This window comes from Phragmites australis, chromosome 5 (genome assembly GCF_958298935.1).
Source record: "Phragmites australis chromosome 5, lpPhrAust1.1, whole genome shotgun sequence".
Lineage (NCBI taxonomy): Eukaryota > Viridiplantae > Streptophyta > Magnoliopsida > Poales > Poaceae > Phragmites > Phragmites australis.
This window is the reverse complement of record NC_084925.1, coordinates 5560888-5628086: the sequence shown is the minus strand read 5'-3', so window position 1 is coordinate 5628086 and position 67199 is coordinate 5560888. Positions and strand designations below refer to the sequence as shown.

General features: G+C 45.3%; 5 protein-coding genes and 1 pseudogene across 11 annotated transcripts in view; 5 read left to right on the top strand and 1 right to left on the bottom strand.

Annotated features, from left to right (window-relative positions):
• Positions 1-6737: 6737 nt before the first annotated feature.
• On the top strand, positions 6738-22805 carry LOC133917402 (protein MONOCULM 1-like). Its single transcript, XM_062361303.1, has 2 exons — positions 6738-8541; positions 22522-22805. The coding sequence occupies exon 1, from the start codon at positions 6890-6892 to the stop codon at positions 8081-8083; it is 1194 nt and encodes a 397-aa protein (XP_062217287.1). The 5' UTR covers positions 6738-6889; the 3' UTR covers positions 8084-8541; positions 22522-22805.
• On the top strand, positions 18765-24185 carry LOC133917472 (uncharacterized; annotated as a pseudogene).
• Positions 24186-31534: 7349 nt separating this feature from the next.
• LOC133918567 (3-oxoacyl-[acyl-carrier-protein] synthase, mitochondrial) lies at positions 31535-35887 on the top strand. 7 transcript variants are annotated; one of them, XR_009909792.1, is made up of 13 exons: positions 31535-32013; positions 32688-32795; positions 32876-32947; positions 33322-33408; positions 33508-33659; positions 34170-34250; positions 34355-34388; positions 34627-34693; positions 34772-34848; positions 34972-35032; positions 35188-35270; positions 35330-35424; positions 35507-35647. XR_009909792.1 is itself a non-coding variant. In XM_062362496.1 (13 exons), exons 1-13 carry the CDS (start codon positions 31549-31551, stop codon positions 35669-35671), a joined length of 1524 nt encoding a protein of 507 aa, XP_062218480.1. In that variant the 5' UTR covers positions 31535-31548; the 3' UTR covers positions 35672-35887. The 7 variants fall into 7 exon arrangements, 3 of the variants coding, with proteins under 3 accessions (XP_062218480.1, XP_062218481.1, XP_062218482.1); XM_062362496.1 differs by having other exon boundaries at positions 35353-35424; positions 35507-35887; XR_009909793.1 differs by lacking the exon at positions 35507-35647 and having other exon boundaries at positions 35117-35270; positions 35353-35423.
• A 2008-nt stretch (positions 35888-37895) lies between these two features.
• On the top strand, positions 37896-41939 carry LOC133918566 (fumarylacetoacetase-like). The gene is made up of 14 exons (XM_062362495.1): positions 37896-38185; positions 38387-38465; positions 38680-38738; positions 38832-38956; positions 39503-39577; positions 39943-40018; positions 40221-40320; positions 40402-40461; positions 40651-40721; positions 40809-40871; positions 40973-41037; positions 41219-41315; positions 41408-41533; positions 41668-41939. Exons 1-14 carry the CDS (start codon positions 37967-37969, stop codon positions 41728-41730), a joined length of 1278 nt encoding a protein of 425 aa, XP_062218479.1. The 5' UTR covers positions 37896-37966; the 3' UTR covers positions 41731-41939.
• A 3768-nt stretch (positions 41940-45707) lies between these two features.
• On the bottom strand, positions 45708-51326 carry LOC133918565 (copper-transporting ATPase HMA4). The gene is made up of 9 exons (XM_062362493.1): positions 50966-51326; positions 50008-50270; positions 48989-49734; positions 48422-48893; positions 48172-48339; positions 47481-47735; positions 47067-47189; positions 46479-46964; positions 45708-46407 (listed from the first exon to the last, which is right to left on the bottom strand). Exons 2-9 carry the CDS (start codon positions 50266-50268, stop codon positions 45979-45981), a joined length of 2940 nt encoding a protein of 979 aa, XP_062218477.1. The 5' UTR covers positions 50269-50270; positions 50966-51326; the 3' UTR covers positions 45708-45978.
• Positions 51327-56550: 5224 nt separating this feature from the next.
• LOC133918564 (outer envelope protein 80, chloroplastic-like) overlaps positions 56551-67199 on the top strand; it is a 13072-nt gene continuing 2423 nt past the window's right edge. The window contains exons 1-10 of the mRNA XM_062362492.1: positions 56551-57385; positions 57475-57568; positions 57826-57908; positions 58270-58367; positions 58493-58562; positions 59245-59338; positions 59434-59515; positions 59714-59749; positions 60885-61038; positions 61120-61263. Coding sequence (XP_062218476.1) covers positions 56768-57385; positions 57475-57568; positions 57826-57908; positions 58270-58367; positions 58493-58562; positions 59245-59338; positions 59434-59515; positions 59714-59749; positions 60885-61038; positions 61120-61263 — 1473 coding nt within the window. The 5' untranslated portion in view covers positions 56551-56767. The remainder of the gene's footprint in view (positions 57386-57474; positions 57569-57825; positions 57909-58269; positions 58368-58492; positions 58563-59244; positions 59339-59433; positions 59516-59713; positions 59750-60884; positions 61039-61119; positions 61264-67199) is intronic.

The following is a 67199-nucleotide window of genomic DNA, read 5'->3' as shown; positions in this document are numbered from 1 at the left end:
ACAATCAGCTTGATTTAGAGCATCTTGAGCGTGATCTTCCTTGCTTGGACACTGCCTTGGGCCACCAAATAATACCCATTAAAACTGATTAGCTTTTTCTGTAACTTATCCCTAAGGGGAGGCACGTCAGGATCAGGCATGAAAACTTAAAAGTACAAGAATGATTGATACACTTACGATGAGGACATTAAAGATTAACTAATTGAGAAAAGGTTGGGTGGATAAGGGAATCTATATAAGTTGTCAAAAGAGTAGTTACTTTATTTTTTACTATTACTAGTATATTTATTATTATTATTATTTTCTCATCATCTTTTTAGTTGGATCTTGTGAGTTTTATTTCTAGTCTACCACAACTTGCTTGAGACAAAGGCTTTGTTGTTGTAGTAGTACTAATGTAGGGGCAATAAATTGTGTGATTAGTGAATGGAAAAAGAACAGTTGAAGTGATAAAGCTTAGTGCTGATTCAGAAAGTTCAACGAATGTTCAACCATTTGCCTGTGGGGCTGGAGAGAAGGATAGATTCTTTACTCTTTAGTTTGAACATTTTCATTGTCACAGCCTCATAGGTCTCCTATTCTCCTTGGACCATTGTAAGCATTGTCTAGGAAGACTAGGATATATAATGTTTTCTATATTTATTTAGATAGATGAAACCTACAAGTAGGGTGATATTTTAGCAATCTACCATTTGGTTTCTTGCATAAATCGTAAGATATTGTGTCTTTAGTAGTGATGGGTGGCCAGGCCTTAACCCTGTAAAATATTCTGTTGATTTCTGTTAGTGACGAAGATTGTAATCCAATCTTTACACAGATGTATTGGTTTTTTGGTGGTCCACCTTAGCCTTGAGATGTGATATCTGCCAACTCTGCACAGCCGACTGTTGGTCCAAATCGTTATATTTTGTTGGATGCACATAATTGTTTCCTAGACGTTTTTCTCATTAAAACAGTGCATCATTGGCCTACTTCTATAAACAGAAATCCTTAACTCACGTTCAATGCTATTTTAACTATCTTTCCTTTTGAAAGTAATCTTTGATGTCTACTGTTGTTCTATGAACAATGTTCCTCTACATTCATTTTTCTCCTTTTTCTTTATTTTCTACCTAAAATGGTTTGTTCTGTCCTGGAAGACTTGTTGACCAATTTTTTTATGTTTGAAATAACCCAGTCTTGTGCTGATCAAAGCTATGTTATCCCACTGAGCTGGGGTCTATGTTGCCCACTTGCACTGTGGGGCATTTCTGTTGGAAAAGTATACTATGCATTCCTGCTTTATTTGGACAACAATTGAAAATGTATGAGCAGGCAGAAAATAGGCCAACTGTGGTTGCTGGCAGAAAATAGGCCGACAGGTTCAGGAGAAACTTATTCACTGGGTATTTGTTTAGAGAACAAGATCTTGGATTGCTTCTCCTTGATCTAAGTCGTCTTCAAATTGCAAAAGCTGGTTGACTCTGTCCTTAGAAAAGCAGTGGGTATCTTCTGTGCTGTTTATACTTACAACACGTTTGGGGTGAAAGTTATGGATATGTGTCATAGTTGGATTCGAAAATATAGTACTTGATAGTGAATATTTTCAATCTGGTATTTAGAAAGAGGCATATTTGCTGCAAGTTAATACCTAGGTAAAATCATAAAAACCAATTTCGTTTTGAGCTTCAATTCAATATGGAAAAAAATATATGAAAATACTGTGAGTATAGTTGTCAAACTTAAATTTCTTTGGATCTAGTGTTAATTTGGTGTCCAGATCAAAGTGGTTTACATGATTGCACTAGTTCCTGATTTGCCATAGACATGTTCCTTTTAACTAGTTAACTCTTCGATAAATCACTTGAGGAGAAGGCCATGGGCATAGATAGACATGGAAAAGAAGGCAACAATTGCAACAGAGAGACAAGAATCAATCGGTTGTCATCTCTGCCTGGCCACTTTGTACCAAAGTGCATGGGCTAGCTGTAATATAATTTTACAGGTTTGACATGACTTGGACTTTGGAGAATTTTAATCTGGCCCTATGGAATGGAGAGATGCAGACCTTTCGTTCTCCTGCAATTATGCAGCTTTTGGCCGAACGTTCTCACTGATTGGTCAGATCCATCATATTGTGGAATTGTAGCTTGTGTGCCTGTTGATTGTTCTCTGTCACTACTTGTTCTCTTGATGTGCCCCTGTGATACTATGACGATTTACTAAAACAGGGCTTCTTTAAACAAGCATGCTGTCATCATCTTCTATAATAGGGCCCTAAGCTAGATTCATATTATATATGTTCCATTGTATTAAAAGCAGTCACTTTACAGAGTAGCTTAGCATGGACTCTTCTTTGTACTGATCATAGCCCCCAAATGAACCATACAAGATTAGTTGATAAATTCTCACTGGACCTGCGGGGTGAAAATTTTCTCTCCCTTCTGTCAATTTGATTTCTCTGTCAGTGAGAATTTGCACCCTACTGCTAGCTAGCATTGCAAACCTGTTGCTTAGCTTCTCTAAAGTTGTACTAAACCTACCATAGCAATGACATGACTAACTTTATTAGAGGACTGAGGACCACAGGTTCACACCTTCAAGCGAACATGCGGCTAACAAGAGGCCCGGGATAATACTATATTGACACAAGGCAAAAGCACTCTTTTGGAGCACTTGAAGAGTTGGTCCTCCTTGCTCTGGAGGGGGACACAGAAGAAGATGGACATCCTAGCCTGTTGTAAGACTAAAGATTCAAATCCTGGTGAGCCACACAGCTTGGTAAACTTTATCACCAAAGCTTCTTCTTTCACCCTCAGTTTTGTTTTCGTGAGGCATACATTTCTTTAAATACTTCTTTTGATCGAAAATGTTTGACCATCAATCAATAAAGATTGATGACACAGGGTTGATGCAACTAGATTCATCATGAAATTATTTTCATAACACACAATACCTTTTTATTTGAAGTAACATATTTTTTATAGAAAATTGAATCATCTCGTTGATCCTAAACGGCTTACGTTCTGGGACTTTATTTTGGATCAGAGAACATCAGTTCCTTTTCTCATATGTGCCTCCACGACCTCGTTGGAGCGGACCCAAATCCTCTGCATTAAGTCAGGTTTAAGACAGAGAAATATTATTTGTACAGTGAAATGTGTCTTGTGCTACAAGACTAAACAATAATTAATCTTTTTATTGTAGCTACAGTAGAGCACCATAATGTGAAGGTACTTTTGTACTGTAGTATTTACTATAGCTGTCAATCCTGAATGGTTGAGATTTCTCATCACTGTCGATATCACTGTAGATCCTCTGTAGTGACTTTTTCACTATAGAGGATCCGGATCAAGTTGGAGCATCCTTGGATCTTTAACCTTGTTAGTGTCTTAGACCATCTTCAACCATATTCCTTATACCATCTTCAACCATATTCCTTGTTTCCTTCCCGATTCCTTTCTCCGTTCTTATTCTTTTTATTTTCTCTTATCTTTAACAGTTTATTTTCGAAGAGAATCGCGAAGAGATAGTATATAGAATCCCATTCTGAGAGGAATAACTTTAAAAATCTCCCGAAAGAAATGGTTGGCCGTGCTCTTAGAGAATATGAACTGAAAGATTCTTATTTTACTGTTGCATGATATGCCGTGTTGTTGACTTGGGCGAGAGCAGTTGGGAAGGCAATCTGATGGGACTGAACTGAAAAGAGCCTGGTAGCTAGGTTCTTGCTTCTGTCCCGTGGACATGAATGGGGACGATCAACCTGCTGGAAATTATTGGAAATGTTTGGTATGCAGCATATTTTTTTGCGTAGCTTAAGAACCACCTGTTTTTGCAAAGTTTATAAGCTGTTCTGTTCTTCTGATGCACTACATGAGATGTCTCAACTCTGAAAAAACAGCATGAGGCTGTTGCACCAATTTGCCAACAGGTGAGTTCTTCAATATTGGCCTCTAAAAACAGGGAGTTGCGGCAGAAATTAAATGAAACGAAACGAAACGAAGAAATGCCATGATAAAAAGATACCGAATAACAAACAATATGAGTATCAACAAGGTTGTCTTTTTAGATTGGATTTGTCTGCGTTAACTAACCCGTGCCTTCTCCTTCTTCTGTCTTATATGTGTTCATCTACTATGTACTATTATATATTGTAATAATAGTACTTCATCTAGTCATAAATACATATCGTTTTGAATAAGATATGATTTTTAATATATAACGTTTGATCATTATTTTTTACTAGAATATATTTATAAAATCTATTGACTTTGTGATATTACGAAGTATTTTTCAAGACAAATATACGTGTATAATTTTAAAGTTTCTAAAATATATTTTAAAAGCTATTGTTAGTTAAAGTTTTAAAAAGTTGACTAAATATTTTTGGGAATAACATGTATGTATGATAAAAGGATTAAAGGACCCATGAGTCATTGACTGTGTCAGTGTGCTCATTCGACTCCACTCAAGATCATCCAGGCAGGGCAGGACAACGTTACATCTTGGGCCTGTTTGGTAGGCTCCCCTGCAGTAGCTGCCTGGCCAGGCAGCAGCTTCACTGTACGGCTGGATGCGCTGCTTGGCGCCGGAGCTTACTGACGCCTGTGGCTGAATGCGCTGGCTGGCGCCGGAGCTGCCTGCCAAAACTCCAACCAAACACGTGTGCCTGCTGCTAGCAGCAGTATCCAGGAGATACATCACGAAGCCATGTCAATTTGAGTCTGGATAAACAGTACCTTAGCATTATTTACCTTCGCAAAATATTATAGCAGTTTTACCGTGTACTACTTTACTATATCGATAAAGGGTTAATATTACCGCTACTGTTTACTCGTGACATTTTTCTAATAATATCGGAGGATACGAGTCCCTTGCATGCACACACTGGGCTGGGCAGGGCAGTCTCTCTATCTTCTTTACGCTGTGCATGTCTTGTTCTCTCCTAGGCTCCTAGCCAGTAGGCATGTGTATATTTTGTTCAGGGCTGGAAGTAGACGCAATTGTTTTGGAACTAGACGCTAGGCTCCTAAGGAAAGCAGCTGTGCAATTATTTTGTGCAGGGCTGGAACTAGACGCAACGGATATGGCTCGATGCAGCCTGCAGGGCAGCTCTCTCATGAACATTCCACAGGGAAGCTTCCAATCGCTGAAGCTCCTGGATGGTGTAGGCATGAATGAGGTAGGGTGTGGCTGTCTCGTGAGTTATCAGTTAGGGTAGGGTGGAAGTCGGCCATGTCTGGTCTCCGTCGCCCAGAGCTTCTGCGTGTGCGTGTGCACAGCACACAGGGACGCCGAGAGATGGGTGACCTGCCTGCTAGTACGAGTATAGCTCAGCGGTAGAGTAGCATGTCAAATAAAACACTCCTCTAATTTTTTTCCTTTTTTGTTTTAGTATTTCCTCCGGGTCGTAAATACATGTCGACCAAACTTTTAAAACTTTAATTAATAATAGATTTTAAAATACTTAATTTAGAAATCTTAAAATCATATGTATTTATGATTGAAAAAAGTAAATCAAATTGTACCATGTATATATTCATAGACCATAGCTATGTACTTGTAGGCTAGTCTTGCCCAAGGTTTACAAATGTGTTAATCGTGGTTACCATGGTAACTATACAGTAATGTAGTAAAATTCGGTAGAAATAGATCGAATTTTATTAATTTTTTGATTTTTTTAATTTTAAATTTATATTTGTCAGTAATCACTCGATTTATAAAAACGATAAATACTGAATCATCCGGTAACTACGATAAACAAGCGGTTAGCGACGGTATTTACAACCTTTTCCTGCCTACCTACGTCTATCCAAGCCTACGTGACCTACATAATGAATCGAACTAGTACGGAGAACCCTATCTACCGTGCATGCGTGATGATATACGAACCTCATCATTCTATTCTAGGCCCACTCTTAACTCTTAACAGTACTTGTATTACTAGCACTGAGAGTTTAGATTCCCAACCAAGGGAAACACATCTTGACCATCCTCACAGGCTCACACACAGACCATTAGAGGTTAGAATCTAAAATTCGATAATATATGTGATTGTATTTGTTGAAATAGATAATATATCATTGTATTTATAATTTTAGTATCCGTATTTAACACCTTATTTATCAAAAATTGACTTCGGTACATCGTAAAAAAAATACGGACTCAGCCATATTCGGCACATGAGATGCCCAATATAGCACTGTAACTCATATTCGGTACATCATATACCGAAAATCAGATGTATTCAGCACAAAATGTGCTGAATATAGTAATGTAGCGTATATTCAGTATCTTATATGTCAAAAATCAAGTGTATTCGGTATATGAGATATCAAATATTTGGTATCTCGTGTGCCAAATATAGCCAGACGATACAGGTCATATTCGGCACACGAGATGCCGAATACAGCACTGTACCCTATATTCGACACCATGTGCCGAATATACCTGATTTTCAGCATAAGAGGTGCCGAATATGCTTTATTCGGCATCTCGTGTGCTAAATATGGTTTGGTCTGTATTTTTTGACGTACAGTGTACCGAAAGTCAATTTTTAATAAAAAGTTATCGAATACGAATACTAAAATTGTAAATATAATAATATATTATTTATTTTAATAAATATGATTATATATATTTATCTAATTTTGAATTTTAGACACCACTGAAAAAAAGACACCTTGCCACCTTTCCTCTCTACTGGAGAGAGAAAAGACACCTCGGGTAAGCCAAGTCCACAACGAAAGCTAATCTCTCTCTGTCTCATATTACTGGCAGGTGAACATGTCCTGTCACAGAAGCTGCTGCTGCTGCTGCCGCCGCCGCTGCCCGTGCACATGCCGCCTCGGCGCTATTAACCTGCCCGAACCATGCACCCCTATGGACCCTGCCTCCTGACGCCGCCATGCTCGGCGCACCCGGCGGCGACCGCGACGACGACGGCGGGGCGCAGGACGCGCGCGGCGGCCCGGCCGACGCGCCCTCCTCGCCGAGGGGGCTCGTGCTCGCATGCGCCGACCTCCTGCACCGCGGCGACGTCGACGGCGCCCGGCGCGTGGCCGACATGCTCCTCTCGGGCGCCGACCCACGCGGCGACGCGGCCGACCGCCTCGCACAGCACTTCGCCCGCGTGCTCGCTCGCCGCATCGACGACAAGGCCGGGGACGCGCCAACTGCCGGGGGCGCGGCTCCGGCCCCTGCGCCGTCGGCGTACCTGGCGTACAACAAGATCGCGCCGTTCTTGCGGTTCGCGCACCTGACGGCGAACCAGGCGATTCTGGATGCCGCCGCCATCGGCGGCGCGCGGCGCGTGCACATCGTGGACCTCGATGCCGCGTACGGCGTGCAGTGGCCGCCGCTCCTGCAGGCCATCGCCGACGGCGCGGACCCCGCTGTTGGCCCGCCCGAGGTCCGTATCACCGGCGCCGGTCCCGACCACGACGCGCTCCTCCGCACCGGCGACCGCCTCCGCGCCTTCTCCAGCTCCATCAACCTCCCCTTCCGCTTCCGCCCGCTCCTGCTCCCCTGCACCGCGCAGCTCGCCGCCGACCGCTCCATCGGCCTGGAGTTGCACCCGGACGAGACGCTGGCCGTCAACTGCGTGCTGTTCTTGCACAAGCTCGGCGGCGAGGGCGAGGTCGCCAAGTTCCTGAGATGGGTCAAATCCATGAATCCCACCGTGGTGACCATCGCCGAGAGGGAAGCGAGCATCGGTAGCGACTGCCCAGACGAGCTGCCGCGGCGGGTGGCCGCGGCAATGGACTACTACTCGGCAGTGTTCGACGCCCTTGAAGCGACGGTGCCGCCGGGCAGCGCGGACCGTCTCGCGGTGGAGAACGAGATCCTCGCCCAAGAGATCGAAACGGCAGTGGCGCCGGGGCGCACGGGCGGGCGGGCCCGGGTGTTCGAGGCGTGGGCCACCGTCGCGCGCGCCGCCGGGCTCTCGCCGCGGCCGCTCAGCACGTTCGCGGTGTCGCAGGCGCGGCTGCTGCTGCGGTTGCACTACCCGTCGGAGGGGTACGTCGTCGAGGAGGCGCGCGGCGCGTGCTTCCTCGGCTGGCAGACGCGGCCGCTCATGTCGGTCTCGTCGTGGCAGTAGACCATCAGGTTAGTGGTGTTCGACCTAGCTTGGCATGCGCGCCCTGCTCCATTGATGGCTTCTTTCTCCCTACCTAAGCTGGCCACCTGCACCACCAAATTGCCGCAAGCAATGGCACTCGGTGCAGCTGGATCGAGGCCAGCTGAGCTAGCTAGCTGATCTTGTACGTAGTTAAAGAGATCGTTTCGGTGAGGTTTTGGAGGGAAGAAGAAGACCTCGCATGCATGCATCCATGCAAGGATATAGGAGAACATGGTCCTTGCTAGCTGCTTGCCTTCCATTCCCATGCATGGGCAATGGCGGCTACTCGACCTTGGAAGGTTACTACTTCTGCTGTAGTGCAATGGACGAAGGAGGAAGAAAATGATGCGGTGGTGTGCGTGATGGACACGTTGCATGGGAACGCACCATTGGGAGATCGTGCAAGGATCTTCGGCATCATTCAAATGTTCAACTTGGTAAGTCTTCATTCGACCACTAGCTACTACCAATTATTTGGCTTTTAAATTCTTAATTATCTATTAGTATTACCGGAACATGATAATCCTACTAGGACATGAGGACGCGTGGTTTATTAAGATCGTTCATTTACTGCTTTCTTGCTAGGTCTCCCTCTCTTATTTTTGGTGGAGTTGTTATAGTATGATAATCATTTTTATATATATGGCTATCTAATGCACTCAATATTGTAATGGTACAGGGGTATGCTCCTGCATAAATTAGGTCAAGCCACATAAAAATCGATTTGTTCAATCCGAAATAATGAAGAGGATCTTGAAGTTCATATAACTCAGTGGATTGGATCCATTTTTAAAGTTTATCCTGAAATTTCACTTGCTCTTCTTGGTGTTTGATGCGGTTCTTTGTATTACAACTAATCATGCCTTGGTGACCACTAGACATAAACTAATGCCCATTTGGTTGGTCTTTTCTTTTACTCAAGGAGTCAAGGGTGATGATCACTCTTGTGTGCTGCGAAAGGCCAGTGTCCAATGCATACTAGCATAGATTATATGTATGTACTCCCTACTGTCATAAAAATATGATTTTTGGATAACATTCTGTTAAATTTTTACAACTTTAACAAACAATAGCTTTCAAAATATTTAGTCTGGTAACAAGAAAATCACATATATAGATTGTCTTAAAAAATGTTTTCATAATATCACAAAATTATAGATTTTATAAACATATTCTAATAGAAAATAATGGTGGAATACTCAAAGCTATGGGTTAGATCGGGTCGTGTCCAAAACAGTGACCAGCAGGTGTAGTAATCAATAATATATGTAGTAATCAATACATGCATGATGCTAGACTAGTATGTTGAGATGTATAACTATCAAGTGTGATGTGTTCTTGCACAAGGAGAAATAAAAAAAATTACTCATTTGTCTCCCCTCCTGCCTGAGGAGGAGGATGTGGTTTTTGTTTTCTGCCTCATGTCCCAGATATGCTGGCAAGCTGTCATGTCCTTGGGAGAGCGCAGAAATGGCGTGACCCATGCATAAGTGACCAGTGCTGCATGCCCTAATTCCTGCCCATGTACCATCAAACAAAATCATGGGAGTTCTCAAAACCAAGCACCCTTTTTTGGTGGCCAACCTGCGATCCTGAATCTCCTCTTGTTGAGTTGCCTCCTCGTCCTCTCTGAACAAAGATCATTTCCTTTTGGATGCATGGACCCGTGCATTATTCATCTAACTTTTTAATTTCTCTGTATCTTGACTTGCATTGGGATCTTTGCGTGCATGCCGTGTTCATTGGTTCCTCAAAGCGCGAGCCATGCCATGCATGCAGCAGCACTAGCTACGGAGTACTTGATATATACTAGCCTGACCATTAGGCTTTCATGCTTGGATAAAATATAGAAAATGATCTTGCTAACGGCTCCATCATTTTTCTTGCATCACGGCCACTTCATTTGGTTGCATGAAAAGGAAGATCGGAAAGGCAACAATCATACTGTCTCTCTTCTATTTTTTAATGTTCTTTAGTTTGAACTATATATGACAATTTCATCCTTTAATATCTTTTTCTTTCAAGGAAAATGTGACATTTGTTCTTTATTTAAGAGGTGACAAAACATATGTTAATTACAATATTGAACTTGTCCTTTATTCATGTTTGTGGGTAGTACGTATAGTATATATTTAATGATATTGTAGCAGTAGATTTTCAGATTTTTTCCTCACCCAAATTAGTCCGCGCCAACAGATTTTGAAGTTCTGGAATAAAAATCATTTTTTAGCAGAAAAAACTCAGATATTAACAAATTCCAAGGACCGGTTCACATTTTTTTCATGCTAAAATAGAAAATGGAGAAAGGGAATAAGATCAATTGATTGCTTTCTTTCGTCAGGATCACTTTAGTTGTTTTAAACACATTACCAGCTTATTTTAACCATAATTGATTACTACTAGATATCATATATAATATTAGAAAGATGGGAGATGATTATACCTAATTGCTATGAATATTTTTCTCATCTCACTTATTTGTTTCATGATTGTTTTTCAATTTTGTTGTAATGCTTACTGCTGGTAAGCAGCATCAATGTCAGTCCATTTTCTGTATTGCACATGCGTTAGCAAACATCACATTTTCGTTGCTCTTCTGTTTGTTCGGTTTTGCACAGATTTTCGCTTATGAGTCAACCGTATTCAGTTCTCAGGATGCATTTCAGCAATTCAGTTCTCAGGATGCATTTCAGCAATTCAGTTCCTCTGCCCTTTTTATATATTCAGTAGGATTTACTAGATCTTTCTGTATCTGGCTTTGACTTTCTCCAAACTAAATTAAGTCAACAATATCGTTTGGTTAATTACAGCCTATAGTACCCAACCATATGTTCGTATCAGGAGGTCATGAGGTAGATCTTCTTGGTTTGTATATATACTTGATTGTAATTTTTTTTACAAAAAAATATAGTACATGCACTACCGGATTTTGATACTTTGCCGTGTGCCCACGGCACACGGCAAAGCGCTAAAAACACTCGGTAAAGTGTTTGCCGAGTGTAACACTCGGCATAACACTGTCGGCATACACAGTGCCGGCAAACAGCTGTTTGCCGAGTGTTTTATGTCGAGCACTCGGCAAACATATTCGCCGAGAGCCAAATACGACACTCGGCCAAAAAACCGACCTAACGGCGTCAGGCCCGTAACGGCCGCCGCTTTGCCGAGTGTATAATGTATACACTCGGCAAACCTCGCGACGTTGCCGAGTACCCACCAATACACTCGGCAAAAGGAGTACAGAATAAAGCCGAGATAGCACTCTTTGCCGAGTGTATACACTCGGCAAACTGGCATCCAAAATGCCAGTTTAAACAGCCTTGTGACACGTGTCATGTTGGCCGAGTGTAACACTCGGCATATCCTTGGTTGCCGAGTGTAACACTCGGCAACCTATTCTATACCAGACGGCCAATTAATCCTACCAGATTCAAAACTGTCGCTGCAATTCAAAACAATTTATATATATCTCACATATTACCACATTCACATAAACATCACATAAACCGTCGCATAAACATCACATAAACCGTCGCATAACATCACATAAACTGTCGCATAAACATCACATAAACTGTCGCATAAACATCGCAAGTGACACAAACATCACAAATTGTTGAGACAAGATAGCAAAATATAGTCCAAACAAAAGGAAATGTTGCAGGCTGTAACAGACTCCACACTTGATTACCACCTTAACCTGCATCAATCAAGGAGCAAAAACACTAAGTAAGAAGTATGCATTTGAAAGTAAACAGAAATGCTAAGTATGGATATGGGGTTACAAAAGTAAGTTTTCAAAGTGAGGAGAACAAACCAAAGTGAGGTGGAGTACCAATGTGCGAACCTCCAGCTCCAGGCGTATTCGATCCCTCTGATGGATACTGCACAAAGGAGGATATAGTTAGCACAACACTCTATGGTTGTAGGAATGGCAATAATGGTGATTACAAGGTTATAAACTAACTCACAGGAGTGTGTGGAGCATGTGGAGCAAGTGGACGAGAAGGGGTTGGCATCGGTGGCGGAGTTTGGCCCATTGCAGCATAAAGGGGTGTCATCATCGCGTACCACTGGGATCGTTCTGCCGCCATCCTCTCCTCGAACGATCTCTCTAATTCGTGCCGGAGCCTCCTTTCTTCATCCAGCTGGGCCTACAGTATGTCATCGCAATCTCATCATCGTTCCAATGCAAAGCATGTACAGATCGTCGAGGATGAATGAAATAGAACTAACCTGGATTTCGTTCATCGCAATCCGTGTAGGCTCTGGGCGAGGACGTATACCCGGACCTGAGCTCGTGCTCTGAGCTCTAAGCTGAGAGAGAGAGGGAGTGGTGGCCGTATCGAGTGTGCCGTCGCCAATCCAGAACCGGCCATGTTTCTTGCCTCCTCCCGCCCTCATAACCACTTCCCCATCAAGATCATGCTCGCTCGGATCAAAGTCTGGGCCGTGGACCTCCTTTGCCATCGATGTGTATCCATCCAGGCGAGCCTTGACGTTCTCGTTGCTGTACGCTGAGGCCGGGTCATTCGGGTCATATGCAACCCCGTGCATCGCCTTTGACTTATGGGCCAAAGCATAAGCCTTGAACTGGGAGAGAGGCTGACCATCATTTTTTGCCGACTGCAACAGAAAAGCAATAACATTCATAAAGAGGACGCCTGCACAGAAATTAAGGAGAACTGAGCTTGGGAACAACAGATGCTATTGCATACCCATCTAGCCGCGAAACTAGTCAGGCTGAGGTTGCCTTGATGGTGTGGCGCGCCAGGCATCAACAATCGCCTTTCCCGGCAAGCATTGTGACTCTCCTCCCACTCGGGAGCGCACCACTTCTCCACGATCACCGTCCAGCACGGAAGGTCTCCTGCGCACCACCCCGGAGGCACCTAAATAATCAAGTACATAATATATAAGAAGAAGAAATTAAGTGTTAGTAATCTAAGGAATAATAAGCTTTAATGTACTTTACCTGCAGGTACTGCTCCCGGGTCAGAGATATGGTCCTAGCGTCTTTTTTTGTCACCTTCGCTCCAAGGTGTTCCGCGTGAAATTTGATCACGGCCTGGACGCGCGCCTCGTAGTGCATATCCTTAACAAGCTTCTTGGCAGCTTTGTCGACGACAACAGCTGCCCCAGCCTCTAAGCCCGGCTCGCATCTAAAAAAATCCTGCATATAGACGCGACAGATCCAGTCATTAGTTAAATAATTTTCATGCGATTAGTATTGACTAATGTAGTGCGAAAGAAACTTACCCATAGCTCGGCCTTCACCCGCTCGGCTCTATTGGGAAACACCCTTCCCTCCCGATCACGGGCGTCCGGCGCGGCTGCATAGTGGGCCCATGTGTATGCCGGCTCGGTTACTCCGCCCAGAGTAACCATGCCAGGGAACTTCTCCTTGATCAAAAGTCCAAGGATGCCGTTTACATGGCGTGAGTGGTCACCCTCTCCAACCCTCAGCCAGTTCCTGCACAAGTGTAAAGGCAATTTATTAGTATGTGTTGAAATATTGAAGATACAAAGGCAAAAAAAATAGTGAGAGTAGAGAGAGCCATTTACTTCTCCCCATCTGGTCGAATGAGCGGGCGTCTAGCCATTGGCACCGGTCGCCTCGGGAGGCTAGAAGGACCACGCAGCCACACACGAGAAGAAGTAGAGCTAGAGCTACCCCCCTGGTCAACCTGCTCCTCCTCTACCTGCTCCTCCTCATCCCCAGACTGAGTCGCAGCCGTAGGTATAGGCGAGTCAGACTCAGACTCAGCTGCACCTAGAGGCGACTCAGTCTCCTCCTCAACAGCAGGTATAGAAGGACCTCCTCCACCCCTGCCTCCGCCTCTCGGCCTTCCTGGAGGTCTTCCCCGGGGTCTCTTTCCGGACCCGTCACCTGCATCCGTGGCTTTCCCCGTCGCCTTTTTGTATAGCGACGTCAACTTCCTCATACCGCCCACCATGCTTCAATCACTTCCTATGAGAACGAGTAAACCAATTAGTACGGATGTTACAACTTGATGTAAATAAATGAAGCATACTAAAAAAAAACATGCTATGAGAAAGAATAAATCATACAGTTATTAGAAATAATCATCATCATCGGGAGCAGCTGGATCATAAGTCTCATCATCACTATCACGCGTGTTGAAATAATCATCCTGATGCTCGGGAGGAGGAATGCCGTCATCATTGTCATTGCCTAAATGTAACCGCTCAAGTAATTCCAAGTCCCTCGCATTCTCAACCTCGTCTTCTTCGTCCTCGTTAGCACCAGTTTCATTGTCTACTTCCATGACCTGAGCTTCCGTCAGGTCGATCTCAAAATTCCCTGCGAGGCCATCTTCTTGAAAGAATTCTCCATCATATGTGTTGGGGTCTATGTTGTAATCTTCATTGTTTGGGACTGGTAGTTTACCGTGTGGCGGTACCTTGTACACAACATCCCAACCCTTAAGACGCTGAACGGTTTTGCACGGGTACGAGAGATAATAAACTTGCGTGGCTTGTTGAGCCACAATATAGACATCGTCTCCTGGTAAGACGGTTGATTGTCGAATTTCGACTAGCCCAAGATTAGGGGTCCGTCTCACAACTTCTGGATCGAACCAATGGCATTTGAATATGACGGGATTCAGAGGTTTGCTCCCATCAAAATTCAGTTCGTATATTTCTTCAATTCTTCCGTAGTACTCAGCCCCATCTAAGCCTGGAGTAAAAACTCCGGTATTTGTTGTTCTACGATTGGGTCGACTCTGCTCGTGGTTTGCTGTGTGGAAGCGATATCCATTCACGTCGTAAGCCTTAAATGACCTGACCCTATAGGCACAACCATCAGCAACTTGTCTCAAGTCGGCACTCATAGACTCGTCGGTTGTTCCCTACAAGTTTAAGCGGGGTACCTTGGTGTATTAGTCGCATGTAAGAAATGAAATTAAGTTAGAAATGAAATCAAGTTGGTGTAATAGCCAAGTTAGAAAGTACTTTGTGTTTGAACCAAGAAATGAAATCAGGCATGTCATTTCCCACACCATCTCTAAGAAGGGCCGAAGCTTCCTCGAGGGTAGGTTCCCTTGATTCATGCCAGAATTGCTCATTGAATTCCCTATAGCAATGAGAAGAAGCGGAGTTGGAAACAAACTTGTGAGTAGTTGAGAAATAATGTATTGAGCACTTACTGCATGTACGGCTCCACTTCGGATAGGTTGGTCAAGACATACAACATAATAGTGCGCCACTCTTCATGTTGCAAGGTCTTGTTAGTCGCACCACTTGCACTGCCAAGTTGCCCTCTAAAGATGCTAAGCTTTGATTCATCTTCGGGGTTGCTAGCATTGTAACGAGGGGGTGGATTATGCACACTGGTAAGATTATTAGCATAGTATTTTGTTGTGTAGTTTGACACCTCCTCCAGGATGTATGATTCGGCTATGGATGCTTCAATTTTGCATTTATTTTTACATTTATTTCGAAGAATCTTTTGCAATCTCTCAATTGAGTAGCACCAACGGCCCTGCACGGGCCCCCCCATTCGTGCCTCATACGGGAGGTGCAAAATCATATGTTGCATCGGATTAAAGAAGCCGGGTGGAAAGATCTTCTCCAACTTGCAGAGCAACACAGGCGCCAGTCTTTCCATGTCTGCTACCACGGTATGAGATAACTCTTTAGCACAAAGCTGGCGGAAGAAATTGCTCAACTCCGCAAGCACTAGCCAAACATCCTCGGGGACATAGCCTCGAATCATCACCGGCAGTAGCCGCTCAAGCCATATGTGATAGTCATGACTCTTGAGCCCGTTGATTCGCAAGGTAGCTAAATTCACTCCCCTCTTCAAATTCGCTGCATACCCATCAGGGAACATCAAGGTTTGGAACCACTCAAGTACTTCCCTCCTTTGGGCCCTTGTAAGAACGAAATTGGCCTTTGGCTTCGTCCACGATTTACCGCCTCTGGGAGGGGCCATGTCTAGCTTTGGTCTATTGCATAATCTCGTTTGATCGACTCTAGCCTTAACGTTATCCTTCGTCTTCTCAGGAATGTCCATGATTGTTCCAAAAATGGCCTCAGCGACATTCTTTTCAGTGTGCATTACATCAATGTTATATGGAAGAAGGAGATCATCGAAGTAGGAGAGATTCCACAAGCATGGCTTGTGAGTCCAGGCGTGTTGCTCACCATATCCCAGAAATCCATCTCCTTGGGCATTGGCCTCGAGAGCGTCTAACTGAGCACGAACCGTGGCACCGGTCATCTTAGGTGGTGCCGAGCCTTTGACAACTACATCTTTCGTAAAGTTCTGCACGTCTTGTCTGAATGGATGGTCAAGAGGAAGGAATTGTCGATGCTTGTCGAAGGAAGAATATTTGCCACCCTTTGTCAACCAAATGAACTTCAGAGCCGCCCTGCATACTGGGCATGGGAACTTCCCATGCACACACCAGCCACAGAATATCCCATATGCCGGTAGGTCATGCAGGGAGTACTGGTACCAAACATGCATTTTGAAGTTTGTCTTTGTAGCTCGGTCGTATGTCCAGACCCCATCCTCCCAAGCACGGACCAAATCATCCATCAGCGGCTCCATGTACACACTCATATTCTTCCCCGGGTATTCAGGCCCCGGAATTATCAGCGACAGGAATATGTTCTGTCGTTGAAAGATGACGCCGGGAGGGAGATTGAGGGGAATAACAAACATGGGCCAACAGCTGTATGAGGCACAAGTCATACCATATGGATTGAACCCATCAGTTGCGAGCGCAATTCGTACATTACGAGCCTCTAGAGCTTTGTCACGATGAATCAGATCGAACCTCTTCCATGCTTCACCATCCGATGGATGTACCAGCTTGTCAGGATTGTATCGACGCCCATCTTTGTGCCATGTCATCTGTTTAGCAGATTCCACAGTCATATACAGACGTTGGATTCTCGGTACGAATGGAAGATACCGAAGGATCTTCACGGGGATTGCGAGCTGCCTCTTCTGACCATCACCAGAGTCTACCTCAAGATACCTAGAGGAATTGCACTTCACACAGTACTTTGCGTCCGCGTGTTCTTTCCTAAATAAGATGCATCCCTTTGGACAAGCATGTATCTGCTCATATGGCATCTTAAGTGCACGGAGGACTTTCTTCGACTCGTACATGCTCTTTGGCAGAATGTGACCTTCCGGGAGAAGGCTACCAACAACTGTCAGCATTGCGTCGAAGGTTTCTCGGCTGAAGCTAAACTGGGACTTGATAGCCATTAGGCGTCCGATGGCATCCAATTGAGAAACCTTGGAATGCCCGTGAAGGGGTTGCTGCGCTGTAGACAACATATCATAAAAGTCCTTTGCGGTTGACTCCGGCACTTCCTCCATACGTGCTTCATTAAAATGTGCGTCATGGAAGTCATCTAGCATGTCTCCGACCCCGACATCATAGTCGTTGGTGCGTTGACGCACCACCTCCTCTCTGGCACGTTCGGACTCACCATGGTAGGTCCACCGGGTATAGTGTGGCATAAACCCATTCTTACAAAGGTGTTGACCCATGACCTCCTTTGTTTGTTGACGCGCGTTTACACAAATACTGCAGGGGCACCAAGTTCCACGAGGTCCCTTTGGCCTAGCAAATGCTAATTCCAAGAATGCATCGGTCTTCTGGATCCATTCATCGGTCAAAAAACCCTGACTAGAGCGGCCAGTGTACATCCACTCACGATCATCCATCCTCTAACATATTGGGAAACATACACATACAATTAATTATTTCCATCAAATATTTGTGTTTTACCATAAGAGGGAATCGGCATGCATCAAACTATCTAATAGGTAAAGATAGGTCCTAATCCCACCCGATGATGTGTACATTGGGCCGTTTCCATGCTCTACTCCGATCCGAGACAGAATTTCGGCAGCACCTCCCCGCTGTTCTCCAAATACACGTCTCGGCAACAAGCCAAGACAATGTGTATCCGGAGAACAACGGGGAGACGCTGCCGAAACTCTGTCTCCGATCGGAGTAGAGCATTGAAACAAACCCAATCTACACATCCTCAGGCTGTCCAAAAAATGTGGACAATTCGAAACAGTTACGGTTATAGATATGCAAAGGCTTGCATATTTATAACCATAACTCTTTCAAACGGGAGACGCATAGGTTACGCGACATGCACATCCTAAACCCTAAATTAACAGCTTGTTCTAATTTAAGAAAATTTGCAAATATAGAGTAGTTGTACATGCAAACCAGATTTTAGTCTCAGGTTTAGAAATGACATAATATCTCAGTTTTTGGCATCCATATGTTAGACTAAACATTTGATTAAAATAAGGTAAAATGATAGTGGTTAAGACTAAACCACTCTAGAGTCTCATATTTCCATGGAAAACAGCACCTATATTTAGCATTGTAAGCATGAAAGATTAATGGAAGAAATATGCTAAATGAGATAGAATACAAATGCCATATATATTAGTCTCAAGTTTAGAATGCCGTAATGTTTCAGTTTTTGTCATCCATATATTAGGCTAAACATTTGAATAAAAGAAGGTAAAATGATGGTGATTAAGATTAAACCACTCTAGATGTGTTATGTGCATGGATTGTGTGGAAAGAATGGGCTCTGTGACTACTCTGGTGGTCTACGATGTAGGTGTCCTCCAGAATATGTGATGGTTGATCCAACAAATTGGAACAAAGGATGCAGACCAACGTTCTCAATTGACAAAAACCGAGCACACGAGGATTTTACATTTGTCAAGCAACCTCATGCTGACTATTATGGCTTTGATCTGTCCTCCAATCAATCCATCTCATTTGAAGCATGCTGGAACATTTGCTTGAACAGCAGCACCTGCTTATCTTTCACATACAAGGGTGGGGATGGTTGGTGTTACACTAAAGATTTACCCTACAATGGTCAGGTATACCCGTATTTCCCTGGAGATAACTATATGAAAGTACCAAAGAGTTCAAACAGTTCAGCATCCTTAATCTACAAAGAAGAAAGCCTCGCCTGCGGACCCCCAGGTTCTGAGGTCATGCTAGGATCAGCAAGCATGTATGGAACAAAAAAGGACAACATAAATTGGACATACTTCTACGTCTTTGCTGCAATATTGGGAGGTCTAGAGTTGCTTGTTATTGTGGCAGGCTGGGTACTTTTTCTTCAAGAAGCATAACATACCCAAATCAATGGAGGATGGATACAGGATTATCACAAACCAGTTCAGGCGGTTTACATATCGAGAATTGAGGGAAGCAACTGGAAAGTTCAAAGAAGAGCTTGGGAGAGGAGGCGCTGGAATTGTTTATAGAGGATTCCATCAACCAGAAGGTGATACAATGTCTGCTGCCATAAGAGAACTTACATTATTTGGGATATTGTCAGGATTAGCACCCAAACTAGCTAGCTTATGTGCTTCAAGAGGATAAAATCATCCAAAATGTGGGTATTCTAAGTCCTAATCCAAGATTGAAATGAACTGCTAGTTTCAATTAAATAGATCAGGAGACACTAATACACTGTAACCACCATGCCACAATGTCAATCGCAGGTCTTCGGGGACTTTGACATGGAGACAAAAAGAAATTACAGGATTGCTTCTGACAAAACCCCAAAGTTGACGTCGGAGCTAGCAAAGCGGCAAGCAACTTACCTTGCTGATTTGCAGGAGGTCGGAGGGGGGCGGCGCGGCCGGGGCGGCTCCAGGCGGCGTCGGGCGGCGGTGTCGGGCAGCGGCGTCGGGCGGGGCGGCGCGAGGCGGGCGTCGGGCGGCGTCGGGCGGGGCGGCGTCGGGCGGCGGCCTCGGGCGGCCGGCGCGGAGCGGCGTCGGAGGGGGCGGTGCGGGCAGGGCGGCGTCGGGCGGGGCGGTGCGAGGCGGGCGTCGGGCGGGGCGGCGTCGGGCGGCCGGCGCGGAGCGGCGTCGGAGGGGGGCGGTGCGGGCAGGGCGGCGTCGGGCGGCGGCGTCGGGCGGGGCGGCGCGAGGCGGGCGGCAGCAGCGGAGGGGGATGGAAAAATCGGAGTAGATCTGTCCCCGCGCGCGGCCGGGATGGAAAACCCTATATTCGTGAAATTGCCGAGTGTCTGGTTTTGCCGAGTGTCAAATATAGAACACTCGGCAAAGCGCTTGTTTGCCGAGTGTAAATGCAAGAACACTCGGCAAACACCTGAATTTGTTTTCCTGCTACAACTGCACTTAATGAATTAAAAATAGCAAACGGACCCCAAAAAATACCAGATTTTAACATCGAATATGCTATGCTGTATGTTGAGTGTAGAAAAAGTTTCAAGGTCAAACGACGATTGAACCATCACTTCGGCTTCAAACCTGATCTGTTCCCTCTCGAAACAACGATTCTTCCTCGGAGATGCTTCAGTTTCTAAGCGTAGTACGTGATAATTTTTGCGAAACCTTCTCAAATTTTTATCACAGCCTCTACGTATCATATTATGACACTATGGCAAGTCTCATGTTTTTCAGACTTCGTTTGTTTTTTTTAGAATTAGAAAACCAATAAGCTACATGTTGGTGGTTGAGTGTTGCCGCCCAGATGTTTCAAATTTCTTTTCATTTCTTAGGTAAGGCCTAAAAATAGACTCAACAACATGAATATGATTTTTCTACCCATTTTTGTTCATTATTTCATGTGCTTGCAGATCAAATTTGACTTATATCCATTAAAAGCCAGGAAATGCACTTAATGAATTAAAAATAGTAAACGGACCCAGAAAAATAACAAAGTTTAACATGAAATATTCTATGTTGTATGTTAAATGTAGAAAAAGTTTCAAGGTCAAATGATGATTCAACCGTCACTTTGGCTTCAAACCTGATCCGTTCCCTCTCGAAATCACGATTCTTTTTCGTAGATGATTCGGTTTCTAAGCATCGTACGTGACAGCTTTTGCTTCTTCCACTTGGCAAGCATTGAAAATTCCTTCTTTGTCTGGATGACAGCTGGAATGATAATATATAGCAGAGAAATTCCTTTTTTAAGGCAAGCAAGAAGAATTGTCATTCTCCTTTGTTTGTGAGCTCAACTCTTCACACGGTAGCATCTTTGACACATGTTTAGAGCACAACTGATTCCAAAGGCCGCTCTCAGGAGTCCACATCTGCTGCATCTCAATCTTGAAGCACGACTGAATTCTAACTCTAAGTTCATAACAATATCATCCTAAAACCATACTGCAGTAGTACCGGAATCGATGTGTGGCGGCCCTTGGTCGGTTGTTATTACGAGAAAGAAAAGAGAACAAAAGGAAACCAAAAAGAAAATAAAGAAAAAAAATTAGTTTGCCGAGTGCCTAATATCGGACACTCAGCAAACATACATGTTTGCCGAGTGTCCGTTAGACGACACTCGGCAAAGTGGAGACTCGCCGTCAGACGCCGAACGGAGGGACACGTGCCACGTGTTTTGCCGAGTGTCCTAATTCGCCGAGTGTTTTTTCTCTTTTTGCCGAGTGCTATTTTTTGCCGAGTGTTTTTTTATGAATTTACCGAGTGTCATATTGTTTGCCGAGTGCTTTCGTTGGGAACTCGGCGTAGGTTGCTGTTTGCCGAGTACCCGATATAATGCACTCGGCATACACGTAGGCACTCGGCATAAGCCTCATTTCCGGTAGTGATGTATTTAAACCAAAGACTATGGCACGAGAAAATTATGGCAGAAAACGAAAGACGCAGCACAAAGTTAATCAGTTTCCCTAGTTATATATGATAAATCATGTCATAGAGTTTTTGCCATAGTTAGATGTGTAGCTAGCTCGATCGGCATCTGCAGGGTTGCTTACGGAGTGAGCAAATAATGCAATGCAATGCATTTTCATTCACCGAACTGTCTCTGTGTCGGCTTGCATTGTTGTTGCTTGCATTGTGGTTATGTATAGCCATATAAGGTTTGGAATTTGGATGGCTCTAGAGATATTCTGAACTGTTGGTCTGCAATGTTGATTAATTTAGGCTGGAAGAGCTGATCCGCCTGCCCAATTGAACGGTTTGGTTTGATCAAAATTCAAATTTCACTGAAGACAGTGTATCTTGACAGAGCCATGTTTGATATTTTTTAGGACTTTTATGTCTCTTCTGAGATTAAATACTATATGGATATCATGTTTAATGGTCGTAAATTAGTGAGAACATGTAGTTTATCTCTTTCTTTCTTTCCTTTTCTCACTGAGTGATTGAACCATTCATAATCAGATTTTTATTACGTACAATGAGACTATGAGAATCATTAAAATAATTAGACAGATTTATTTCTTTTACCTTTATCCATTTTATTGGCCATTCATCATCGTCAAAATAATCAGTCAAAATTAGGAATTAGCTTCCACACATGAAACTTCATTTTTATAGCTGATAAGGTGCCCTATACATATGAATTCCTGATCTTTTGGATGCAATGCCGCAAATTCTGCAGGGACAGTTGCATTAGCTGATTAGGAGTGGTGCCCTGGACACGGAGAAGAGATACAAGAATGTGATCACAGTGCGTCCATAAGCAGGCAATAGGCTTCTGGTAGGCTGCACGCATTCCTCCCATTGATTTGACACGATGTGGCCACAGCCGATATGCATGCATGGCTCGACTGTTAATTGTTTAAAAGACACTCTTATATTTGCATCAAATATCGCGCGCCATGCATGCAAAAATAGCATAAATGTGTGCAACACCCATGGAGTTTTTGTGGCGCCCTTTTGCATGCCATCTCAAGTGTAAGTTGTAAGGTGGTACCATTCTTTTCTTTTCTTTTCTTTTCTTTTCTTTTCTTTTTTGAGTTTATATATTGCCATTTGCTCATGGAAATATATGCATTTGAGAATGATATTCTGAGATTTCTCCATGGAACATCACACGGAATTAATCGAAAAAAGCTAGCTAGTATATAGCTACTGGGCCACTGATCGAGCAACGCTAGCATCTAGCTCATCAGCTGCAGCACCTCGCGTATATGCACGCGTGCGCCGCCGCGAGTCGTGTCGCGCGGTCGCCAGTAGCGTGCTGTCGCGCCGTAGTCGTGCCGCCGGCCAGCCCGCCGGCGTGTGCACGCCGCCCCGTCTGTACCGGCCGGCCGAACGACGCTGCGCGACGTCACAGACGATCTTCCCCCGCCATCGTCACCGTCTCCTCTCCTCTAGGCCCGCTGGCGTCGTGCCGCGCGTCGACCTGCCCCCAACGCCGCTCGCCTTCCTCCGCGACACGTCTCCTGCCTCACCGACGCGCTCCGCTCCACCGCCGTCTCCCTCCACCTCACCTCCGACGGCCGCGCCGATGCGCTCGCCCCGCACCCGCGGCTTCCGGGCTCCTCCAGGTGCTTCGCACGCGTCCGCGCACGCCCGGCGCGTCGACTTCCCCACCGCCGTGCGGCTCATCAGGGGCTCCGACCCGGCAGCGGGCCTGGTCGCGTACGCGCAGCAGCAGGACGACTGACTCCGGGGGAGTACGCGGCGGTGGCCGGCGACGTGGACGCGCACGTGCCCTGGGCCAGCGAGGCGCTTGGCTGCCTCCCCGAGGCCGTCAACCTCTGGATGGGCAACGCCCGCTCCGTCACCTTCTACCACAAGGACCACTACGACAACATCTACGCCGTCGTCTCCGGCGAGAAGCACTTCCTCCTGCTGCCGCCCACCGAGCACCACCGCCTCTACGTCCGCAACTACCCCGCCGCCCGCTACGTCTCCGCGGAGCAGGGAGCAGACAGCAGAGGGGAAGCATCAGCTGAGGCTTAAGCTGGGAAGAGCCCGAGAGAGGATACTGCCCTGGAGCAGCGTGGACCCATACCCGCCGTCGCCGGAGGAGGTGGCCGCGCAGGCGTCGTCGATCCCGCTCTACTTCAACACCCCGGCGCCGATACGGTGCACGGTGCGGGCCGGCGAGATGCTCTACCTGCTGACCATGTGGTTTCACCATGTCAGCTAGAGCCCAGGGCCGAACGGGCTCACCATTGCCGTGAACTACTGGTACGATATGCAGCTTGCCATCAACTATGCCTACTTCAATTTCTTGAGGTCGCTGGAGATCGACGATTGTCCATCGGACAAAATGGTGCTTTGGAAGGTGATCTTGTGGAGGAGAAAGATTGAGGTGACGAACTGTGAATGGTATTGCATCTTGTTTCTGAATTCCGATAAACACAATGAAGCCAGTATATGCAGTGCTGGGCTCAGTTTCTTGTGTGATTGTGTCCTTCATCTGACAGTTCTTCGAGCTTCAGAAATAGTTGCCGGCTCACGGGAAAATTGATAACTGCCTATGTATGTTGTACAACATTTGCAGGTGCAATCTCATGAGGTTTGATTTGGATGCAATTAGAGCACTTTGATGCAAATTGGCAAGGTTTTGACTGGTGTATTCACGAAAGGGAAGATGAATTCATCTCCGCCCATGTTTCTTCTTTATGTTCCAGTGGTGATTCTTACATTCTGCTGGTCTGGAAATGGTATCCTGTGCAAATAATGCATGATCAGAGGCAGATAGAGAATGACCATCATTGATCTCTTCCGTCCGGGAGTGTTTGTATGATACCAAAAACTTGTTGCCAGTTCTACACTTAAACGTACATTTTGTATCTTAGTCCATTTATTTAGGACAACATTGTGTTAACTGCTTTACTAACAACAATCTGAGTTCACATGACCCATTGAATTGAATGTGGCTGGTACTTGATCCAATTTTGCAGTGATTTGGTTTTTTTCAGGTGGCTCTGATGCCACATTTGTTGCTTGAAGAAGCATTTGCATACTACAATGATATCTGATTCTAAACAATTGTAGCACCAGAGAACAACAATGTAGTATTCAAATGCAATGCCTCTTAGAACAGCTATAACAAGCAGGCAAGAGCTCATTCCAACTATAAGATTTACGCCATCATATTAACTAGCATTTCTACGAAAATTCATTCATAAAGAGAGATAAAGGTGAAACATCAAACGGGGACTTCCACTAGCAATTCTTGATAGTATTCATAAGAGTAAACAAGGTTCAACATCCAACACAAACATTAAACTTGGACCAAACTTGGTAACTCGGTGATATGCCCGTGAAGCTCGTGGCATGTCACTAGACTCTTTCCAATCATTCAGGACCAAACTTGGAGACAAACTTCTTCTTTTCCCTGAGCTGGAAAAAATGTTGGAAAAGATTACATCACATCAAAGAATGAGCAACATTCATCACAACTTCTTAATTCTGTTATCAGCTGCCAGTAATTGAAATAATCTGAGTATATATATTTGTTATACAAAGATTTCAATTTCGAGAATATGTTTAACATGGCAGATATAGAGCATAGTACATACCACAAATATGAAGTAGACATGACATAAAATCAAAATTGTAGTAGTAACTCCACTAGTGCCGGTATGATGAATAGGGTCAATAACATGGACAATGCTAAGATGACTGCAGCTAAGAACATGGACAACGATAGGTTACATACGATCGATGAAGTACAATGGCATAATACTTACATGCTAGGGGAAAATAATGTTCACCTAGTTGGTGTGACAACACTTCTTCTTGCGACAGTTGGTGGCCCTAAGGGAAAGGCATGCATAGCATCCCCATAAGCATCCAAGTCTGGGTGCCTTGTGGCCTCATGCTTTCACTTGATCCGATAAGCACGTGAAGGCAATATGTTGCGAACCTTGGGATCCAATGCTCATCCAACCTCATGAGTTCCTCTATAATCTGTGGACGGAGCACCGGGAGCTCAGTCCCCAGAATAGTCGTCAAGTAGGAGCGGTGTCTAACATCCAAGCGTGGGTCAAGCAGCTACGAGTGCACGTAAACCACACTTGCAAATCACATGATAATTATGAGTGAGACAACAAGAATTTAATAGAACACAATTTTGTAGCAACATACTCTAAAGCATAGAATAATTGTGAATTACATGGTGACAATAAGACTCAAAACATGAATTTAACATAACATAGTTTGTTATAAGATACTTGAAAACTTAAAATAACAACACTAATTTAACATAACGTAGTTCATTACAACATACTTCCAAACTTTCAATAACTGCAAATTACACGACAATAATTAGTCACACAACTCCATTATTCGTGGATGAAGTGTGTGCACGATGAGGACATGGACGTCTCCCATCAGTTGTTGCGCCTGAAGGACCTGCTTTGACATCGTTGGCGTCTATCTCCTGTGTGCTTTTAGGGCAGTACTTGTAAGTGTGTCTCGTTTCAGTACATTCAATGCACTATTTGATATGACGTCTTGAAAGTGCATCTAGGCCCCCTAAGTGGGTTTTGGCTTATTGGTAGCAAAACGATTAAGGGACTAATGAGTTTATTGAAGCTATGAACATGCTTTAGTTCTATGGGTGATGTTATACGACGTAGGCGTCCTCAAAAAGAAAAAAGAAGCATTTTGTAGTACTCAATAGGATTTAATTTGATTTTATTTTTGAAATTGAGTTTATGAAAACTGTACTATCAAGAGGGATGCAATTGATAGTTTTGATGGTGTCTCAATGCTCAAAGTAACCTCTTAGAACTAAATGTTGAGAGACACATTCATCCACGGACACTGGAAAATAGGCAAAGTGTTCTGAGTCCAGAGTCTCCGGTGTTCACCGGACACTCCGTTACTTAGTGTTTTAGGCCGGAGTCTCCGACTGAGACTCCGCCAGAGAGTCTCGGTTCCGATTTAATTTTAAATGTCCGGAGTCTCCGGTGTTCACCGGATACTCTGGTGCTTGGTGTTTGTGGCCGGAGTCTCCGAGAGAGTCTCTAGTAGAGAGCGTCGGTATCCATTTAATTTTAAAATGGCCGGAGTCTCCGGTGTTCACCGAATACTCCGATAGTTAGTGTTTTCGGCCGGAGTCTGAGACTCCGTCAGAGAGTCTCGGTTCGAATTTATTTTAAATTAGCGGAGTCTCCGATGTTCACCGGATACTCCGGTATCTGGAGAGGGCGGAGAGTCCGGCAAGTCTCCGAGTCTTTTCTGTGTGGCGACTAAGTGCCACCCGGAGTCTTCGGTGTTCACCGGATACTCCGGGTCAGTTCAATAGAACTATAACGGCTAGTTTTGACACAGTTCTCAGTCCGTTTTGAAATAATGGCCGGAGTCTCCGGTGTTCACCGGATACTCCAAGTTAGGTCAACCAGAACAGTAATTGCTAGTTTTTGAGAGATAGCTATAAATACCCCCCACCTCTTTGCATTGAATGCTTGCTGTTGCTGCTGAGCTACTCTTTGACAAAGCCTCCCAAAGCATTCAATAGCCCCTCTAAACCTCTATAGTGCTTAGATTGTTCCAAGAATTGAGAGATAGGGTTTGGAAGTGTGATTTGAGTTGTTGAGCCAAAATTCAATATTTGAGTATTGAGTTCATCGTCAAGCGTTCACTTGTGATCTTTTTCTCTTGGAGCCTCGTGCTCCTAGATGGCAAGGTGTCGCCCGTAGAGCACCCAAGGATTGTGGAGTGCCATGAGAAGTTTGTAATTGCTCGTTCATTTAAGTAAGAAAACCTAGCTTGATCTTTGCGGTCGCTAGGAGATGATAGGGTTGAAAGAGATTGGGCTCTTTGTGAGCTCCTCAACAGAGACGTAGACGCTTCTTAGTGAGGTGTCCGAACTTCGGGATAAATCCTTGTCTCCTTAATTTTCGTGCAAGTTCTACTAATTCTTGTAGTTTTGGAATTTTTCCCAAATCCTATTATTCGTGAGTGTTTTACTGCAGGGTATTGTTGATAAAGTCTTTTTACTCATAGTAGAATATGTGGTAACTCTTAGACTCTAGTAGACTTGCTTAGATTCATTTCGATTTCGCAATCCTGTATAAGCCGGATAATCCGGACAAGACCGGATACTCTGGAAACCCGAAGTATTCGAACTTCACCGGAGTATCCGAACTCTGTTAATCTGCTGCTAAGTTTTAAATTTCATAAACGCCTATTCACCCCCCTCTAGGTGACATCAAGTACATTCACGTCTGGCGTTAGACTTGTCCATGTCATTCCAAATGCATGTAGTCTTGTGACGGTCCGTCTTCTGCTTCATGGTATCTAGATCTGGGATGTACATTTTCTCCGATCCAGGGTTTTGTAGTAAATGAACCAACTATCCCAAATACATATAGTTCATGGTTCCATGTAGCCATGATAGCTTCCTTCATAAAATACTTGGACACATGCATGCGAGGCGCCAACTAAGTCTCAATATAAGCAGCAATCACATATGTACATGGCTTATGAAGCAGCCTTGGCTTGTGGCAGGTACATATGCAGACATTATTCCTAAGGATACACTCATGGATAATCCTCTCAAGATTGCCCCCTCCCCCCCCCCACCGACCTTTGTCCCTACAAAGAATTTCAAATCAGTGCTCTGCAGTGCTCATGGGCCTAGCCCAGTGCATCTGTGCCTTCTTTGTCTCATCGACCATGTATTGAGTCAACTTGAGCCCATATATCAACCAATTGTCATTCCTTGCCATAGACGTTGCTGCATACCAGTCCATGAAGTATTTGCATGTCCCATGCAGAACAAATTCTACCATTGCAACAAGTGGGGGTCCTCTCACGCCACTTATAACCTAGTTGTACATCTTAGCTAAGTTTATTGTTATGATACCATGCCTAACCCCTCAGTGCCATACAGTAAAGCTCACTTCTTCTTTGGCTCATGCTCAATCCACTAGAAGAAGGTCTTAACATATGACCAAGTCCTCCTCCGTAGATCACACTACTACAGAACATCACATATGTAACGCATCATTAATGTCGGTTCAACAGTAACCGCTACTAAAAATATATCAATGCTGGTTCTTAAACTCTCGCGTGCGAACAATGGCTGAGTAGCTAAGAATCAGCACTAAAACTGATTTATCAGTGCCGGTTCCAGCCACGAACCGACACTGATAAATCAATATCAGTGCCGGTTCTAGCCACGAACCGCCACTGATATATTAGTACTGGTTCTAGCTACAAACCGGCACTGATAATCAGTATCAGTGTCGGTTCTAGCCATGAACCGCCACTGATAGTAAGTATCAGTGTGATTTTAGCCACGAACCACCACTGATGATTGCTATTGTATAGCTTATCTTAAAAAATTCATAACTTTTTCATACGAACTCTGATGAGGAAAATTTTTATATCAAAATTGTAGAACTCAACTAGGTCTACAAATTTGTAGTTGAAAACTTTTTAATTTGATGTCATTTAAGTGCCTAAATTATCATAACGAAGTTTTAGCCTACCGTCATGGTCAATTGACACCTTATCTTAAAAAATTCATAACTTTTTATACTAAATTGCATGGGGAAAACTTTATATGAAAATTATACCCTTGATGCACTCTACAATTTTGTAGTTGATCACCTTTTGATCTAAGATCATTTAGATGTCCAAATAGTCGTTCAAACATTCGATCAGAAGATATCAAAAGGATTGATTTTGCTATTATAGTTAAGAACGAATGAAATGTGAGATGGTTAGAGGGTCACGCGCGAGAGAGGAGAGCTATTGTGAGGTCGCGAGTTTGAGTCCTGGGAAGCGTATGCCAGCAAAAATCACGGAGCTATTGTGAGGTCAAGTGAGTAGTGACTGGGTGAGCGCCTCTGGTCATGATTTTTTTTTTTGTTTTTTTTTGGGCTAAAAAACGTTGAATTGGGGACTGACTATTAGTGCCGGTTGGACCCACCAGCCAGCATTGATGGATATTTCAGTGCCATTTTCATAATTGACACTGATAGTCTGTGACTATCAGTACTGAGTAATCAGTGTCGGTTCAAAAGTCATCATTGATGGCAATTTTGAACCAACACTGATGAGAGTTTCTACAGTAGTATTAGGATGATCTAGTGGGATCTGACCAAGAGCCACAGGGAGATCCTTCTCTCCCGTCATTAGCCTCTTTGCTAGCTCTTCAGTTTGCTTCATGGTCAGCTCATCAAGTTTTTGCCACAAGATGTTGAACTTCCGCTGTTGATTCCGACTACACAACCTATTAGAAAGATTCATAAAGTTCTTATTCTTGAACTACCTAAAAAAGTTTTCACCTAAATACCTCATGCACCACCTGCTCTTCATGTCCAGCCAGATGAATTCGAATTGACAATGTACTAAACCATGCTGCATATCAAAGATTGTCTGCAAAATCTCTGCATGCCGATAATGTACAAGACATTTGACCAATCCATCACAACAAAAACTTTAGACACTTCAAGAATTAATACCAACTATTCGTGTTCTCACTCTCAAAAAAGGCAAACACTACTAATAATACTTAGTTGTTTCTATCTATTCAAATTTATGCGAGTATTTGATCCTTGTACTTCTCGGTACGAATGTGTTGTCGATGCAAATGATAGGGTGCAATGCATGAAAGGTTGTATGCATTCTACGAAGGCAAAGAATATGCATTGTAGGACCAACATACCAGGTTCCTTAACTGAGGGGTAGTGCACAATATTATAATAACTTCCGGGTTATTCTAACAAATGGTGTGGAGTTGACATGGGAGATTATCGTACGATACTTCGTACGTCCTGAACCTCATCTCCACCACATTTTGATTCGGGCTCATAGTTCATATTGTCCATAATCTAACTGTATATGACATTAGCAACAAATCTGGATGATAAGTTCATGTGGTACTTCTCCAATTCCTCTAACTTAAAAGTGTGCTCCGTCATTATCGAGCACTCTCAGTAATCAATCCACTTCCCCTTGAAGGTATGCACCTGCTACGGGCAATCATCATTCACGCACTTCACATCACACTCTTTCCTACTGCACTTCACAACCCTGAATTGTATTCGAAGAGATGCCACACATTGAACCACAACATCCTTGATAGCCTGGATGCTAGGGTACTTAGCCTCCTAGCACTCATTGTTCTCATTGTACTCCTACGTCACATGATAGCCTTCGCTCACGATTAGGTTTGCAAAATCAAGATTGTTCCACTCCGCAGGAAAAGAATCACCGTCCTCAACATCTGCTTTGTTTTCTCAACAATGAATTGCTCAGTGGACAAGAGATTTTTATTTACTAAATCACCTGCTCACCAGGTGATATGTTGCATGTGCCCCATTAGAAGTGTGGGCATATGTAACGCCCGGTGGATGGGAGATTTTTATTGAATCTCACACTCACCGGGCGATACGTTGTTTGGCCTTGGTGGCAGCCGAGTAGGGCACAGTGGCATGCCACTATGGCCTTTCCTCGCCCTGTGATTAGGCGAGGAAATAGATCGCACTATGATAAAACGATTTGTATATATCTCACTGGTTCAGTGGGCAAGATTTATATCTTACCCGCCAAATGAGCGACAATCGTCTAGTTTTGCTAATTTCCAAAATGGGCCCATATTTCAACTAATTTCGAAACTTGAAAAAAAATCCAAATTGCATCGCAGACATTGCCTGGACCTCTCGGCCCACTCGCAAACCGGATTGCGGGCGGCCCATACGGCCCAATGAGAAAGCAGGCATTATCCGCGACGGCGCGACCCCTCTACCGGCTGTCGCCGCCTCCCGCCTCCGTCTCCCACACGGCCACACCGCCTCGTCAACGAGCTGCTCCCCGGCGCATGATGAGGTTCCTCCGACGCGCTCGCCTCCTCCCCCTCCTCCGGGGCCTCTCCTCCACCTCAGCGGCGGAGGCGGCGCCTTCCCTCCCGCCGCCGCGCCCGTCCGCGGGCCGCCGCGTGGTCGTGACGGGGCTCGGGGCCGTCACGCCGCTCGGCCGCGGGGTGGGGCGCACCTGGGACCGCCTCGTGTCTGGGGGCTGCGCGGTGCGCGCGCTCGCCGCAGAGGACCTCCGCCTCCCCGGAGACGCGGCGGCGACGGGGAGGACGCTCGAGCAGCTCCCGTCCAGGGTCGTCGCCGCTGTGCCGCGCGGGAAGGGCGAGGCCGAGTTCGACGAGGAAGAGTGGGCCAAGGTTACTAGCTCATGCTTGTTTATTTTGGCGCTGAATTTATATGCAAGTATTGTAGCATTGTGTTCAGGCCTTAGGGAAGCTGAATCGGAGCATGTTATGCTTTGCAGTTAGGAGTTCAAATTTTGCTGTAGTTCTACATCACATTTCATCTTGTCACCATTTGTAGCCATGAACAAATTAACAAGGTGTGATGACCCAGATATGCATTGATGCTGCCATGCTGGGTCTCATGGTTTCGAGGATGAATTTGACTTTTGACATATAATTCTCAGAAGAAAAATGTGGCAGCTCACATCTTACAATACCATCCTGGTCTGCCACTGCCAGTAGACAATGCTGCAAATCATTATAATCTGGAAACTGGTACCGTTACGTATGTAACGACCAGCCCATGGCACTGTCTTCACTGCTGTAGTGCTTACAAATTTAAGCTGTTTTACACCTCCCTTCATTCAGATATTTGCATGCTTTAAGAAGTAAAGGTCTAGAGGAAAGGTGTATATTTATTGTTTCACGTGTTCCGCTGCAGTTTCTCTCTTCTCCAATAGGGAGTCAATTATATTCTTCTGGAAAGTTATGTTATGATTGTAACTATGTAATGGTGATGCTAAATGCCTCGTAAGGCCAAACTTTGTTTCATGTTCTGAACTGTTGATTGAACGTTCTTGTTCCAGGGCAATAAATCTGTATCGGGATTTATAGCATATGCTCTCTGTGCAGCTGATGAGGCTTTGAGAGATGCAAATTGGTTGCCTATGGAAGATGAGAAAAAGGAAAGAACGGTACCAATCGCCTTATTGTGGAAGCTCATTTTTTATTTCTGTATTTTCTGGGTTGCTGGGTCTGATTGGAGCTGTACCAGGGAGTCTCGATTGGCGGAGGGATTGGAAGCATCTCAGACATTTTAGATGCATCACAGATGATCATTGAAAACGTTTGTATCGTACTCACCGCAGTTTTCTTATTGCTTCTTTTCTTTTACTTTTGTTAGTCATTGCAGTAACTATGTCAATTAGATTTCAAATGATGTATGGAAGTAGTTGGCTCGTTTATCTTCACTGATAAGTTTTTCTGTCTGCTGAAATTTCTGTTCCTCAAGCCTGACATGTTGAGAATGCATCCAGGAGACACATTATTAGATGTTTTGTTGATACCAGAAAAGCAATCCCTTACATTTACATTTTATCTCTTTGCCACACTTTTGACAGTTTTGACATGCAATGCCAAATATGTCTTGCAATATATATGATAATCTTCTCGTCACATCCATCACTGAAATACGGAATTTTTTTTTCCTTCTGATCACAGCGTTTACGTCGCCTCAGTCCATATTTCATCCCCAAGATACTGATCAACATGGCATCAGGTCATGTCAGCATGAGATATGGTTTCCAGGTGAATTTTCGTGTTGCCATATACTATGATTAAAGTTTTTTTATTCAATGGTAATTATTGCATGGATGTTAATATGGATAGTTAATGCTTCTAACTTAGGGTCCAAACCATGCTGCTGTGACAGCTTGCGCCACTGGTGCACACTCTATTGGTGATGCTACGCGGATGATTCAATTTGGGGATGCTGACGTGATGGTGGCCGGTGGAACAGAGTCTAGCATTGATGCTTTGTCTATAGCTGGATTTTCTAGGCAAGTATGTTAACATTTTTTTTATTTTGTTTGTCTTCCAAAATACTCCCTCCGTTCAGAAATAGTAGGCGTATTTCTTTTTGCAAAAGTTAAACTTTGTGTACTTTGACTAACATTTAATTAAATTATAAGAATGTCTAGTGTATAAAAATTATACAATTAGATTCACAATTCAAAATGATTTCACAATATATAAGTTTTGTAGCTAGAAATGATATATTTTGTGAGAAAACCTTAGTCAAAATCTAACTTCGAAGACTGAATCCAAAAGAAATACGTCTACTATTTCTGAACGGATGGAATAATGTGTATGCTCTCTTTGGGTAATTATAAATTGGCTAGAATGCTTTACTGAGATTGTAAGGTGCACCTCTTGAGTGTGAGGGTAGAATCCAATTTTATGCCCAGATAATAACCGTTCTTCATGATTGGTATGTTGGTTTTTCACTGATTAGTAATTTAGTATCAGCAGCCTTACCTTATTTCATTACCATGTTACTTGATTTGTAGGTTAAGGGCATTGACTACAAAATACAACTCTCTTCCAGAAGCAGCTTCAAGACCTTTTGATTGTGGTAGAGATGGATTTGTGTATGTAGTGCTACTATTGAATTATGCCTCTTTCTGTTTTTTCCGTTTTACCTTTTCTTCCTGGTGCCTATTCTTATTTTTTTAAAACTACCAATTATCAATAGGATTGGTGAAGGTTGTGGGGTCATGGTGTTGGAGGTGAGCCTGGTTCAGTGTTGTTGTGTAATACCAATCATTTGCTTCTTGTAAAACCCACGGTACTGTAAAAGAGTAATGCCTGATTTGTGGCCAGGATTATCTTGACATCTCCACATCCTGCTCCTTTAATGTTTTGAAAATTGCTTAATTGTCTATGTAATCTATGCAAATTTTATTGTGAAAACTTTATCTTGGTGCATCTTATTTGCTTGACAGTCAATTATTTACTTTTCGACAGGCACTTGATCATGCAAAGGAACGGGGTGCAAAAATTTATGCTGAAATTCGAGGCTATGGAATGTCAGGTATCCTCCTATTCCATAAATAATATTGTTTATTCCGTCTTTAGTATGTCTTGCGTTGTGAAGCTCAGTTTCTTTCAGGTGATGCACATCACATAACTCAGCCGCAAAACGATGGTAGAGGTGCTATCTTAGCCATGAAGCGGGCTTTGGACCAGGTGCAGAATCATACACCTTTGTCATGTGTTGTACATTCTAGAAACCACATTTCTTTGTTTTAAGTGCGAAGAAGTTATAAACTGCGTGTCAGTTTTCTAAGATTCCTTTTTAACCTTTTCAAGTCAGGGCTTCATGCAAATGAAATTGATTATTTGAATGCGCATGCAACATCAACTCCTCTTGGTAAGTACTCACAAATGCCTGGCAAAAGACATCTGGATCAACATTGACTTCAGATGAGTTCTGTTTACTTTGTTTTTGGGATAGCTTATCTTTCTGATCCTGTGCCATCTGGGACAATGATAAAAACTGGCACTTTGGATTTGAACTACAATTAGGCGATGCTGTGGAGGCGAATGCAATAAAATCTGTCTTTGGACATCATGCAACATCCGGTGGTCTTGCATTTTCCTCAACAAAGGTACCCCTTCCTCTTCCTACTCTGTGTACTATTATCAAATCATCTCTGTCCCATTTTAGGCGAACAGCACAACTATCCCCAGGGAGCAATTGGACATCTGCTAGGGGCAGCTGGATCAGTGGAAGCAATCCTCACCGTGTTAGCGATCCATAATGTATGTCATCTACGGCTAGTGATAAGCAGATTAGTTTGGAAAAAACAAAGTCTCCTGTGATTGACGTCATCTACGTTTTCAGGGAGTCGCACCACCTACGCTTAACTTGGAGCAGCCAGACCCGCTGTTCGAAGGCACATTCATGCCACTAGCTGCCCCAAAGAAGATGCCTATACGAGCGGCCATCTCCAACTCCTTCGGGTTTGGTGGAACCAACGCGTCGCTTCTCTTCTCGTGCCTGCCATAGTCTTAACAGCTATCTGTTTCCCTCCCTTTTTTCTGAAAGGGAACTCTGTTCCCCCCCCCCCCCCCCAATGAAGGGCTGTACCAGGAATGGAATATTCAGATTTTTTTTGTTCTGAGTGAACATAGGAAGGCACCATCCGCGTTGAGTAGATGTTGAGGTTTCAGGCTTTGACCCTTCTATTCTGTTCAAGGTAAATCTGCATGCATCATACACTCAGCTCCGAGCCAAACACTGACATAGATGTTGATAGCTAAAGCTTTGAAGAACTTGACCGTCAGTGCTTTTCTAATGGGAGAAAGTTGCTGAGGATGAAACATGGACGGGTTTGTTTATCCATTGGTCTTTTTCTACTACTTGATCTGCTCGCTAAGCATGCCACAAGATAAATTTATCCTTGTCCCAATGTTGAGCCGAGCATCTTGAGCAGCCGAGCGCTGGCACGCGTGGTGCCGGTCGTACGCCGTGCAGCAGGCGTTGGACAGGCCGGAGGGTTAGTCGTCGCTGCCAAACCAAAACGAAACGTCCAGCGGCACCTCACACGCAGTGTCGGATAGGGGAATTATGGTCCATCCATGTCTCTCCATCTTCTTCCTCTACCTATCACTCATCCATAATAAATGGGTGGGGGGGGGGGGGGCTCAGGAGGTTTCGATTGGCTACGAAGCAGTAGTGGGCTAGATTACATCGATACCGATACGTATCGGACACCACGGTGCGGTATTCTCCTAAAATAACCGATACCATAGTGCGACTATATACTTTAATTATATATATATATATATATATATATATATATATATATATATATATATATATATATATATCTTGATTCGTGAATAATAACAGAATACCCTTACCGTGCACTCTCCCTCTCCAGTTGCAATGACATCAGGGCCATCAAGGCACTTTCAGAAAGGACCCAAAGTTCAGAGGCCCTATGCTGGCAAGAACTCCTGTACTACAATAACAGAGACCTCTTCAATTACAATGACATCATATGTGCAAGCAAATGTACTAAAAAAATTACGTGCAAGCAAGCAACAGCAACAACTGCTCGCCCTCGCTGCTACTGGTGGTCCATCATGGACCGTGGCCATGGACATGGACCGTGGCCATGGACATGGCCCGATCAGCGGGGCCCACCTATCGGTGTGAGGGGAAAGGATAAGTGAGGGCCGAGGGGGGCAACGAACGTGTGGTTCATATAGAGAGAGAGAGGTCGGAGAGGGGGCGGTGGAGCAGAGGGAGGAGGCTGGAGAGAAAGGAGGAGCCAGCCACGACAAGGTCCGGTGGGGTCTCCTCGGCTGCTCCTTGGCTACGTCTCGAGGCCAAGCGGGGCTCAGCTCGGCGGTGGAAGAGGGGCGCGGCGGCGGAAGAAGGCCGGAGAGGGAGGGGATGGGCCGCGGGGAGATGGAGACCGGTAGGAAGGGGGGCTCACCGGCTGGCATCTTCGCACGCGCTCGTGGATGCACGCGGCAACGATGGGCACAGTAGAGGCTCGCCAACGTCGTGTCCATCTCAGTCGGTCGATGTGGGGCGGCATCGATAGGGACGGCTTGGGTTAAGGGATAGTGAGGCAGGAGTAAGGAGGGCGGCGGGTTGGGATGAGATATAGCGGTGAGTTGGGCTAGGCCGAGTCAACGCTGCATCCCACGTGTGTCGGCGAGGTATCCGAAATTCCATTGATTTATTTTAATTCAGAAAATAATCGATACTTCGACGAAATATTGGTATCGGACACCATATACGGTACAGGTATGGCTGTTTACTGGCATGTCGGTGTTTTGGAGGTAGTGGGTTGAAGCCCTCCGGATCCGCCCCTGCACACACGCAATGAATTCCTCGCTGCAGCTTTGTACTCGTACGTTTGAGCTTCATAGAAGAAGAAAAAACAGAAAAAGATTCGCTTCTAGCTCGAAAACAAACCAAACAAATCCTCCTAGACGCTCTCTCTCTCTATCCTTAACTATATTTGCTTATGGACATAAAGCACAAGAAAGAGTAGGCTCCGAAGACGAGAATTAAACTGTTTCAGGTGAAGTCGACTATACTCGCAACAAAGAAACTCTCATCCGAGTTCCAATTCACCATCGATCAGAGTCCACATGCCCAACACTAATAAATCGCAAAGGATTAAATCGAAGCGGATTACATTAACCTGCCCGAGTCCGACATGGATTCCTACAAAACACATGTCTATTTATTTATAGGACGGCCCCCCTCCGCTACCGCGTGTCGTAATAGCAGCAGCACAAGACAACAACCAGAGAGAGAGAGAGAGAGAGAGAGAGAGCAATGGCGACGGAGGCGAAGCAGCTGCGGTCGTTCGTGGAGGTGCCCGCGGGCTCGCACTTCCCCATCCAGAACCTCCCCTTCGGGGTCTTCCGCCGGAGGGGCGCCTCGCCGGCGCGGCCCGCGGTTGCCATCGGGGACCTCGCGCTCGACCTCGCCGCCGTCGCCGACGCCGGGCTCTTCGACGGGCCCGTCCTCTCCGGCGCCCCCTGCTTCCACCAGGTGCGGCACGGTACCCCACGATCTGGGCAGCTTCGCTCGTGATAGATGATAGTTGGGTCGAGCTTGATTTAGCTAGGCGAAGTGGGGCGGTCGAAAAGATTAAATATCTGGGCAATTGAGGCAGTTGCAGTAACTAGTTGCGGCAGTCACTAGTAAGGAATTGGTGTTTGGTTAATCGATTTTATTTGGTGCTTCGCGCAGGAGACGCTCAACATGTTCTTGGGGATGGGGCGGCCGGCGTGGAAGGAGGCGCGCGCCACGATCCAGAAAATCCTCTCAGGTTGTTATCTTCCTTTTCTTTGTTAGCTTCGATTTTTACAGCTCACCAAAAGGCCACAATTTTCAATTAATAGTGCTTGCTGACAATCCTTAGGATCTTGTCAAAAAAAAAGTGCTTGTTTGTTGTTGGCGATTATCCAGTTTTCGATGTCAAGAGTGTCACCTATGTCCTGAAGTATACTTCCCCTTACTTCTCTTTCCTCATTGTTTTGCAGCTGACGAGCCAGTCTTGCGTGACAATGAGGCCTTGAGGAAGAAGTGTCTGGTGCCAATGGTGAGCTTGATAAATCTTCTTTCTTTATTCTCTTCTCTTGGAGTAACAAAAGGGATCACTGAGGAAATCGCTAACGCCTGTCCGATCATGCAGAGTGATATAGAGATGCTTCTACCGATGACAGTAGGAGCGTACACAGACTTCTTTTGTTCTGTGCACCATGCAAGGAATTGCGGGTTTATCTTCCGTGGGCCACAGACTCCAGTTAATCCAAATTGGTAATGTATTTTGTTTGACAATGTGTTGGCTTGCAAACAAGTATGTTAATCAGTTGGGCTTGGGTATAGATTGCAGGAGACCTGTTCTTTTATAATGTAGTGTAAGCAGCTAACTTGTTTGCTTTGTATTTTGCTGATGCTATGTTTCAATGGCTTGTATATTTAGAATAACTTGTATAGGTCTCCTTTTAATTTTTGTTTTTGGTTTGTAACTTTGCTTTCTACTCCTTTTATTTATATTTTTATTAATACATAACCAGTAGGGGACGATCCTACTGTTTCCTCAAAAAACTAACTTGTTTGCAAAGTGAAGTGGGTGCAATCTAATCCAGCTACTTGTTAGCCAGGTCATGTACTGTGAATGTTCTTGCTATGGTCATGTAGTCGCTCTTTGACTGATAAGACTAAAATCTGAACATCCATAACATGGGTTGTTAGTATACTCAATGCTTTGCTGCATGTTGTTGCTTACTGCATTTCTGTTTTCAGCACTACATAGATGTGACCTCATGTAACTAACCTACAATGCACATTTGGTTCACTCAGGTTTCATCTTCCAATAGGTTACAATGGACGGGCATCATCTGTAGTTGTGTCCGGAACAGATGTTATTCGACCCAGGTGTGTATCCCAAAATACTTGCATGTTTAATTGAGTGTCCTGATAAGTCTGAGGTTTATGTGTTTAGAATGGTGAAAAAGAACGGTGAAGGTCAGTTGTTTCCGGTTTCATTTACCCAATGAAATGTCTATTTTTAGTCCCCCTTCCTCCTCTCAAATTTGAGGCTGTACAGTAGGGGAATCCCCTACTGTGATACCTCCTCTCAAATTCACCCTGCTGTTATATATTTTTGTTGCGTCTAGAACTGTTGTCACTTCCTAGGAAATAATAGATGTCTTGGCTCTACAATGGTTGTATATTATCCCTGGTTTGGCTCACATGACATTTCTAATGGTTGAAATGTTGATTATTTCTCTGTCTTTCAGAGGACAAGGCCATCCAACAGGAAACTCCACACCTTATTTTGGTCCTTCTCAGAAGCTTGATTTTGAACTTGAGATGGTTAGCTTCTTACAAAACCTACCTTTACTTATTCCTGAGGCTATAATCAATCTACCTATCTGATTAAGTTGTTGAGCCACTTTCAATTGTCATTCGGTATAAAATTATCTTATTTATGACTATGTATAGATAAATTGTAATTTACTTCAGTGATGATTTTTCCTCCATTTACTATATCATATCAAATCCTTGCTGCTTTCAGGCTGCAGTTGTTGGTCCAGGGAATGAATTGGGCAAACCTATTGATATTAATGATGCTGAAGAACATATTTTCGGCCTAGTGTTAATGAATGATTGGAGTGGTATTACATCCTTTTCAATTTTCATTTGTTTTAGATTTAGTTGCATTATGTGATTATACTGATTTATATATAAAATGCCAGCCAGAGATATTCAGGCTTGGGAGACTATACCTCTTGGACCTTTCCTTGGGAAAAGCTTCAGTAAGACACCTGACACCCTCAATAAAGTTTTAAGTTTTTGTTTTACACAAGTATTAAGCTATGCTTTGTGAAAAGTTGTAAGTCCTGCACATAGTTTGCTTAAGATATGTGCTTCTATCATTTTCACTTTTGGGTTCCATATTTCAATTGTGCCTGAAAACTTACTGATTTCTTCTACAATGTCACTAGGTACAACAATATCACCTTGGATTGTCACTCTGGATGCTTTAAAGCCTTTTGCCTGTGAGGCTCCTAAGCAGGTGAGCACATAGTGCCTTTAAGATTTACCCTAGGACTAAGATTTAGCTAACACCAAGTAATTCAGTTATCTTCTTCTAATCTTGCAGGAACCTGAACCTTTGCCTTACTTAGCTGAAAAGAATCACATAAACTACGACATTCCTCTTGAAGTACGATGTTGTTACATTGCAGCTTTTTTTTTTTTTTTTTTGTTGGCTAGTATTTATTTGATTAAAATCAATCTAATTGGGGCCCATTTTTCCTCTGCAAGGTCTGGATTAAGCCCAAAGATCGAAGTGATGCATCAGTTGTGGCGAAGACTAATTTCAAACATCTGTATGTACCCTGATTACATGTTTTTACCTTAAATGGTTATGTTTAGTTGGATGCAACATTTCATACATATTTTGCATATGTTTACCTTAGTATGTAACCTTGGCACATTCTTGTAACCTATTTTTGCATATGTTTGGCTTAGTGTGTAACCTTAGCACATTCTTGTAACCAATTTCCACAGGTATTGGACGGTGACGCAGCAGCTAGCACACCACACTGTCAATGGATGCAACATGAGACCGGGTGATATATTTGCAACTGGCACACTCAGTGGACCTGTATGGATGAAACATTGCAACTATTATTATAGACCTGCCAATTGAGAGCTGCCTGTCCGTATGAATTCTCATCTTTTGGTGTGGCATTTCAGGAACCGGATTCTCTGGGGTGTCTGCTGGAGCTAACATGGAATGGACAGAAGGAGATACCGGTTGGAAATTTGACCCGAAAGTTTCTAGAAGATGGGGATGAAGTCATCTTGACAGGCTGTTGCAAGGTACAGTGAACTGATCTTTTCTGATAATTCAATCTCGATCTCTATTTAGATGCTGGGATGTGGGATGTATATATCAAATCTATATCTATATCAGATGCTGGGCCGTCTTTTGATTCCTTCTACTGTTTCTGCAGGGTGAAGATTACAACATTGGATTTGGAACCTGCACAGGGAAGATTCTGCCATCGCTCCCTTGAAGCCAAGATGGAGGATGCTACATATGTCTTCACTTCAATTCACAAGTGTTTCAATAATCTCATAGTATGCAGTATATCTAGCTAGCTGTTATGTATCTTTAAGGCTTGGTTATGATAATTCAATAATAGGGGCGTGCTTTCCTGAAATGTAGAAAAGGAATTCAATGTTCTCTGGCGACAATAACATTGACTTCAAGTCATCTTGTGTTGATTTTGTCCATCATCTCCTCTCTCTTTTTCTCTCTCACAGAATTATGTTCTAGTATCCTCTGTGCTATGCCATTGCAGTACAGAGAGCATGTCTGATCAAACTGTGAAAAGCATGTGCCAAAACAGTTCGCAGGATTGTTAGATTGCTTAAGCGTTACTTGATCAGGTGATCCCATTTAATCGCTTCACTAATAGAACATCACAATGCTGCACGTATTGCACGACGATTCTGGAAAGTGGTAGGTAGCAATCTGGTAAAACAACAACATTGGTATATTCATTACAGAATATATATATATAATGTGTCGAGACTCAACATTAGTTATTAGTGCGTCTAGCCAACTCAGCGAACTATTTTTCTTCTCGTACCAATCCAGCGAGCCCTTTTTCTACCCGCGCGTCAACCACATGCATGGTCAAAGGAACCGACCATTCCAACTTCTCTCATTCTAACTTTTAAAATAAATTTTCTTCTAAACCGTAACTCCGATTGATGAACCCTTGAAGAATCTTACTTAAAAAGTATGCTTAACAAAACTAGATCTATCATGGATATGTTTTGACAAACTTTGAAATAATTACAACCATATAGTGGTTGCAACTACCCGTTGCAACTATAGATTTAGAGCAGTTACAACTATATATATAGTGAGATTGCAAGTTATATGTCCAGACTGACTGATTGTAACTAATTACGATCATATTGCAATCGGCAATATGTAACTATATTGTTTAGCATGTTGTAGCTAGTCTATACTCAACAATATGTTGTAACTAGAGTGACTATCATGTTGTAACTAGAGTGTCTATCATATTGTAACTAATACTCATTCGACAATGTTGCGATCATATTGCAATCGGTAATGTTGTAACTATATTGTTCAACATGTTGTAACTATAATGTCTATCATGTTGTAACTAGTCCATACTCAACTACCATATTGCAATTATAGTATTTATCATGTTGTAACTACAGTATCTACGGTGTTGTAACTAGTACTCACTCGATAATTGCATTGTCATAATTAAAGTGTCTAATATATTGTAACTATATTGTCGGAATTAGAGTGCCTATCATATTATAACTATGTTGTTCAGTATATTGTAACTTGATTGTCTCTATATAACTATAAAGTTTAGCATGTTGTAACTCGACTGTCTCTAACTCGACTACCTAATACTCTCGTTCTAATTTTTGAAATAAATTTTCTCCTAAACCATAACTCCGATTGACGAACCACTTGGAGCATCTTACTTAAAAAAGTATGCTTAACAAAACTAGATCCATCATGGATATATTTTAACAATCTTTGAAATAATTACAACCACGTAGCGATTACAACTACCCGTTACAACTATAGACATAGAGCAGTTACAACTATATGCATAGTAAGATTGCAACTTACCTGTCCAGATTTACTGATTGTAACTAATTACGACCATATTGCAATCGACAATGTTGTAACTATATTGTTTAGCATGCTGTAACTAGAGTGTATACCATGTTGTAGCTAGTCTACACTCGATAATACATGTTGTAACTATATTATCTACCATGTTGTAACTAGAGTATCCACTATATTGTAACTAGAGTGTCTACCATATTGTAACTAATACTCACTTGAAAATGTTACGACTATATTATTCAGCATGTTGTAACTATATTATCCAGTATATTATAACTAGAATATCTATCATGTTTTAACTAGTCCACACTCAACTACTATGTTACAACTAGAGTGTTTACCATATTGTAACTAGAGTGTCTACCGTGTTGTAACTAGTACTCACTCGAAAATTGCATTGTCGTAACTACAGTGTGACAATCCAAAATGCTTAAGCATGTCATTAAGCATTAATGAGCATCATTAGCGTCAAGTTTATTGTTTTGAGCAATTTTTGACATGTAATTTAAATAAAACACAAATTATTGAAGTCAATATTAAATGATGCTTTATGAAGCAACTCACAAAATCACCATAAAACATAGGGTTAAAGATAATTTTAGAAATTAGTCCATGCCATTTAAAGAATATTAGTGATTTTTCCCAAATTTTTAGGAATTGTTTTGAGGGCATAAAAATTACAACATGTTATAAATTGTTGCCACTTTGAAGAGTTTTAATTTGAAATTGGCTCAGGATTTTTGGGTCAAACAAGTTAAAATTGGTTGCACATGAATTATAGTTTCACATAAAATTTGTCTCACAAATTTTAGAGCACGGGAAGACATGTTTTTGGATTAGAGTAGAGGAGGGGATATTTTTCTTTCTGCTGGTCACTGTTCATCACGACCCCACTATCATCCTCTCCCTCCTCTCTCACCTGAGCAGCTTTGAGAGGGTGGCCGTTTTGTTGACTTCCGCGGCCAAGCCATGTCACCAGTCGTTGAGGCACGCCTCTGAGCTTCACGTGGGTTCGGCGTGCCCTTATCCCCCTGCCCTCTCGTTGCTCTCTCCCTCTCTCTGCTTCGCTCACGCAGCAGAGCACATAACAGCACCACCGCCGAGCTCAAAATCGATCGGAGCTATGCCGACCCTGTGCCCTCTCCACCGCCAAGGAGCTCAAAGACGCGTCCCTGAGCTCTCCTCGTGCGAGCCCCATCACCTCCCCACCGGATTGGAGCTCGCACCATCGTCTTCTTCTTCTCTAGCGCATCCCTCCGCTGTCTGCCATCAACCCATCACTGTGATGCTTTCCTCGGCCAACTAAGTGTTCGGTGAGCTTCCCCATACCCTTTACTTGCTTTCATGCGCGTTTGTTTCTCTTTTGCCCGACGCTGGCGCGGTCGTCCTCGAAGACCGAGCGTTGTCGCCCCATGTGCTCATCGCCAGCCATGCTCCGGTCAAGCCCACCGATCGACGCTTGCCCTGGGAGTTTCCCCATAGCACGCCGTATCCCACCATGCTCTCGTTCGGTCAAAGCTCGCACTTTTCCGCCCTGTCCTCGCATGCACCGCCACTGTAGTAAGGCTGCCACCGTTCATCACTGTTGGCCACCTTTCGATGATCTCCGTCGACCACTTGTACCACGGGCGGGACCGCGTGCTTGTGTTGTGGCCATTGCTGCTCTCCGCTTGCCGAGTTTCACTGCCATTCATCGCCAGCGAGCTTGACCAGTGCCGCCGGCCGGCCACGACACTATGCAGCCACGGCTCGGGCCATTGATTTTACAAGATTGAACCAATTTTTGGATTTTTTGTTGAACTTCACTGAAAATCGAGAAAACCGAACGGTTACTGACAAAACTGAGCGGTTACCGACAATGCAAAAAATTCAAGAAAACCGCTCGATAAATCGAGAAAAATCGCTCGGTAACCGGTCCAATTCGACCGGTTACCGAACGGAGAATTTGACATTTGTTGTCCAAATTTTAAATTTTAGTAAATAAATTTTGTACGAATTTCAACCAAATTTCGAGCAGTTATCGCGATAACCGTGTATTTTCGGTTACCGCTCGGGAATTGTTAATGAAAAACAGTAAATTGAACCCTGGTGCCACCACACGCGTTCTTCCACGCCTGCATGATCGCCTTCGTGCCGTCGACTCTGAATTCGACTACTAGGATTTTTTAAGGTCCATCTTCTTTATTGAACACCAAAGCTCCTGGCTAGTTTTTACCTAGTGCATCTCAACCCCATACAAGAAACTAAGAAATTGCTTCCAGGCTCAACAATAACTAGTCCATTGCTGTGACCTGCGTATAGTTTTCAGTCACCAAAACATCTGAGGCTACCATAGAGTACAATTGGTATTTTTTTTAAAAAAAAAATATTTCATAGATATCCATCCTCAACAGCATATAAGTCTGTTCTGAATTATTAGACAACCAATCAGCAAACTGTTTCAAAAGGGGAAAATAATGGCACGAAATTACTTTCTGTACAAGAATAAATCAGGAGAGCCGCAGCTGCAAGCAGGGCGTTTGCAATCAGCAATACTTGCTAGTTTGGGTGTTTGCTTGGTGCATACCAGCATCGATGTAACCAACCAAGGGCAGGTTTCTTTGTTAGCACAACGCGACTGAGGGACCAGTCTTCACACCAAATCCGAGCCATCCCTGGGCCCCGGCACTGACGCGTCTTCAATGTGCAACGGCTTCTTGTAGAGCTGGAGGAGCAGCGAGGAGCAGACGACGCTCACCGACGAGGCCGCCATGCAGGCGCCGGCAAGCCAGGGGGGCAGCCGGATGCCCATGAATGGGAACAGGACGCCAGCGGCGACTGGCATGCCCAGGACGTTGTAACCCAGGGCCCAGACGTAGTTCAGCCGGATCCTTGACAGGGTCTTCCGTGAGAGATCAATGGCGGTGATCACGTCCTCGAGGCTGCTCTTCATCAGGACGATGTCAGCGGCCTCAATGGCGACGTCGGTGCCAGCACCAATTGCCATGCCCACATCTGCTGCCGCCAGGGCTGGCGAGTCATTGATCCCATCGCCAACCATCGCCACCGTCAACCCTTGCATCTATGAACAAATGTTGTAAGCAAGACTACTAACAGAAAGTGCAACATGCAAGAAAAGATAAAGGACGGTACCTGCAGGTCCTTGATCTTTTCAGCTTTTCCAACCGGATCGATCTCAGCAAATACAGCGCTGATCCCGACTTCCTTTGCTATGGATTTCGCTGTAGCCCAATTATCACCTGTCACCATGATACTGGAGATGCCCATTGAGTTAAGGTACGAAATGACACGGCCTGCCTCAGGCTTCAGAGGATCCGACACAGCAAGAGCCCCGCAGATAATCTTATCGATAGCAACAAGCACACAGGTCCTAGCAAGCTCTTCAGTTTCGGACATGTATGCCTCCACTTCCGGGCTCAATAGAACTTCAAATTCTTGCATGAGCCTCTTATTTCCAACCAAAACCAGCTTGCCTTCAACGTTGGCACTGACCCCTGCCCCTGGATGCACCTCAAAGTCCTTCGATTCCATCATGTGGTCACTGTGAGATGCATATTGTTCCCTGAGCTTCTTTGTGTGCTCAACTATAGCTTTTGATAGAGGATGCTCACTGTTTGCCTGACAAAGGTAGAAAGGTATTAGAGACAGGTCTAATATATTAGGGTGTTCACTATTCAGTAGCATTTATGTGGGAGTATATCTTGTTGTTAAGAACCCAACCTCAGCACCAGCAGCCAAATCGCACAGTTCTAGAAGTGGTATCTTCGAGAAGACTTTTGTTTGAACGACAGAAGGTTTACCAACAGTCAGGGTTCCAGTTTTATCAAATATGATAACTTTAACCTGCAAAAGGAGAGATGAAAAGTGGGATATTAGTTCAGTATATCAATTTAAACAGTTGAGTCATTTGAAATGGAAATAATGTGCTCAATATACTAGAATCTTCATTAACATAAAAAAAAAGCAGTGTTTCCATGCCATGCCCCTTCGATTTGAGCTGCAAAAATCTTGAAGCACTTCTTGGTTTAAGTAGTTGGAATCCAACCTTATTTGTGCTCAAAATTGTGCAATTCAACTCTAAAGGGGTGGAGCATAGAAGCACCTCCACGGGAAATAAATCATGTCATGATTTACCTTGTGAGCTTTCTCGAGTGCATTTCCACCCTTGATGAGAACACCTTGAGACGCACCTTTTCCAGTGGCAACCATAACAGCAGTTGGTGTAGCCAGACCCAGAGCGCATGGGCATGCAACAACTAGAACAGAAATTCCAAACTGCAGAGCAAGCTCAAAGCTATCCATGGCCTTCGGAATCCATTGTTGGGGGTAGAGGTGAAGGTGCCCAGGTATGAACCAACCAAGCCATGTAAGAAATGCAGCCACCACAACCTTGAATTGAGAAGGAACAATATGAGGCAAAAAAAATCTACAAAGAGAGCCTCATAGCAGGCAGACATCAAACATGTGCGTGTATCAAGCAGGGTTATGACTTCCCGCAACTAACCTATTGTTTACTTGATGGAAACTGGTCAAATAAGGGGCAGCGGTAAACCAGCTCATTTATCAAACTGGAAAAAAAATCTTGACCAGTTTGTGAAATAAAATGGCTGTACAGTAGCCTCTAAACAGCTTCCAGCTGAACTCTGGCTGAATCAGATGCCTCGTATTTATCGTGTTCAGAACTTTAATATGATAAATTCACTGTGATGACTAATTATGAAACACTGGGCAGGTAAGATCTGGCCATGTTCCAATTTTGAAAAAAAAAAGATGGTTCACGCATAACAGGGAGGAAGTTTGCAGGAGAAAACAACAGGTAACTTACAGTTGGAACAAAAAACCTTGAAATCTTGTCTGCCAATTTCTGCACTGGAGCTCTTGCAAGTTGAGCAGCTTCAACCAACTGAACAATTTGCGACAGTGCTGTTTCTGACCCAACATGAGTGACCTTAACAATTATGCAACCGTTATCGTTTACAGTCCCCCCAATAACCTGTTAAGAAACAACTGAAGCATCAAAACAAATAGAGGATAAACAAACCAAATAAATACAATCAGAATCCAAAAACCCTAACCCTGTCTCCTGGTTTCTTGGCTATAGGCCTTGCTTCCCCAGTTATCATACTTTCATTGACATGGCTTTGGCCTTTGATGACAACGCCATCAACAGGGACTTTTTCACCAGGTACAATCTTAATGACATCATTTCTTTGAAGTAATTGGGTGCTGATCTCCGTTTCTGAAATGGCATTTCCATCCTTGTCGAAGGTAAGAAGACAAGCTGTTTCTGGTGCAAGTTCCGTCAACTTTGACAAAGCATCAGACGTCTTTCCCTTTGCCACCACCTCCAGATATTTCCCCAGCAATATAAAAGATATCAACATAGAACTAGTTTCAAAAAAATCTTGTCCTTCAAATGAGTCTGATGTTAGTGCTTTCAGAACTATATACACAGAATAGAAGTAGGCAGCATTTGTTCCCAAAGCAACCAGCACATCCATGTTTGAGTATCCTCGTTTCAGTGCATGATAAGCTCCAATGTAAAACCTACAAGTAAATGAAACCATAGGGAATTACAAGGCTTAAGTGTGCAATGTAGGAATCGCAAGTCAATCATAGTTGCTGGAGAGTTGAGAGTGTACCTCTGACCAACAATAAACTGGACTGGAGAACATAGCAACCACCGCAGCAGCATACCTATCGTCATGTTGTTGCAGATTCTATAAGACAACCAATCCCCGTAAGGAGAAATCATGGGAAGAACCATGGAGAACAGGAACACGGGAACCGAAAACAGACAACTCCAGAGAAATTGGCTCCTGTAATTCCTAATTTCATGATTGCGCTCTGCTTCTCTTTGTTTTGGTGGTGAGTGCAAGCTAGCATTAAAGCATTTAGGGGGCTTTGCAGCGTCCTGAATGCACTGAATAAGTAATCGTGGACCAGTGACATCAGGGTCATATACAACTTTTATTGTCTGCTCCACTGTGTCCCATTCAACATTGTTCACCCCTTCTGCAGCTTCCAGTACTGACTGAATGAATTTGGTGTCTTCTGGAGAATTCACACCCTCAAGTTTTAGATGCACTTTGTTCACATCGTCCCCAGAACTAATGAGATCAGCCCCGAATCCAGCATCTTCAACAGCCTCAATTATAAGATCACGACTAGTGACATTTGGATCATAGTGGACCTTAGCTTCCTCTAGGGCAAGCCCCACTGCAGCTTTTTTCACTCCAGGTACCATTTGAAGTGCCCGTTCGACAGATTCAGAACAGTTTGTACAAGCCATTCCTTTTATCCGAAGCCTGCACACAGCAATTTCTTGTTCTTGAAGTTCATCGACCTCAAAGTTGAGGTCTTCAATAGCTTCTTTAATGGTTCTTGCCTGGGAGAACAAGAATCACGGCTGAGAAAATATGGCAAATAACACCTAACGCCTAACATATTTCATCATTGCTTTGATACTTTATGACTCGTAAGAATAATGAACTAAAGGTGTGCACACACGGATAGGAAATTACTACAAATCATATTGGTGGGGAAAAAATGTATGGTCCCTTTTCTACCTCGCCAATTCATTTGTGAACACAACTGCTAACAATATTCCTGGCATGTAAGGAGTAAAGATAACAAGGCTGTGAGCTCATGACAATCTTACATCGGTTTCTTCCGCCCTGTACTGAACCACGGCTTGGCCCTGAAGGGCGGAGACCTGGATGCTCTCCACTCCTTTCAAGCCCGCCACGACCGTCTCTATCGACACGGCACAGGACGCACAGGACATCCCCCGGACACTGAACGTGGCCTTCCTTGTCTTCTTCTCCTTCCGTGGAGACGCCCTGGCGGGAGAGGCGCCGGAACCCCCATCCGAAGCCGGGAGAAGTGGCTCCTTGAGGTGGCTCTCTCCGTTCTGCTCCATACCTGCCCCAGCAACACCAACGGTCAAGCAGATACCAGATGTTAGTACAACCAATTAACCGAATGCTTGTTCTAATAGGAACCTATGAACTGAAAAAAAAATCGCTGTCAATCTAATATCACAGTAGCTAGCAGCATCTGCATTACAGGCCCATCTTGATTCATGAGCAGCAGAGTGCAATCCAATCATGGTGATCAGTAACCACAGCAGCAGCAAACAGCAATGCCAATGGTAATTGACCAGATCAGCAGCAATATTGCAGGATAGTTCAAGGCAAATCGTAAAGCTGCTAGTTTACGAATCATTTGTTTTCCACGCGATGAATGATCATGCAAATAGTACATGTACGGAACAGCCTCAAACACATCATTTATTAAGCCTCAAGCCCTGGAAGAAAAGAAAAAAAAAATCACTCAGCCACCACTGACGCACACAGCAACGTACGACCACTACAAAGCTAGAAACGACAGCTTTGCGCACCAAAGCCAACGAGAAACCCACGTACCAATCGATCAACCAACAAACCACTGCAACGCCACGAGCGGGGACAAAACACAGAGGAACAGGAGGAGGAGGAGGAGGAAAAAACAAAGCAAAACCCCCGATGAATCCACCCGGAACACGAACGCCTAAACCGGAAACAGGGACGCGGCGGCGCGGGTGGAGGCGGTGGGAGTGGGTGAGCGCGGGCGCTCACCTCGGCCCTCGGCGACCGCCGCAGCAGCGACGATAGGCTCTAGGGCCCCGGCTCTCCGGGCTCCACGGCGCGGGCTGTGGGGGTTTGAGATGGAGGAAGGAGGAAGGGCTGGGGGGTATAGAAGACGGGAGGGAGGCGGCGGGGGAGGCACGCCTGGGGAGCGGTTGCTCCGACGTAGCTGCACGGGGAGGCGGGGTGGAGACGGCGAGGTTGGGAGCGATTTGTTTGGCTATATTTATTTCGGATTTGGCGTGAATTTGGACGGCAACGCGGTGGATTTGCGGACTTTTTGTCCGCTGGCATTAGAAAATTTTGACGAGTTCGATTTGATTTTGGATTCGCTCGTCCTTCCCTCCCTACTGCCGTCCAGTGCGCCTCGATTTCTCTGCCCTTTTTTTTTCCTGTTTGAGCTTCTGTTTTTGAGTATTTTTAAAAAGTTATGTTTTTGTTCGTCTGAAAAGCTACTTTTAAAAATAGGCTGTTGGCTTCTATAACAAAATTTTGGTTTATCAGAAAAGCATATCTCAGCGAGCTTCTCAGCTTTAGTTCATTTTTCTCAGAAACAGGTTTTTGACTTCTCCAAAATCCACTTCTACAGAACACCGTTTGTTCTGATTTTTGGCTTCTAGCTTCTGCCAGTAGTAAAAACAGAACCAAAAGTAGAAAATAAACATGACCTTAATCTTTTGCTTCCATGGTTTCCATATATAAAGAAGGAAACCTTTTTATGCACCATATATAAAGGACATCGATGACAAATTTACCTCACAAACCGTACCAAAGTTACCGTAAAAAAAAACTTACCAAAGTTTGGCAATATCAAAATTTGGTAGCCAATTCGGCAAACCCATGAGCTTGTCAAGCTTATGGGCTGTTTGATTCAAGTAAGTCAAAATTTGGTCATACTCATACTTAAGTAGTATTTGGTTTAAGGTTAAGTTAAAATTTTGACCGACCAAAATCAGGATAGCCATTTTAAACATTAAAATCTGTGTTAAATTTACTATAGGAAACTTTGGCTGGTCAAATTGTTCAAGCCGCGGCCAGATTTTAACCTTGAATGAAAAAAAAAATCAAATTTACTAGATGTGATTAATATTTAGCTTGACTTCCTTGGAGGTAAGAACCAAACAGCCCTTTAAACACTTGTCAGAAAAAGATCAACATTACCAAATTTTGGTAAAGCAAGCATTCTCAAACATTGGTATTGAACTAGACAGCTCTGAAATTTATATCTATACTCCTATATAATTCACCAGTTTTGATAAATCTAAACAATATTTATCGTTCACCCAAGTTAATCAAACAATCACCGTGCAAAATTGAACCCCGTTTCTACTTTCAAAAATACATTTAATCTTTTATTATTTATCTTTCATACATAAACGTTCAATATTTACATTCCATACATTCTAAAAATACATTCGATATCTTATTATTTACCTTTCATATATAAACGTACAATATTTATCTTTCATACATTGACAGATTAATTTTACATACATGAAATACGTGTGCAATTATTAGTATAATATCGTTTTGGATCCATTTTGGAACCATAAATTTCTCGGACACTAGTTCAATTCTCAGGAGAAAATCCCTCGTCCTAAAAGACACCGGATGAGAAAATCCCTAGCCGTAGCGGGTTCTACGATACCTAGAAGGATTTTGCTTTGATGCATTTATGCCTCGCTGTTAAAAGTGACTCTTAGAACGCAGTGGAATAAGGATCACCTGACTTCATAGTAGAGTGACTGCGTTCTACAAGTCACTACTTCAATCCACCGTGAGGCCTGGTATCTCAGGCGAACGGACATGATTCGACGGCAGGCTACAGTAAAATTGCTACACTATCCGATTATGCTACTGTTCATCATCTCAAGTGGATTTGGATCCGAACGCAGTGACCATTTTCGAATCATTTGTACGTAGCGTTGTATTGCTAGCCTCCAGCTGCCGGCCAACCGCTTCTCGCATAAAATCTGTTGACTACGACTTTGATCTGGACATCCAACGTGCATATATTGTTTGCTTTCGAAGAAAAGAATGAGAGAATATTGAGCTGACTTTTGCTTGAACGAGCTGTGTACGTCTTGCCATGTTTTCTTAAGAGTCATAACCTAGAGATGAGAGAGAGAAAGAAAAGAAAAATTAGACGGCTTGTTTGTTGCTGCCCACACCTTTAGAACGGAGGACCTCTAGAAAAACTTTCACAAGATTTTTGAAAGGAAAAAAGAAGATGATGATAATATTCTTCAGTGCTTGAAATTAGCATTTACTTTAATCGATATTTTCACCACCCCACCTGCTGTCCAAGGTCTCTCTATGGCGACATCCATAAAAACCCTCGATCTTAAAACCCTAAAACTCGTAGAGAACCCTATAATCCAAATAGAACATGTGAATCTATATGTTCACACGACCACATGAAAATTTTTGAGCGTTTGAACTCTTAGATGCGTGTAAAAACAATTTGGGGCTATTTGGTTTTTGGCCTCACAGGACAAGCCAAAATTTGTTCATATATCAAACCAGAGCAGTGCCAAATTTTAGCAATTAAAATAGTGTTTGGTTTGAGATCAAGTTAAAATTTAGTCGGCTAAAAATTTTAACGGATGATTTAGCCGCTCAAGATTAACCCAAAAACGCTACAGAAAATTTTTAACCGATTAAATTTTTTCAACACATAACTAAGTTTTAATCTCAAACCAAAACAAAACCAAATTTTCAGAGCACGATTAAAATTTAGCTTAGCTACCTTTAGACCTAAACAAACAGCCCCTTTACTCCCTCGGAACTACAGCACTTGGCTCTCGTACGTGTCCACGGACCACGGTAGCGCAGTGGAGCCTGCTTTGCTTTGTGACGCGGAAAGGAAAGCCGCGGTGCGGGTGTGCGTGTGGCCACCCCCATCTATCCTTTCGCCTCGTCGCTTCACTGTCGTCTCCAAAGCGGCGCCGCCGTCAGCAATGCGGCCGTGGATGGGGGCGGTGGGCGCGGCGGGGCCCCGAGACGCCACCACCTCCTGCTCCAGCTCCGATCAGCTTCAGCATCTCTTGCCTTGTCGCTTGCACATCTGCGTCGCACCGCTGCGATGCGCCCCTCCGAAAGCGTCTCGCCTGCACTGCACGTCTGCACCGGCGTGTGATGGAGATGCCGCCGAGCTTTTCGAATACGACAACGCGTGGAGCTGAGCACGACTGGCTGGAGTTGTTGCTAATGCTGCCTCGCTGGGTGTCAGGGCTGATTGTGATTGGCCCGTTGCTAATCCTTGCTGTTATCTGTCGATGCAAATTACCTTCAACTATGTAGCCGCACAGATGCCAGTTCTTACCAAACTTTTTGGGGGACACCATTGTGGCCAATTTCGGCAAGTTGATTAGGAAGCCGAAAAGTATGAGAAACAAAATTGCAATGTAGAATTATATGACATGTGAAAATATGTGGAATTGGTCGTTTGGATAGAACGCTTTAAAATTTTCCGTATGGTTTAATCGTTCGAATTTCCTCTGGTTTTGATTTGATCAAAAGAGGGCCTTAGGCAAGCCGCTCAGCATAATAGATATAGCCTTGGGTACTGCTGGGTTTAGAACAGGGTAGCAAGGAGGATGCATGTCTAGTTCATTTTAGCATTTTGACACATGGTTGATGATTTATTTCCGTAAGCATAAACTCGCCAAAAAGCCTCAACGTGAGGCTAATCCAGATGCACGTATGACAAAATTAGGCCATCCAAGCCGTCTCCATCAAAGACAAGTTTGAGGGCAACATCAATGTCCCTTAAAAAAAGAGAGAGAGACTAGAATGCATGAGTTGTCCGGTTCCACATTCAATAGATAATAGGATCAAAACCAATTATTTTTTGGAAGAGCTCACCTTTTGATGTGGTGGTAGAGACGAGAGGTATTACTATATACATTAGAGTTTAATCTCGGTGCATACTATTTACAATCGTATAACAAGAATGCACTTATGGATATATACGTGTGTAGTGGTGTGTACACGTATACGTCAACCTATAATAAAAAATGATCATTTTCTACAAACAACTTCACCAGGGACACGCACAGTTCCACGTCATATTCCACTATATCATTGCCTTTCTTTTGACTTTATAAAGAGAAAAGTGTGGAAGGTTTTTCAGAACACATGCAGAATCGACAAAAAGCTATTGAAAGGCGTTTGCCAACAGGTGGCTAGTTCAATGATAAAAAACTTGCATCCCGTAGATAACGGATTATTATCTATTCCTTTTGCAATTTGACCCTGCTCTCTCAGTTTTCTAGGCTTAAGTATAACACGGTAACGAAGGAGCAGTAGTGGATCTAGAGCTAATATGAAAGGAATATCTTTTTCTCCCTCCTCTTGCTGGCAAGAGTCCCTTTGCAAAAACAAAAGGAATATTTCAGCACTTGTATTTGTATGCCCTGGTTTTGCTCTACCGAATTTACCCATATTCTTTTTGACAAAGTAGCATCTCAATGAACTAGTCATACCTTTATATCCCTTTTTCTCCATCAACGTGGCAATGTGGTCTTTCGTATCGTTTTTTCTTTAGGTGCCAAAAGATATATAAAAAAGTTTATTCTGAAATTTGCTTCAAAAGGAATGATTCTAGACCTTCCTGGCCCAAATCTGCAGTATGGGCTTTATTGGGGCCTAAATTGGCCCGTCAGATTTTTCAGTTTTGGGCCCTTTATTTGGAATACGAATTCCTTTTCTTCTTTCATCTCGAGCCTCGGGCCGTGACCGTGAGATAAGACTGAGCTTCACTCTGTTGACTGTTGGCACCGCAGTCCATTTCTGTACTCCATCTGACACGACTCACGATGCCTTCATGGTATCTCACGCGGTATATTCATCATAAAAAAACAACATTTTGATGTTTTCACCTATTTAGACTTTCGCTTTTGCCATCTAGCGACGGCAGCTAACGCATTAACACCTTCAAAATATAGAGAAAGTCACGATTAGTACAATATTACGATCGTGCACGTAATGCGATAAGTGATATTGCGTTGTCGACGGTAGGTCGGAAGAGGACGGCGGAGGGTCGCGTCGTTCACATGGTAAAAAAGCATTATAAGTTGTAGATAGCGGTATGGAGTCGCAAAGACATCCAACACTGTCATCTTAGGTGGTGGAAGAGATTGACAACAACACGATTATTATAGGGTAGCCGATTTACTAGATGCGTATACATACAGCTATAGATGAGATGATTGATGCAATATACAGATCACAGACATATGTTCAGAAGGAAGACGTTTAGGGGTGCATCTCAAGTGAAAAAATTATATATATTGGAAATGGTGCAAATCCTTAAAAAACCGTAGGTAAAAGCTCTAAATTTTCTGAAAAGAGCACTGCTACACGTAAAATCATTTAATTACAACTGAAGATTCAATGTTTGAGATCACTTGAACGAAAACTTATAAATACATCGAATAATTTAAATACACCGTTGTACTCGAATTATCCTAGATTGTTGTACACTAGGCATTTCGCTTTAGTTTGCATCTGCCCAGATTGGGGTGTTCAGATCTTAGCTTTGAACGGACCAGATCCATGAACCGAACTCTCGACCACATCGAACGGCTCTCATTCCCCCTCGAGACAAAAACGAGGAGCGGACCCCGACCCCGAAAGCCGGCAACCATCTCCGCTACGCCGCCTCCTTCGTCACCCATGGCGGACGGAACCCTCGCGCCGTCCCCTTCCTCCTCCGCCTCGTCTCCAAAAACATAAACCCTAGCCCAGCTCCATTTAGAAATCCTAACCCGACCCTCCTCCGCCGCCGCCATGGGGCGCCGCCGCGACGTCCGCTTCGTCTCTTCCGGCGTCAAGCTCCCGTCCGCCGCCGCCTCAGCCCCGGACGCGACCCCGGCGCCCGCACTCCTCTCCGCCGCTCTCCCCTTCGGGCACATCGGTCGCGCCATCGACGCCGCCGCCGCCGCCATGGGGCGTAGCCGCGACGTCCCCGTCTCCTCCGGCATCAAGCTCCCGTCGACCGTCTCAGCCCCTTCCCCGGCCTCGGCGCCGGCGCCGGCGCTCCCATTCGCGGACATCGTTCGCGCCATCGGCGCCGCCGCCCGCCGCCTGGGCGCCTCGCTCCCCCGCATCCCAATTGCGCGGGCCGACACGGCGCCACCCCCGCCGCGAAGGCACGGGAAGGAAGGTGGGGGCGAGGAGCGGGTGCTGATCAGCGAGGTGGCCGTGCGGGGCAAGGACGGGGAGCCCCTGGAGCGGCCCGAGCTGGAGGCCGCGGCCGCGAAGGCGCTGCGCGCGTGCCGCCCCAACGCGGCCCTCACCCTGCGGGAGGTGCAGGAGGACGTGCACCGCGTCGTGGAGAGCGGGCTCTTCCGCTCGTGCGTGCCCGTCGCCATCGACACCCGCGACGGCATTCGCCTCGTCTTCGAGGTCCTTTTATCCTCTTATTCCCCACTTCCTTTCCACTGGCTTATTTCTGGAACTGAAGGATGCAGCTTTTCGGTTGTTTTGTGGTTTAGGTGGAGCCGAACCAGGACTTCCATGGGTTAGTTTGCGAGGGCGCCAACATGCTGCCTTCCAAGCTCCTGGAAGACGCATTTCGTGGTCGCCATGGTAAATATGTTAGTTTCTCAAATAATGTTTAAGTTGCTATTTGATAATGTGGTATCTTAACTGAGAGTATCTGCTTATCAGAATGAATTTGTACTCTGTTATTAAAGTCATTTTCCGTACATAGTTGAAGTAGAGGGGCACTGGGAGTACATACCATTCAGTAGTGTCCTAGAATCCTCCTGTAACCATTATGTACTTTTGTTAGCGTGCTGCGTTTGTTTTAAGGCCCCATTGAGTTTTGGTGTTACAATGTGCAGGGAAAATTATCAATGTAAGACATTTGGATCAAGTGATCAAGTCCGTTAATGGATGGTATCAGGAGCGTGGTCTAACTGGCTTGGTATGTTATCCAAAATTCATGTTTTCTCCGTCACATAGTTTCATGATCCTTATTGTTTTATGGTACTCGGCAGTGTATCATGATATGCTTAAGAGGATTAGCTAAATTAGGTGCCTAACGGCCATTTGTCCTAAAAGTAATTCTCTGTAATATCCAGGGGCCTACAACCATTGCAACTGGGTTATCCTGCTCCTGCTTCTCTAACTCACCAATGATTGTATATATCTCACCGATGTCAAATATATGGGCAACTGAGCATACAACATAGGATTCATTTGTTATTCATTGCATCTAGAAATAAGGATGATAAATGCTAAATTGCTAAATGATGAATCACAATTAGCTCTTGATTTGGCTTCAGGTTTCATATGCTGAGATTCTTTCTGGAGGAATTCTGAGGTTACAAGTTTCTGAAGCTGAGGTTAATAACATCAATATTCGCTTTCTGGACAGAAGAACGTGAGAACCATATCTTGACTCAGTGAGATTCTCTTGAGTCTTGACCAAGTACTGTTTTAAAACCGTGTAATTTTCTATTTTTCTTATCTTTTCTGCCCTTCTCTTTCCATTTCTTGTTATCGCAGTGGTGAACCAACCATTGGAAAGACACAGCCAGAGACCATACTTCGACAACTAACCACCAAGAAGGGGCAGGTCTGAGTATTTTCAGAAGTTATCTTGCTCTATTTATGTTTTATATACTTCAGGAGGACTATTGATGATATTTTGAAATGTAAATTTCATCATTCAGTTATGTTCTTAGTTCTAGATGTGGCATGAAATGCTATTTTAACATTTTTCCACTTCACATTTTCTGGAATTCATATAGTGGGTTGAATCGTTGATGCACTGAAGTTGCTATGCAAAGGCCAAAGCCAAAATCGTCAGCTATTATTACAATATAGGCATATAAGTTTTGTTGGAGCACATAGAGCTAAGTAACTCTTTCTCCGTTCGTTATGGTTGTGTTTTTGCTGGCATTTTTCACACTAAATATTTGGACTTGGTTTTGGTGGTTCTGATTTGAAACACTATGAAAGGAGCACTCCAGCGTTCTGAACTAAAAGGATGTTAGCAATCATCTAAAAAAATCATGTTAGCGATAATATTTAGATTTGAAACACTATGAAAGGAGCACTCCAGCGTTCTGAACTAAAATGATGTTAGCAATCATCTAAAAAAATCATGTTAGTGATAATATTTAGAATTGGTTGGGTGTTTGTATTACCTTGTTGTTCATGTCCTGTTGCCTACTTGCCTTATGCTGAAACATTAATCATGTCTGTTTAAACTTCACATTAATCTTGTTTGTTTAAACTTCTATTGGTGAAAATAGGCTTACAATATGGCTCAAGTTAAAAGGGATGTTGAAACAATACTTACGATGGGAATCATGGAGGATGTTACATTAATTCCACAGCCAGTTGGAGGTAAGGCTATTCTTTTAGTTCTCAGTCATTATTTTTTAAGCTGATCCATTCTCTTCGTAAATTCTAGTGTTCATGTGCTTTGTGCTCTTCTGCAGATTCTAATAAAGTAGACCTTGTCATGAATCTTGTTGAACGCCCTTCAGGTGGTTTCTCTGCTGGTGGTGGCATTTCAAGTGGGTGAGTACAAGCAATGGTTTGTCAAGTGAGCTGAATATAGTGAATTGCATGCTTTCATAAATTCTGTTTTGAGTCACTAGTGCTGAAACTGTAGATGCACTTTTTTTTTCTTTTAACCATAAGTTGTAGCTTACACGCAAAGTACAAACGAACTGTTATTCTTCAATGTTGGTGATATGACATGCTCTTTTTTCACAGGATAACAAATGGACCCCTTTCTGGACTTATTGGCAGGTCAGTATGTTATTCTTTCACAGGTTAAGATGTATATATGCAGCAACACTGTTTCTGTTTCTAATGCCATTATTTCTGCTTCTGAGTTCCTACTTGTCGCATAGGCTCATTGTTATCATGGTTCTTCAAAGAGTCTTGTGTCAGTGTGTGTTTGGGGGGGGGGGGATGTAACATTTTCTTTGCTGAATATTATTCGGGGTTGGTTCTGGAAAAGTGGCCCTGTGCTCAAATAGTAGCCTTTTGCCCTTTATTTGGTTGGGCTTAACATTTCCAAGAATCCTCATTAGCTGGGTTCTTAGAAATGTTAGGAGGGCTGAAATGATAGCGCACTGTTATGGATGGACTTATGGTTATCATCAAAGCTGTCCTAAAGCCATCACATTTGGAGCAGCTTAAGCTATAAGCTTATCCTCTGTCCAAACAGGCCTTTAGGGATCAATGTTAAAGTTGATATTTTTTAATAACAAAATCTATAAATTATTGGTGATGAATTGATGATGTGTAGTTGAATAGACAGCTGATGATGATTAATTTGAACGCCTGGCTGATCTTTTTTGGCTATCAGATGTGTATAATTTCAAACCCCAGACCAGCTGTTTACTGGTCGGTTAGCAGCATGTACCCACTTAACCAATTCCGTTCAATGGTCTGCTGAAGCTCATAGCCTTTGGATATTGGAATCAGTTTACCAGTTGACCTGAAACTTCAATGGAAATCTAATTTTACATTGGCATGCTTATGAACGTAATCATCAGTAATTTCAGTATTGGTTTGCAATATACTCCTGTCTAAATTAATTGTGGTTTTAGCTCCTTGTACACAGAACAACGAAAAACTTCTATTTTAGTTTTTTACATGGTGTCTCCCTAGGATTGTGTACCCTTCTCTTTAACGCCATTGCCAATTAGCAACCGATAGTGGCATTTGTGGGAAAATGCCGCCATGAAAACCGAAACAACATGTATTTTGGAATAAAAACCAACTTCCTAAAACATATCTATTCTAATTTCTGAACTGGAGGTAGTATTTTAATAACAAAATCATTATGTTGCAACTTCATATTAGCTCCTGTCTCTTTATCTGGATATATTGAAGATGCACAGTCTAAATTTTTCTCACCTGGGAGTTGACACAGCTTTGCATATTCACACCGTAATGTTTTTGGGAGGAACAAGAAATTGAATCTCTCGTTAGAAAGGGGGCAGATAGATTCGATTTTTCGATTAAACTACACTGACCCTTGGATTGATGGCGACAACAAGAGGACATCTAGAACAGTTATGATTCAGGTATTTTACCTTCTATATGACATCGTTTTTTTTCCGCTAGTTAAGTATCATGCATATGTTTATAGTTATTTCTTGTGCCAGAATTCTAGGACTCCTGGAACACTTGTCCATGGTGGTGATCATCCTGACTATGGGCCTGTAACAATTGGACGGGTTACTGCTGGTGTTGAATACAGTCGACCATTCAGGCCAAAATGGAGTGGGACACTTGGGTTAATTTTTCAGGTAAATTTTTTTTTTATCTCATGTTGCACCTTTTATCTCATAACTTAAAGCCAGGCCCATAGATAATGATGGGATAAGTCTTTGTGGTCCTTGGCTGGTCTTTGTGGTCCTTGCTAGGGCTACAGCATCTAGGACAGCATCTTAGCATCTAGGACAGCATCTTAATATCTAGGACAGCTAGGACAGCATCTGGGACAGCATCTTAGCATCTAGGACAGCATCTTAGCATCTAGGACAGCTAGGACAGCATCTTAGCATATGCTTGGCATCTAGGACAGCATCTTAGCATATGCTTGGCTGGCTAGCAGTCTATAAATATGTATCCCCAACCCCTCAGGTTGGTATGGCATTTGTGTGAGAAATAAAGAAAAAATTGCCCCAACTCCTAGTGTCATCCTCTCTCGATGAGAGTAAGAATTCAGCTACTACCAAGAGTAAGAATTCAGCGACTAACAAGTGGTATCAGAGCCGTAGTATCCTGTAGCCTGAGCATCTCCTGCTCACCTCCTTTCCCAGCCGCGCAACAGCCCCAGCTGGGAGCAGCAGCAGCTCCGGCCGCTCCTGCTCACTTCTCTCCCTCTGCGCAGACGAGCAGCAGCTCGTCTGAAGCAGCCCTCTCCCCACGCAGCAGCCCCCGGGTAGCGCGTCATGTCCGCAGGGCAGTCTCAGCGCTCGGTCGCCTCGAGCACGCGGCGTCGGCAGGAGGCCGAACTTGCCGCGGCAGAGGAACGCGAGCGAGCGGCGGCAGAGACCGCTGCGGCGGCGGCAAGGGCGTCGAGGCTGGCAGCGGCGGAGCTGGCAGCAGCCAGAGCGGAGGCGGAAGCAGCGGCGGCGGCGGATGCAGCGCGTGCGGCGGCAGCAGAGGTCGAGGCTCTGCGCGGCAGCATCAGCAGCTCCGTTTCTGCTGACGACAGCGCCAACGCGGACCTCGAGTTGCTGGGGAGGGAGGCAGCGCGAGCGCGGGCGGCGCAGTGGGCAGCCGCGCACGCCCACGAGCGCGGCGGCAGCCCAGACAGACGCGGACGCGCCGGTGGCGCTCCTGGAGGAGGCGCGCACGGCAGTGGCGCTCCTGGAGGAGGCGAGCTCGGCGGTGGCGCTCCTGGAGGGGGCGAGCACGGCAACGGTGGCGGACGGGTCGATGGAGAGCGCGGCCTTCACAGGCAGCGTGGCTCTCTCTCCCCGGATCGGTACCGTGGTTACCACGGGCTCCAGGCTGTTGTCAGGGACGTCGGCCCCGGCGGTGGGTAGCCTACCCTCACTAAGACCAACTATGTCGAGTGGGCTGCGGTGATGAGGGTAAAGCTCCAGGTGCGGCATATGTGGGAGGCAGTCCGGTACGGTGACGTCGACTACGACCAGGATCGACGGGCGCTGGATGCCCTCATCGCTGCAGTCCCGTCCGAGATGCAGTTCTCGCTTACCAATAAGCGGACTGCCAAGGAGGCTTGGGACGCCATCGCTGCGGCACGCATCGGCAGCGACCGCGCCCGCAAGTCCACATTGCAGGCACTTCGCAAGGAGTGGGAGAACCTGGCCTTCAAGCCAGGTGAGGACGTTGATGACTTTGCTCTCCGTCTCAACACTCTGTTGCAGAAGATGGTGCAGTTCGGCGATGACACCTACGGCGAGGAGAGAGCTGTCGAAAAGCTCTTCCGTTGCGTCCCCGAGAAGTACAAGCAGATGGCTCGCTCGATCGAGTCCCTGCTGGATCTCTCCACGATGTCGATCGAGGAGGCGATAGGTCGACTCAAGGTCGTCGACAGCGATGAGCCACAGTCTCTCTCGGGGCCCATCACCACTGGCGGGAAGCTCCTTCTCACTCGGGAGCAGTGGGCTGCCTGCCAAGGTGACCGGAAGAAGGGGGAGCCTTCTTCCGCGACAGGCGGCCGCAAGCGTGGCAAGCCGCGCAAGGCGCGCAGAGACGCCCAGGCCGGGGCGCGAGGACGTGCCGAGGGTGATGCCCGCGGAGGCGCCCAGGGCGGCGCCGCTGGCAAGTACAAGCCAGCACGAGACGACACCTGCCGCAACTGCGGCCAGCTTGGCCATTGGGCCAAGGACTGTCGACAGCCACAACGCGGCGAGGCCCATGTCGCACAGGCGGAGGAGGAGGAGCCGGCTCTGTTCATGGCACATGCAAGCATCGAGCTACCTCCAGCGGCACCGGCCGCAGCGGCTCTCCTCCACCTTGACGAGCCAAAAGCACACGCCCTCCTCGGCGACGGCTCCGGCAACGACAAGACTGACGGGTGGTGCCTCGACACCGGCGCCACCCATCACATGACCGGTCGACGGGAGTTCTTCACCGAGCTTGACTCTAGCGTCCGAGGCTCCGTCAAGTTTGGGGATGCCTCCGGCGTGGAGATCAAGGGCGTCGGCTCCGTCATCTTCACCGCCGCGTCTGGTGAGCACAGGCTGCTCACCGGAGTCTACTACATCCCCGCGTTGAGGAACTCTATCATCAGCTTGGGACAGCTGGATGAGAACGGTTCGCGCGTGGTGGTTAAGGATGGAGTCATGAGGATTTGGGATCGCCGTCGTCGCCTTCTTGCTAAGGTAACCAGAAGCGCAAATCGACTCTACGTCCTTAACGTGCAGGTGGCACAACCCCTCTGTCTCGCTACTCGTCGGGATGACGAGGCGTGGCAGTGGCACGAGCGCTTCGGGCACCTTCACTTCGAGGCCCTGAAGCGGCTCAGTGCCACGGAGATGGTGCGAGGCCTGCCGTGCCTCGACCATGTGGAGCAGCTCTGCGACGTCTGCGTATTGACGAAGCAGAGGCGACTCCCCTTTCCCCAGCGGGCGAGCTTTCGAGCCAAGGAGAGGCTCGAGCTTGTGCACGGGGACTTGTGTGGTCCGGTGACACCGGCCACACCGGGAGGACGACGCTACTTCCTGCTGCTCGTTGACGACCTCTCCCGCTACATGTGGGTGATGGTCCTCGGCAGCAAGGGAGAGGCTGCGGACGCCATCAGGCGTGCGCAGGCTGCTGCGGAGGCGGAGTGCGGCCGCAAGCTGCGCATGCTGCGCACCGACAACGGCGGCGAATTCACGGCGGCTGAATTCGCGTCGTACTGCGCTGATAAGGGCATTTAGCGCCACTACTCCGCGCCGTACAGCCCGCAGCAGAACGGCGTCGTCGAGCGACGCAACCAGACGGTTGTGGGGATGGCTCGGGCCCTTCTCAAACAGAGGGGGATGCCGGCTGTCTTCTGGGGAGAGGCAGTGGTGTCGGCCGTCTACATCCTCAACCGCTCGCCTACCAAGGCGCTCGACGGCAGGACGCCGTACGAGGCTTGGCATGGGCGCAAGCCGGCGGTCTCCCACTTGCGAGTCTTCGGCTGCCTCGCGTTCGCCAAGGAGCTTGGCCACATCAGCAAGCTCGACGACAGGAGCACTCCGGGAGTGTTCATCGGCTACGCGGAGGGCTCGAAGGCCTACCGCATCCTCGACCCGAAGACACAGCGTGTGCGCACGGCGCGCGACGTTGTGTTCAACGAAGGGCGAGGATGGGCGTGGGACAAGGCGGTGGACGACGGCTCGGCTCCAACGTACGACGACTTCATTGTCGAGTACGTCCACTTCGAGGAAGCTGGGGGAGTAGGCAGCTCTTCTTCGACGAGCACGTCTACCCCAGCCCCCGAGCCTTCACCGACCCCGGCGCCTGCTACTCCGACAGCACCACACTCTCCAGCCAGGACCTCGGCTGCGATGAGTTCTTCGCTGGCTCCACCACAGCTGGCACCAGCACCGACAGGCACCTCTCTGGGCACGTCTACTCCAACACCAGCTCGTGTCAAGCACAGCCCGGTTGAGCTCGCTACTCCGCTCTCTCACGACGAGGAGCGCATCGACGCGTACCACGACGGCGAGCCGTTGCGGTACCGTACGATAGAGAACCTTCTCGGCGACCAGCCGGTGCCGGGACTGGTGCCTCACGACCTTGAGGCGCAGTTGCACCTTGCGTGTGACGACGGCGAGCCTCGGTCGTTTGCAGAGGCCGAGAGACACGCGGCATGGCGCGCCGCGATGCAGTTGGAGATGGATGCGGTTGAGAAGAACCGCACCTGGGAGCTTGCTGACCTTCCTCGTGGTCACCGCGCGATCACCCTTAAGTGGGTGTACAAGCTGAAGAGGGATGAAGCCGGCGCCATCGTCAAGCACAAGGCTCGCTTGGTGGCACGAGGCTTCGTGCAACAAGAGGGGGTCGACTTCGACGACGCCTTCGCTCCCGTGGCACGGATGGAGTCCGTGCGACTCCTCCTTGCGCTAGCTGCCCAGGAGGGCTGGCGTGTTCATCACATGGACGTCAAGTCGGCGTTCCTTAACGGCGACTTGAAGGAGGAGGTCTACGTGCACCAGCTGCCGGGATTTGCGATCCCCGGCAAGGAGGGCAAGGTGCTCCGCCTGCGCAAGGCCCTCTACGGCTTGCGGCAGGCGCCGAGGGCGTGGAATGCCAAGTTGGATTCCACGCTAAAGGGGATGGGCTTCGAGCAAAGCCCGCACGAGGCAGCCATCTACCGACGGGGCAGTGGAGGAAATGCTCTGCTGGTGGGTGTCTACGTCGACGACTTGGTGATCACCGGCACCAAGGATGCGGAGGTGGCGGCATTCAAGGAAGAGATGAAGGCCACTTTCCAGATGAGTGACCTGGGGCCTCTCTCCTTCTACCTGGGAATCGAGGTGCACCAGGATGACTCCGGGATCACGCTTCGACAGACCGCCTACGCCAAGCGCGTCGTTGAGCTAGCTGGGCTCACCGACTGCAACCCAGCTCTCACTCCGATGGAGGAGAGGCTGAAGCTGAGCCGCGACAGCACGACGGAGGAGGTGGACGCTACGCAGTACCGGCGTCTTGTGGGGAGCCTTCGCTACCTCGCCCACACACGGCCGGACTTGGCATTCTCCGTCGGCTACGTCAGTCGGTTCATGCAGCGACCGACGACGGAGCACCAGCAGGCTGTGAAGAGAATCATCCGCTACGTTGCGGGGACTCTCGACCACGGCCTCTACTACCCTAGGTGCCCTGGGGCGGCACACTTCGTCGGGTACAGCGACAGTGACCACGCCGGCGACATCGACACCAGCAAGAGCACGAGCGGGATCCTCTTCTTCCTCGGCAAGTGCCTCGTTAGCTGGCAGTCGGTCAAACAGCAGGTGGTGGCCCTGTCCAGCTGCGAGGCCGAGTACATAGCGGCCTCCACCGCTTCAACTCAGGCACTCTGGCTAGCTCGACTGCTTGGTGATCTCCTCGGCAGAGACACTAGAGCGGTGGAGCTCAGGATGGACAGCAAGTCCGCTCTGGCCCTGGCAAAGAACCCCGTTTTCCATGAACGGAGTAAGCACATCCGGGTGAGGTACCACTTCATCCGAGGCTGTTTGGAGGAAGGGAGCATCAAGGCGAGCTACATCAACACCAAGGACCAGCTCGCGGACCTGCTTACCAAGCCTCTTGGGAGGATCAAGTTCCTTGAGCTCTGCTCCAGGACCGGGATGGTTCAACTTTCCTACAAGACGACGCACAAGACTTAGGGGGAGAATGATGGGATAAGTCTTTGTGGTCCTTGGCTGGTCTTTGTGGTCCTTGCTAGGGCTACAGCATCTAGGACAGCATCTTAGCATCTAGGACAGATAGGACAGCATCTAGGACAGCATCTTAGCATCTAGGACAGCTAGGACAGCATCTAGGACAGCATCTTAGCATATGCTTGGCATCTAGGACAGCATCTTAGCATATGCTTGGCTGGCTAGCAGCCTATAAATATGTATCCCCAACCCCTCAGGTTGGCATGACATTTGTGTGAGAAATAAAGAAAAAATTGCCCCAACTCCTAGTGTCATCCTCTCTCGATGAGAGTAAGAATTCAGCTACTACCAAGAGTAAGAATTCAGCGACTAACAGATAAAAGCCCAAATCAGAGTTGATCGTGTAATATTAC

Excerpts from the sequence above, each read along its gene's own strand:
- LOC133917402 (XM_062361303.1), top strand. The coding sequence starts at position 6,890 with ATGCTCGGCGCACCCGGCGGCGACCGCGACGACGACGGCGGGGCGCAG.
- LOC133918567 (XM_062362496.1), top strand. The coding sequence starts at position 31,549 with ATGAGAAAGCAGGCATTATCCGCGACGGCGCGACCCCTCTACCGGCTG. Across the intron at positions 32,796-32,875 it reads ATGAGAAAAAGGAAAGAACG|GGAGTCTCGATTGGCGGAGG; the intron begins GTACCAATCGCC and ends GAGCTGTACCAG. Across the intron at positions 35,033-35,187 it reads TGCAACATCAACTCCTCTTG|GCGATGCTGTGGAGGCGAAT; the intron begins GTAAGTACTCAC and ends AACTACAATTAG.
- LOC133918566 (XM_062362495.1), top strand. The coding sequence starts at position 37,967 with ATGGCGACGGAGGCGAAGCAGCTGCGGTCGTTCGTGGAGGTGCCCGCG. Across the intron at positions 39,578-39,942 it reads ACAGATGTTATTCGACCCAG|AGGACAAGGCCATCCAACAG; the intron begins GTGTGTATCCCA and ends TCTGTCTTTCAG. Across the intron at positions 40,722-40,808 it reads CCTGTGAGGCTCCTAAGCAG|GAACCTGAACCTTTGCCTTA; the intron begins GTGAGCACATAG and ends CTAATCTTGCAG.
- LOC133918565 (XM_062362493.1), bottom strand. The coding sequence starts at position 50,268 with ATGGAGCAGAACGGAGAGAGCCACCTCAAGGAGCCACTTCTCCCGGCT. Across the intron at positions 48,340-48,421 it reads CCAAGAAACCAGGAGACAGG|GTTATTGGGGGGACTGTAAA; the intron begins GTTAGGGTTTTT and ends GTTTCTTAACAG. Across the intron at positions 46,965-47,066 it reads ATTTGGCTGCTGGTGCTGAG|GCAAACAGTGAGCATCCTCT; the intron begins GTTGGGTTCTTA and ends TACCTTTGTCAG.